General features: G+C 37.0%; 2 protein-coding genes across 2 annotated transcripts; both read right to left on the minus strand.

Moving 5' to 3' along the window:
• Window positions 1–18,602: 18,602 nt before the first annotated feature.
• On the minus strand, window positions 18,603–19,556 carry LOC115970787 (abscisic acid receptor PYR1-like). Its single transcript, XM_031090394.1, has one exon. The coding sequence runs from the start codon at window positions 19,523–19,525 to the stop codon at window positions 18,875–18,877; it is 651 nt and encodes a 216-aa protein (XP_030946254.1). The 5' UTR covers window positions 19,526–19,556; the 3' UTR covers window positions 18,603–18,874.
• A 23,805-nt stretch (window positions 19,557–43,361) lies between these two features.
• LOC115969841 lies at window positions 43,362–46,252 on the minus strand. Its single transcript, XM_031089463.1, has 4 exons — window positions 46,128–46,252; window positions 45,817–45,981; window positions 44,024–44,209; window positions 43,362–43,604 (listed from the first exon to the last, which is right to left on the minus strand). Exons 1-4 carry the CDS (start codon window positions 46,194–46,196, stop codon window positions 43,443–43,445), a joined length of 582 nt encoding a protein of 193 aa, XP_030945323.1. The 5' UTR covers window positions 46,197–46,252; the 3' UTR covers window positions 43,362–43,442.
• Window positions 46,253–56,153: the final 9,901 nt, after the last annotated feature.

Raw genomic sequence — 56,153 nt, forward strand, 5'->3', positions numbered from 1 at the left:
AAAACGTGGCCTTGAAAGCATACATCCATTTCACTATCCATTTCAAGGCCATGATTTAAAGTTAAAGAAATTTAGGGTTTAGATATTGTCACTTCATTAACTCTAGTTTAGTTTAATTATAATTAAAAATTTGATAACAATTAAATTTTAAATGAGATAGCAAGATTCAGAATATAGATTTCTTCAACTTTAAATCATGGTTTTGATCTCCATTTCAGTTTGAAGTAGAGAGGACCCAAATCTACAGAAATTTTAAAGTGAGTTATAATCTTAGGGTTTAGTTAATATATGCCCTTAATCATTCATTTTAAGAAACATTTTATGAGAAATTGAAAGAGTTGTCAAAAAAGTTAATGACTTTCTTATTTTCTCATAATTTTTTTTAAATGGTTTACTAATATATATATTTATATAACTCATAATAATCTAATCTATGGGTGGAGCTAGTATATGGTGTACCCGGCATATATGTTGAGTCACTCACACACTGGTGGATCCCACAATGCGTGAAGCCTACTTGTGCGTGAGAGACCACTGTAAGATCCGTCTACATGTGAGAGACCTTACATATGTTCCGGGTATAAGATATAGTTTTCGCTATGGGTCTACCACCCAATAAAAAGCAATAAAATCAAAGGTTTGATTTTAGAACGGGGTCCAATCAGTCAAAGGTTTGATTGGATGGAAAAGGCTCGACTTTTGTGAGTTTGTCTTTAATTTGGAATTCACTACTTGAATTCAGCCATTATCATCCAATACCGTACTTTTTTTTTTTTTTTTTTGATGTGTCCAATATCATACTTTGTTGCCATCCTTTCATTTTCTTTGATTTGCTAAATTGAAGACTTGACGTTGATATTTTTCCAGCTCTCTCGAGTGGGATTTGAAACTCTTATTATTCATCTTATTCCAGGACTTTCTTTCTGGCTTGCCAAATTATTTTACAAAAAAAGGGCAAAAAAAACAGAGATTAGGATCCTCCTCCTCTTTATTAACCCTCAAAAATTTACTTGGATAAAGTAACATTCTTACCCAATCTTGAATAGGTTTTTAGCTGAAGGCTGAAAATGAAATGGCCAAGTTAACAAAGATTAAGTTATAGCAGAACTGGACAGATAAAGAATAGGTGCTCTAATGAGTGGTGGCCATATATGACCTGAAGCTGATCTTGAGTTTGGTTAGGAATGAAACACCACATTCATTATGGTTGCAAGCTCGAGGTAGAGATAATACTGTCTATAATTATTTCCCCTAAGCTAAGGGACCTATGATAGAGCCTCAACTTAACTTAATTACAAGAAAAATTAGGAAATTCTTGTCAAAAATACATCTTTATTGATAAGTGGGAATTACATCAATTGCTTATATAAGTTATAAGGCTATGGTCTTAGATACAATTTAGGAAAAATAAAATTACAAGGTTATATTTTCTAGTTACAATCTAGGGAACACACATTTACATGAAAAACCAGTCTAGATCCCAAAGACTAGGTTTGAGGGCTAAATTACTAAGCAGTAAGGTGTTAGATAGACATCCTGTCCAACCTACAGTGGTCTCCTAGTGTACAATAACAAATATAAATAATTCACTTATACTAACATTCAATTAATAATTAAAAAAAACAATCAAAACAGTGAAGTGAAAGACGATGACTCCAACATTCATATAGCTTGCAAGATGCATGTAAATTGACTTGCAAATGAAACATTCACCAGGTTAGTTATGAATAAAGAATTAGATAATATAAAACTTGAAAAGTGATGATTTATGCAAATAACTATTAACAAAAAAAACCCAGATGCAAGTTTTACATAGCATATGAATAGATACCATAAGAACATGAATCTAACCTTGATGATACATATGATGTAACCAAAGCAAAACAAAATTTCTCTCTCTCTCTCTCTCTCTCTCTCTCTCTCCATATTTTATATGATGTAAAGAATGCTAAAACATGCTGAAATTTTAATTATTGATGCAATTTACAATGTGGTAAAAAAAAATAGAACCATTGATGTTGAGTGATTTGTAAAGCGAGGTGTTAAAATAGATAAAGTAACTTTTTGAGTTGCTAAAAGCTAAAAATTTTAGCTCCACCAATGCTGATGCTCTTAGAGATCAAAAGTAGTGCAATTGGTCATATAACATCAAGCTTTTCTCCAAAACATTAAAAAAATAATAATAATAATAGAGAAAAGCATAGAGAAAATTAGAGTAAAAATATGAAAAAAATAGCAAATTAGAGACCCAAAGTACCAATCGTCACCTAGGGCATCTAGGTTGGCACTTGGGTCCATGATTGAATTGCTGATGGGTTTAGTAGGGTTTGACTTTTCAGCACATTTGGACAAAAAAATTTTAGGTACTTCCGGAGTATGGAGAAATGATACCCACTCCTCTCACATTCATGGCAGACCCCACCATGAATTTAATGAGTGGACTGCACAATGAATGTGAGAGAAGTGAACACCATTCTCCATGTTCCGGAAGTACCTAAAACTTGAAAAGTGATGATTTATGCAAATAACTATTAACAAAAAAAACCCTAGATGCAAGTTTTACATAGCATGTGAATAAATACCATAAGAACATGAATCTAACCTTGATACATATGATGTAACCAAAGCAAAACAAAATCTCTCTCTCTCTCTCTCCATATTTTATATGATGTAAAGAACACTAAAACATGCTAAAATTTTAATTATTGATGCATTGACGTGTTTCTAAATGCATGAAACCTATGGACACTACAAAAAACACGAGTTTTCATCTTCTTCTTTTTTTGTGGCAATTTACAAAAGTTCCATTGTAATTCGACCAGGTCTATTATGTCACTTCTTGGCCGACACTAGAAACCACCAGAATTATAAAAAAAAAAAAAAAAAAAAAAAAAAGCCTATATAGCCCAATTGGGTCTATACCAGTGCTTTAGAGATCTACAACAACAGTTTAGAAACGCTGGTGTAGCTCGACATGTGAATGCATGTTTATGATGGCTAGATCTAAAATTATAGCATGATATAAACATGCCTTCAAAGAATTTATTCTAAAGCATATTCTTGTATTTTTATGAGCTTTTTAAATTTTTTGAAAAGAAATAAAAAAACATAATAAACCCTAATTAAACATATGAGTAAAAGGAAAAGAATACTATCGGTATACAAATTCCGAATTGTAGACAATTAATGGCTATGAGGTGGATTCTTAGACCTCCTCAATTCAAGGATTTTGCTTGATCTTAAATTGGTTGAGACCTCCACTTGTAATTTCTCAAGAAATTTTATGCTTGTTAACGGATCTTCACTTAGAGATGGCGTCTTGGTGACAATTGATGTAGAAGACTATACAGATTGTTGTTTTTGGATGAATCCTATGAAAACTATGGTCATTTGTGTGTGATGTGATGGTTGGATCATAAAAATATGCAAAAAGAAAAGGGTAAAATTTGAAGCTATAGAGGATGGGGGTAGGTAGCTTGTACTAAGAAACTTTTACTCTATGTATTTGAAAAATCCAGTTCTCTTTTAGTTGGTATGCCCCTTCTTTTTATAAGTAAAGGTATCTTTCTCCTTTTTAGAGCAATAGCATTGATGGTGGTATAATAGCAAAATTCCTATTATACCGCTCAAAATACTAAAAGGTAGACCATATTGATGGTGGTATAGTTAAAAAAATTTGCCAATGAGCTATAGGGAGCTACAAGTTATGGAACAAGAAACAATATTTTTATTTCTTTCTCAACTCAAACAAGTATGACCAAAGAATTGCATAGACAAGAAAGTAAAAAAGGTCGGCCACATTGATAAAGTAATAAAGAGAGAGACGAAGAGAGAGAAAGAAAGAATATTTAAATAAAATGGTAAAAAAATAGAACCATTGATATTGAGTGATTTGTAAAGCGATGCGTTAAAAAAGATAAAGTAACTTTTTGAGTTGCTAAAAGCTAAAAATTTTAGCTCCACCAATGTTGATGCTCTTAAAGATTGAAAGTAGTGCAATTGGTCATATAACATCGAGCTTTTCTCCAAAACATTAAAAAAAAAAAAATAGAGAAAAGCATAGAGAAAATTAGAGTAAAAATATGAAAAAAATAGCAAGTCAGAGACCCAAAGTACCAATCGACAACTAGGGCCTCTAGGTTGGCACTTGGGTCCATGACTGAAGTGCTGATGGGTTTAGTAGGGCTTGACTTTTTAGCATATTTGGACCAAAAAATTTTAGGCACTCTTGGAGCACGGAGAAATGATACCCTTTTTTCTCACATTCATGGTTGATCCTACCATGAATTTAATGAGTGGAACGCACCATGAATGTGTGAGACATAAGCACCATTCTCCATGTTGCGGAAGTACCTAAAAATTACTCCATTTGGACTTTAACTTTGATCTTGTTCTTCTAGGGTTCATACTCTAATTAATTAATGATGAATATCGGCGCAAGGATTGTCTAGATGAAAGACGAGCTTAGCCATGTTCATGACAAATGTTGGGAACAAGATTCCATCAACATACATCACCTTCATGGATGAAGCAGACCACCACTCATTAAAGTACGGATAAATGCCCACAGGACAATTGCGAACCAATAATTGCGCCAGAATAGTTACCAAATGTAATGATTGCCCAACGGCTATTCGTTGCACCATTAAGGAAATCATCAGTGTCAATCAATGTTGCGTTACTCTCAAGAGAAAAACGTCTAAAAACGACATTAATAGACATAACTACACCCATCCATAACAAGCTATAAAAGGGAAAGAAGAACTTAGGTAAAGGGCATGATAAAAATTCCGAGTATTGATTTACAACAGATTCCAGTTTGTAGAGAGTTTTGCTAACTTAAGCATCAGAGTATTTTTAATCGGCTCTATGCCGAGAAGACCTCCATTGCTTTCTTTTCTTAACAACAGGTACCGGAAGTCATCCATTGGCATGGACGAGGAGCATATTGACGAGGTCCATTTTCAGCTTCATCAATTAAATAAAATAAAAGGCATTTTCTAATGAGATAAATAAAATTATTTTAAATTTAATTATAAGGATAATATTATCCACATGAAATTATTCCTTTTATACATATCTATCATAATTAGAATTGCTAATAGTAAGATTTAAACTTTCAATTAAATTTTAATTGATCTTTTAGTAAACACACACCTTGTTGATGTGTTTACTAAGAACTTGTTTGGGATTGACTTTAACTTTTAGCTTTTAGTTTTTATTTATAGCTTTTTATAATGTCACATTTTCTCACATTTTCAAATTTTTATAAGGTACAAGTATATTTTAGCACATTTTCAGCAAAAAGTTAAATAAATTGTTTCTAAACGGACACTAAGTCTCATCTTGAATTTGAAGGAGGATGTTAACAAATACAACACATGTTTCATCGAATTCTCATTGAACCCTCATTGGTTCAACTCTCATCATGGATACTTTAGCTATCATTGTATTTATATAAATATATTGTTCATGCATTTTGTGGGTCCGAGAGGTTTGCAATCCGGCCCAAACTCTATCTGGGCCCAGGGCCCGTGCCGAGGAGGTATCTTGCCGAGGACGAATTGTTGATGGCCGGGGAGTCCAGAGGAACGGCTGAGAAGCTACCCTGTCCTCGGCGCTCCAGAACTTCGATGGGACGATCAACATCTTGGTAGAGGCTATCCCCAGACAGTCCCCTGAAGGGGATGTAAGTAGAAGGGGGCCCATAGGGAAGCAGGGTGTAGGATTGGATCAAGGATGACGCGTCCCCTCCGTATTAAATGCATCTGCCAACACCCAGATCCGATTAATGAGAAAAGACGTTGGGACGGTGTAAACTTCGATCTTCGCAACTAGTAAAAAGTAAGATGGGATGGTTGATGGGATGGATACAGAAAATAAGCTCCTGCCTGACCTACAAGTGGAGGACCAGGATTAACCAAGACGGACTATATAATAAAAAGATAAGTAACCTAAAGAGGAGGTTGGGAAAAATGGCCAAAAACCAGAGCCTCCCAGCCCACCTCCAGGAGAAAGACTCCATGGGTGAAGATAACCTAGACACGCACGAATACCACGGAAAACCCACCGCCTGGTGACTAAGGCCTAGCATTCTAAACCCACGCTCTACAAATGATATTGTTTTGGGCCTTTTTACGTGCGAACCCCACACCGCTACGGTTCGTTACGAATCGTGTCCTTACAATTGGCGCCGTCTGTGGGAAAAGCTTGTGTGTTGGTATAGGAGGTGGGTCGGTAGAGTTTCTTTGTTATTTCTAACCATTGGTTATAGAGTTCTAGTATAAAGTTCTGCTAGGGGCTACGTTTCTTGACTAGGGGCTTGGCTAAGGAGCTAACTCCCTTAAAGCCAAGGTCCCCCGTAAAGAGCAAACTAGGCACTTGGTAGCGTTAATCGTATGGATAAACTCTAGGGGCTTGGCTGAGGAGCTAACTCCCCTAAAGCCAAGATCCCACACGAAGAGAAAACTAGGTTTTGGACAGAACCAAGGCATTGCATAGTCCTCGGACTCAAGCCTTTGGGGAAACCAACTACCTGGATGTGGAAAACTAGGTTTTGGACAGAACCAAGGCATTGCATGGTCCACGGACTCAAGCCTCTGGGGAAACCAACTACCTGGATGTGGAAAACTAGGTTTTGGACAGAACCAAGACATTGCATGGTCCACAGACTCAAGCCTCTGGGGAAACCAACTACTTGGAAGAGAAAACTAGGTTTTGGACAGAACCAAGGCATTGCATAGTCCTCGGACTCAAGCCTCTGGGGAAACCAACTACCTGGATGTGTAAAACTAGGTTTTGGACAGAACCAAGGCATTGCATGGTCCACGGACTCAAGCCTCTGGGGAAACCAACTACCTGGATGTGGAAAACTAGGTTTTGGACAGAACCAAGGCATTGCATGGTCCACGGACTCAAGCATCTGGGGAAACCAACTACTTGGATGAGAAAAACTAGGTTTTGGACAGAACCAAGGCATTGCATGGTCCACGGACTCAAGCCTCTGGGGAAACCAACTACTTGGATGAGGAAAACTAGGTTTTGGACAGAACCAAGGCATTGCATAGTCCACGGACTCAAGCCTATGGGAAACCAACTACCTGGATGAGGAAAACTAGGTTTTGGACAGAGGCATTGCATAGTCCTCGGACTCAAGCCTATGGGGAAACCAACTACCTGGATGAGGAAAACTAGGTTTTGGACAGAACCAAGGCATTGCATAGTCCGGACTCAAGCCTATGGGAAAACCAACTACCTGGATGTGGAAAACTAGGTTTTGGACAGAATCAAGGCATTGCATAGTCCTCGGACTCAAGCCTCTGGGGAAACCAACTACCTGGATGTGGAAAACTAGGTTTTGGACAGAACCAAGGCATTGCATAGACTCAAAGGATTAGGTTTTGGACAGAACCAAGGCATTGCATAGTCCTCGGACTCAAGCCTCTGGGGAAACCAACTACTTGGATGAGGAAAACTAGGTTTTGGACAGAACCAAGGCATTGCATAGTCCTCGGACTCAAGCCTCTGGGAAACCAACTACCTGGATGTGGAAAACTAGGTTTTGGACAGAACCAAGGCATTGCATAGTTCTCGGACTCGAGCCTCTGGGGAAACCAACTACTTGGATGAGGAAAACTAGGTTTTGGACAAAACCAAGGCATTGCATAGTCCTCGGACTCAAGCCTCTGGGGAAACCAACTACTTGGATGAGGAAAACTAGGTTTTGGACAGAACCAAGGCCTTGCATGGTCCTCGGACCCAAGCCTATGGGGAAACCAACTATTTAAAAAAAACTATGGCACATAAACCTCAAAATCCACCCGAAGAGAACTCCTCGTTAACAGTTGGGTTAATCCCTTAATTGCACGGATTCCCCAGTCTACCTTCGGATCCCCAGTACCAAAGGGGTTGATGCGATACGGTGCAATATATTACCCAAAAGCACAATCAAGGTCCCTCGCTACTCGGCTACCCTCTCGAACGAATTATTTAGAGTTTATCGCTCTCGGATAGTGGTCTAGCATGCATCGCGCAGCACTCGGCGGTTATCCCGGTTAGTTCCAAGAGTTTAATTTATTGAGAATTACCCTTCTTATACTTGATAATATTTGTGAGTTTAAACCAGTAGGAATCTGTGTTAAGGCATTTTTCTGCCCGGAATATCATTAAGGGCAAGCTTACATTTAATATTCATGCACCAAATAGTTGTTGCAGAGAAGAAAAGTATGTATAAAGAAATAAACACATCTTTTATTAAGGCAAAGGAACAGTACAGTGTACAATGAAAAGCTGAAACAGGCTTACATTAAAGCTAACTACGTAAGTAAAGGAAAATACAAGAAAATGAAGATAAGGCCGAGGAGGTAGCACAGAGAAGAGGTTGGCTACTTCTTCGAGACCTTATTCCTCCTCAATGCTTTTGCACGCCCATAACTCAAGCAGCAAAAGAACCCAACTTGAGCCTCACACCGCTGAAGGAAAGGTGCAGGGAGCCGGAAGTTGAGGAGCCTTCACCAAAAATTTTCCTGCAACAAGGCAGAGGCGCTGATGGCGGAGAATCTTTCTTCTGACACACCAAAATTCTGGCATGAACAGAACCTGCTTCAGATTTTGACTAAAAGGGGGGGAAACACCATTTTCCCTCTGTCGAAACGGAATGTTCCCTTGAATTTACGCCTCCTTTGCCCATACCTCACTACTTTAAGTCTCAGGAGGACACGGCGCCTCCGTGGCAGACAGAGTTCCTTTTCCCCAACCCTAGCCTCAAACGTGATATACTAAGGGAGGAAACTGAAGGATTTGCGCGTAGGTAAGACAACTTTCTCTCCTATTTATTTAAAAAGATAAGGTGGTGGCATTTAATTCACGCAGCGTCCTAAGGAACGCTACAAACAAAATGTCTCCGGCTCGATTTTCCACGCCATCTGCAACCATGAGATTTAAGGAGTCTCGTGAAGGCGCACCTCGAACACTGGGACGCCAAAAAGTACCTCGTGACCAAAGACTACGGAAATACCTCTTAATTTGTGGGCCCAGTAAACTCGCGGCCCAGGCCCGTTCTGCATGGGGGCCCAGGGACAGAACCAAGGCCTTGCATGGTCCTCGGACCCAAGCCTATGGGGAAACCAAGTACAAAAAAGAAAAATTACAAGTTTTGGACAGAACCAAGGCATTGCATGGTCCTCGGACCCAAGCCTATGGGGAAACCAAGTATAAAAAAGAAAAATTACAAGTTTTGGACAGAACCAAGGCATTGCATGGTTCTCGGACCCAAGCCTATGGGGAAACCAAGTACAAAAAAGAAAAATTACAAGTTTTGGACAGAACCAAGGTATTGCATGATCCTCGGACCCAAGCCTATGGGGAAACCAAGTACAAAAAAGAAAAATTACAAGTTTTGGACAGAACCAAGCCCTTGCATGGTCCTCGGACTCAAGCCTATGGGGAAACCAAGTAAAAAAAAAAAAAAAAATTACAAGTTTTATAACTGCTCGGATGGGAAGAGTCCTCGACTCAGATATTGTAAAATGTTAAGGCCAATAAAAGTGTTAGAATGATGGTGGGGCACTCCACTATTCGGTAGCCTAAGGGGGCTGTTCATTTTTGCGGGTGATATGTCTTCGAATGATTACTTCCTACACCGCATAGAGCATTCAGTTCTAATCTCGGCATTGTTTCGGGTAATTGCCGTTATTCATAGGTATGCATTGCTAGTTCAAGCAATTCTGTTAAAGTTGTGGTGACTTCTTTTTATTAGCAAGCATTTTGGCCTTAGTTGTCATCGATTCAAATGCTATATTATCGTGCTGAGCAGCGTTTGCAAATTTGTAAAAACATAGAGACAGAGCATGTGAAGTAAAATAACAACAATTTTTTATTAATATGAAAAAATTATTACAACGTACAAAGAAGGGCTCAAACAAGCCTATACAAAAGGTGAGCTGCCGAAGCAACACTAACATTCGCAGTACAGATAAGTAAACAGTCGGGTGTCTTTTAAACTCGTCTTCAAAGTCTCTCTAATTTCTGCCTCAGTATTGCTTATGTCGAAAGAAGAACCTTCTTTGGAAAAAGATGAAGGAGAAGGAAGAAGAATTTGAAGGAGAAGGAAGAAGAAGATGGAGGAGATGAATGAAGAAGATGGAGGACATGAGTAAAGAAGGAGGAGAAGAAGAGAGAAGAGATGAAAAGAAAGAAAAAGGAGCAAAAGAGGGAGAAAGAAAAGCACCAGGATGGAACTGGTGCTGGGAAGACTAAGAAAGAGAACCAAAGAGAAATAAACTCAGAAAAGAAAAAGCACGAGTTAATGGAGGTGGGAAACTTACATAAAAGAAGAATTACGCTTCGGATAGGCTTTATGTGCTTGAGAGAGACTTGAATTAGGGCGGAAGTTCAGATGAACCCAGGATACACACACTAAAACTCTTAAGTGCAAAACTGAAGAGACGGATCCATCTCCAAAAAATCTTTTATACTTTCTAGGGTAACTGCACGCCCTTTTCCCGCCCAAAGAGACCAGGAGATCACCACCGTTCGATTTCCATCACACCGTTGAACGTGGGAAGTACAGAGCCGCCCGTATTTAATGAGGCCACGTTTCGCCTTCCAGGGGCACTAGGAACGTGCCTTGGGCAGGTGAAAAACCTCGGGAATCGATAGATGACAAGGATTGATAGGCATTGACAGATCTCTGATGTCATCAAAACCCTCCTATCCGTCTGATGAGACAGATAGCAGGATTTTGAGGGGCTATTGTGGGTCCGAGAGGTCTGCAATCCGGCCCAAACTCTATCTGGGCTCAGGACTCGTGCCGAGGAGGTATCTTGCCGAGGACGAATTGTCGATGGCCGGGGAGTTCAGGGGAACGGCTGAGAAGCTACCTTGTCCTCGGCGCTCCAGAACTTCGATGAGACGATCAACATCTTGGTAGAGGCTATCCCCAGACAGTCCCCTGAAGGGGATGTAAGTAGAAGGGGGCCCATAGGGAAGCAGGGTGTAGGATTGGATCAAGGATGACGCGTCCCCTCCGTATTAAATGCATCTGCCAACACCCAGATCCGATTAATGAGAAAAGACGTTGGGACGGTGTAAACTTCGATCTTCGCAACTAGTAAAAAGTAAGATGGGATAGTTGATGTGATGGATACAGAAAATAAGCTCCTGCCTGACCTACAAGTGGAGGGTCAGGATTAACCAAGACGAATTATATAATAAAAAGATAAGTAACCTAAAGAAGAGGCTGAGAAAAATGGCCAAAAACCAGAGCCTCCCAGCCCACCTCCAGGAGAAAGACTCCATGGGTGAAGATAACCTAGACACGCACGAATACCACGAAAAACCCACCGCCTGGTGACTAAGACCTAGCCTTCTAAACCCACGCTCTACAAATGATATTGTTTTGGGCCTTTTTACGTGCGAACCCCACACCGCTACGGTTCGTTACGAATTGTGTCCTTACACATTTGTATTACCGAAATGGCAAAAATTTATTTAAGTTATTCCCTCCTTATCCATTTGTTCTTTTTAACTTTAATTAAAAAATAAATAAAAAAAGAAGTTATTTTTGGGTTCCTTTTGTTTTTGGGAAAGTGGAATGTAACAAGGTTCAAAAGAGGAAGAAGATTAAGAAAACGGCATCCACAAACCAAACCAAGTGATGATGGGAATCATGGGATTTAGGTTTACACTTTCTTTGCATCATAAAAACTTAAATGACTGCAATGCCTTCTTTCTTGCAAAAAGCAATGATGTAATGAGGTTCAAAAGGTGAAACCACCTATGCTTCAGGTCATGGCCACTTCTTTTCTTGCAAAAAAGAAACAGTAAATAATATAAGAAAATGCCTCCAAATGAGGCAAAGATACTTCCGCATCTCACAACATTTTCCACTTCCAAAGCTGGTCTTTATTTATTTAATAAAATCTTTTAGAGCTGATCTTTGTAGCTCCAAATAATTCTATTTATACATATACTTATGGTCTGTTTGGATATTGTTTATTACTGAAAATTAAAATCTAAAAACACTATAACATAATAAATTTTAAATGTATGAATAGTACCATGAGATCCAGTTTTAATGAAAATTTTGCTGAAAAGAGTATTTATGGGTCTCGTGAACAGTGTATGAGACTCACTGACAAAGACACAAACACAATAAAAAATATTTTCAGTGCAATCCAAATTAACACTTAATTTTATAATTGGTCGATTTGTGTACTTAATGTTGGCCACTCAAAATGAGTAAAATCAAAACGTGGAATGTCGTAGCTTCTACATATATCTCTCTGTCGCTCTTTCTCTCAACGCATAATGTTTTTTTTTTTTTTTTAATTGTGCAAGTTGGCAACTTGCGCTAAATTGGCCTTTCGCCTACCAATGGGGCAGCTGGCTTTTCTAATGACATCCTTTTGTTTTCGTGGGCACAATGGTCTTCACGTGGGATACATCATCCAATGCGTTACCATGATTTAAACCAAAGTGATGTGTATTAATAAGATCAATCACATCCATCCAATCAAATGGATAAATGGATTTTACATTGAACAGGTTGACAAAGCCGGCTGATATATCATATATGTTGCTGCCTTTTGACGTCAATACACCTTTCCCAGGAAAATCACTATTCAGGCAAGTTGCTTGGCCCACTACATTTATCCAATAGTACAATTTTTTTTTTAGAATCATTATCCAGCAGCCCTACATGTTTCCTCAAAATTTAGAGCTTGTTTTAGTATTTGTATTTAAATAATAGTTTTCAATTTTTTTTAAAATATGTGTGGGTAAAAAAATATGTAAAATTGTTTAAAAACTGAAAATATGTGTTTAAATTTGCGTACCAAGCAAGACATTAACACTTTCCTTGTGGTATTTTATATCAAATTTTACCATGTTATATTATATTAAAATTTAATAAATGAAAGATATGTGTGCAAAAATAATTATTCATTAATATATGTCTTTCAATTAATTGTTAATAGGTTAGTTATTTTTAACTGACATATCTCCCACTTATTGAATTTTGATATTGCTCACATGATATCATTTAATACCAAATACTTTCTTTTCCTTATAATATCATATATCTATTGCAAGATTAATCCAAGAAGACTCAGCTTTAAAGTTTCAATTATTTAATTACGAAACTTTCTCTTGTATTTTCAAGAGCCTTCAAGTTTTAATCGTTGATATATTTTGGTGTGCCTAATAGGGGTTCAAATTCCACATTCCTTGTTCTTTCTTTTGAATTGTTGCTCTTAAGGCTCAATTTGAGTCTAAACATTTTTCCAAGTTTTTTAAATTTGATTTAACCAATTTTAATAAAAATTTCTTTAAATTTTATAAAGATTAATAGAATAAATTTTAAAATTTTGAGAAGCTCAAATCTTATTCCTCACTTCTTGTAGTTTTTGCATGTATGAATATAAATTATCCAAGTTTTTAATTATTATATATACACACACACTAGGCGCATGTGATGAGGCTCTTTATATATATATATTTTTATTTTGGATTTAGTTGATAAAAGTTTGAAAGTTTAAATCTTAGGCAATTAAAAAAAAATACTCTTTTAATTAGTTTGTGTTTTTAAATTTAAAATTATTTAACTAAAAGATAAGGGATATTTTAAAGAGTTTAAGAATTTGTGTGAGGATATTTTAGTACGTAAAATAATGAAACTCAAATCGGAAATCCTGTTATTAGTAGTATAGATAGATATAAATATATATTAAATGATTAAATATGAAAATTTAAATCTCAAAAAAAAAAAAAAGGAAGGTGTAAAATCAATTGTAGTACTTAGCTTATAGTTTTCCATTTTAATTTAGAATAAGGGCTTTATTCATTCTTGTTTGGTAGATGCGTGAATGGTGCCGCTTTTAACTCAAATGGATTTATTTTCCAATCTAGGTAGTGACATCGCTTACATGATCCATAAAATATTTATTATTACTTCGATGAACTCTGAAATGATCGTTTGTAACAATGGTGCTGCCACTTTCCTCGATTCTTGTAACTAGCCTATAAAATGTGATGTCTACCGATCGACTAAAGATAATTAAAGTGCCTCTAATTCATTTCTTGAGATGATTTTGTCGACGACTTTGTATGCCACCATAGGCATGCTATCGTTGAAAATCACTAATGTGCTTGTAAAGATTCGACAAATAAATTCACTAACCTTGGCGGGATAGAAATTTTTGTTGTCACTTTTTTTTGAGAATGAATTTTTGTTGTCACTAAGTACATCAAAATCAACGAACTTTTTTTTTTTTGTGTGGAGAAAATCAACGAACTTTGACATCTAAAAATAGAATACTGATATTTTGATGTAGAATCGAGCAAAAGTGTATGTTTCCTTTAAGCATTAAAGGTTTGTTTGGTTGGGAATATAAAAAAGAGGGAGAATAGAAAATGGAGAGAGAATATAAGAGATTTTAGTTTCCCTCATTTATGTTTGGTTAGAATGGTAGAAAAGTGGAGGGATGAATACCTTTTTGTTTAGTTGAGAAGAAAAATGAGAGGATATAAAATACAGTTTGTATAAATTTATAATCACGTTTGATAAAACAAAATAACACAATTTATATTTTTATTATATATATATATATATATATATATGTGGATGGACACTTCTTTTTCTTTTTTTTTTTAAAGCACAAGAAATTCAAAATTTTTATTTAAAAAAAAGTTGAAAGAAAAAACCAAAACTAATGAAAAAAAAAAAACCCAATAATACCTAAAAAACACAAAACTAGAAAAAAAATTGCAATTAAGAAAACAAAACATAACTATCAGTAAAATTTAAGAGAATGAAATGACGATAAAAAAAAAAAGAAAGCAAAACAACAGAGACATTGATAAGGGGGGCATTTTAGTCCAAAATTTTGCTTTCCATTTTCACTCCTATTATCTCCCAATTTTAGGGAAATTGAGTTTTGATGGCCCCGAAGAGAAAATAGCCGAGCTCCACCATTTTTTTCTTCCCTTCCCCCTCCCCCTCCCAACCAAAACCCCTCCCACTTATTTTCCACTCTTATGTTTCCATCCTCCCCAAAATCCACCCAACCAAACATAGCTTAAAAATTCCAAAATTGAATTCAAGAATTGGTTTACCAACCATATATTATAGGTGAAGAAAAAAGGTTGGTAGAGAAAAAAGTTCTTGAGATTGTGTTGTTTATAATCTGTAGAGAGAGGCCTTTATGTAGGCACATTAAACTAGATCGGATAGGACAATGATGCTATAATACAAATTTAAATCAAGTTTAGTATTGGGAATAATCGGGAACTTGAAAAACCCAACCCACTTGATTGGTTTGATTTGACCTGGAGGGTCTTGAGCAGTTTCGATTGGTGGGTAGAGCGTTTACAAGGTGGAAGAAATTTGTTTGTTTGGGTTTCGGGTTAGTTGTTTGGTGGATGATAATTTCCTTCAAATTACTCGAACTCTCTGACATTAATAATCACATACTCCCTCCGTCCCACTTTATTTGTCATGTTTGAAAAGTCAAAATTTTTAAGGGAATATCATTTATTGTCTTGTCTACCTTTTAAAAATATATAAGTTTCCAAAACTACCCTTAAATAAATTTATAAAAAAATTGAATTAATAAATTAATAGGGGTATAATAGGAATATTAGTAAATTAATGATTTTTATTTTTAGAAACAGGACAATATTTTGGGACATTCCAAAATAGAATAGAGGACAAACAAAGTGGGACGGAGGGAGTATTATCTATCAGATTACACCTTAGCATAATATGTCATCTTGGCTTAATATATTATCTTTGTTGAGTCAACTATGGCATTAGCATTACACCCCCAAATTGTTGCATTTACTACCAGCAGTGTGACTAAAAATAAAATATATTAAAATATTATGTCTCTCTCCTTCTTTTAAATAAAATAATATCTCTTCCAATCTCTCACCTTTCTTCTGTCTCTCCTCTAATGCTTTCTCTCTCTACCCAATTCAAATTTGTTTATATTATATTATTATTTGATGGATAGTTTATATTATTTTAATAAGTTATATGTAAATATAATAATTAAAATATTGAGTGAGTTGTAAAATAAGATGGTAAAATAAATATTTTTTTAAATCCCTGAATGTGAATTGTCTAACTCGTGAGCATATTTATATGGTAAAAAAAAAGGGATCCAAATAGACTTGGACACTGGGCATTCTAAAATTAGCAAATGGAATAATTCCAAGTAATTCGATCATTGCCATTTCAAAGGCAGTAGAAGTAGTTAATTGTTTGGTGGCAAGTGACTACAAAACTAATGTTTACTTATTTATGTTGGTTCTAAAGAAATTATCAATTATACTTAAAATAAAGAAAATTTTTTAATGTAATAATTTTTTTTTTTAAATTTTCTTATGGATAATCAAAACACACACATAATGGAGAGGAAATGAGATTTTAACACAAAAACACACCATAAACTTTACTCAACAATCATGGTAAGTCTTGAGAGTTAAAAACAATAGTATTTTTAAATGATATGACCGTTTATACACTTTTAAATTTGTACAATTTGACCAACATCTTGAAAAAATCAATACAAAATGAGGAAACTTTCGAATCCTGTCCCTTACTTAAAATGTATATGTATATAAAAAAAAATAATACGTGAGTCTCACTATCATAAATAGCATGATCTCTCAAAGTGAAAGCTCACCAACCCAATATGGATCTGGTTACAATATTCTTAAAAAAGTCACATGCCAAAAAGAATTCATCGCACTGAATTATCAAATATCATAAACCAATTGTGGAGACCCTGTATGAATTGAACTATGATGCTACTGGTCCACAAAAAAAGAAAAAAGAAAAAGAAAATTATACTCTAACACATTGATTTATTGGTGGTCATTTTGGGAGGATGGAAAAATTTGGGGGGGGGGGGGGGGAGAATATAGGGGGGTTTTAGGTTTGTTTTCTCTTTTTTATATATATATATATATATATATAATTTTGCGTTAGGTGATATTCTTATATGTTATATTAACTACTAAGTTAGAAATTGCCCAACGTGTTATTTGTCCAACAAATTGTATTAGGAGCTCAAATAGTGTGCAATGAAGGTGATGAGGGGTTCAAATTCCCTTTCCAATGGGGATAGAGAAAAGCCTAAGTAGGCTACTTAAAAAGATCCTGAAAATAGGCCCAACATAGGATGTTATGTGACGATAATGGTGAGGTGTTTAGAGTTCCTTTCACAACGAGGACTGAGCAAGCCGAAAAGGGCATGGAAAAATAAGGAAAAACACGCGTATCGGTTATCCAAGCACATGTAAGGAAAAACTGAACACTCTCTCTATCACAACACTTTTCCACCGGCCAAAGGCATTAATAAAATAAAACAGTATTACCCTTATAAGAAACAATCATGAGGTGCACAAGATTGTGATCCGACGGCCCAGATGGGGATGATGGTACAATTGTTACAAATGGGGGCCACTATAGGGAAAAGCGAAGAAGTATTAGAATAATAATTAGAGATGGGGATAATGGTACATAGTAAAAGAACTAAAATAATTAAAGACTTAAGTGATTCAGATCCTTTTGGCAAATAAAACAGTGTATTTATTTTTTAACCTCAAGCTGAAAATGGAATGCAGCCTTGAAGAACTTGCCAGAAATGGGGTCTCTTGTTTTCTTGAGCTTCCCTAGAAATTCCTCTCCACCTCCAACAAACTGTGCTGTAACTGCGCGCACACACACACACACACACTCTCTCTCTCTCTACAGAAGAAAAAGATTCTGTACCTAGAAAAACACCATTCCAGCTGACACAATTGGTGGGGGTCAATCTCTGTCTCTTTCTCTCACTCAAGGGCAATAAATAATTCCTCGGGCCAAGTTATTTTTTATTTCTTACCTCGAAGTAGGGTCCAAATTCAATCAAACCTATTAATTTATTTTATTTTTCCCTATTCTAAAGTTCAAGTGCAAGTGGGCATTTTATTATAATACAATATTTAACTGGAATAAAGTGAAATATTTTAATAAAAGTCTACTACTAGTGTCATTTCGAGTTATAGTCATTCTTTTACTCAATGGATATCACAATGGTGAGTATTATAATATTACATTTAATTGGAATAAAGTTTACCACATTAGTTTCTAATAAGTTGTATTACTGCTACTCGCCCCTTGTATTGCGATTAGATATTAGAATCTTTTATTTGAAACAAGAAAAAAAGGTCTAAAGCATAGATTCGATTAAAGATGTTACAGTAATGGAAATTGATGCCTAAGTGTTAACACTTATTATTATTTTTTCTTTCTAATTAAAATAATGAGATGATATTATGAGAGGATCAGTATTTAAAACCCTAATGCATGTGAAAGTCTCTCCACACCAAAGACTTGTTTTTATATATTTTTTTGTGTCGTGATGGATTCAATCGAGCACTATCTCTCTAATGTTCATTTGACTTGAGTAAAATTATAGTCTTCTTCACATTATTCACATATTTTTGTGTCACGATGGATTCAATCGAGCACTATCTCAAATATTAATTGATTTGAGTAATAAGAAATTATAAAAAAAAAAAAAAAAAACTCAATTCCCATTTTGCCACCTAAATTTTACAAAGTAAAAATCATATTTACATAATACAAAAAGACATTAATATCCTCGCTCAAGCTCTCTCTCTTACACAAGAAGCTCAGGGAACAAATTCAACGCACACACTCCATGGAAAACTACCTCAAATGATCACGTGGCACCCAGTCAATCCATTCGAAAGCAAAGGATATTTTCGTGATTAACTCAAAAAAAACAAAACTCACAAACACTGATTTTTTTTTTTTTTTTTTTTTTTAAAGCCACAAATTAAAGAACAATTTTGTTTTGGTTTAAAAGCCGTGAGACTTACCGTCACCGTCACGGGCAATCCCTTCGGTGACCGTCGCGAGCTTATGCAGATTCAACTTGACAACCGTGTCAGCGAACAGACGCGTGTCGTCCTCGGTGTTCCCTTCCGGCACATCAACCACATAAGATTCCAAAACAACAGTCCAGATCTTCCCGTCGCGCTCGAACCCGTGCACCGAGGTGACCGAACGGTAATTCCTCAACCGGTGCTCCCCTCCGGTGATACTGAAACCGGTGACGCGTCGGTCATCGTCCAGCATATCGAGTCTCTCGGTGCTGGTTTCAGCCGGTAATCCGGAGATAACATTGACCTCCCTGGTGCACCCTACGGTCATTGTGAAGTTTTCCTTGACCGTACAGCTCTTGATGAAGTGCTTGTAGGTTTGAGGCTTATCGAATCGCCGGACTACGGACCAAACGGTCTGTACCGGCGCGTCGACTCGTTGAGCGAGCAGGGTTGAGCATTGACCCGGTCCGAGTTTGTATGTGTGGAACTCGGAAACGAACGGGCTCAACTCGTCGAACTCGTCCTGAGTCAAACCCGGTGGGAGTGTCAAGTGGTGGTGAGTCGTGCTCTGTGTTTCGTCCGAGTCTTGCTCCGTCGTTGAATTTGAAGCCTCGCCTTTTTCCATTGATTGTGAATTTTGTTAGAATGAATTTGTGAATACGTTTTTTGTTTTATAAGAGTTGGGATTTTTGGGAAATGGTAGGGGTAAAACGGGAAATTAAGTGAATTTTGAATATAATATTGGAGATGGAGGACAGGTGTCACATTGATGAGGTGGACAAGTGGGGAACTGGCTTGGTTGTGGGTTGTTTGACAGATCAGCCTGGCTCGGCTTTCGTTAAAGCTAAATCCAGCTAATTTTGATCTTTTTTTATTTATTTATTTATTAAGTTTTTTTTTTTTTTTCTTGTCTTATTATTTAAATGGCGGCGCTTACACGAGCTAACCCGACCATCACGGAGGATAGCACTTCTTTCAGAGTGGTTCATACTTCACATGCTCTAACAAGGAAGGAAAATGTGTGATATTTGATTTTCTAGTTGGGGTGAGAAGGAAAATGAAATATAGGTAAAAGTTGGGTTTAGTATATTGGATCATTACGATGGTAACACGTATCAACTTTTACTTATGTGTTTTTATCTTAACTGATTTAGTATTATAAAATCATTAGACTTGAGTTAAATTCATGAAAGAAAATAGGATGGATGAAATTTGTTTTGGATACATAATTCTATCTTTTTTTTCAATTTAAATTATTAAGAAAAGTGAAGAAGAAATGACACTAATACTACACTTTTTTTTTTTTTTTTTAAAGTAAAATATTTGCATGTGTTTTGTATGACATGTTTTCAAGCAAATCACCAAAACTAGTGGCTCAACTATAGGAGCTATTGGTGCTGAAGGTCCAATGACTAGATTGTCGAAATGGTAGCTTCGGCAATTGGACCTTCGATGACTAAATCGCTAACACCAATGGTTGGAATGATAGCTCTAGCCATCGAATCGTTGGCATCCAAAGTTGAAAAAATGTCTTTGATTATAGGATTGTTGGCACTGGGTGGCAAATTGGCAGCTTCAATTACTAGACTATAAACACTAGTGACCTAGCCACCAAATGGAGGGAGTGAAAGCCATCGTGTGTTTTTGTAGAAAACATTTACCAAAAATTTAAAAGTAGAAAGTTTTACAATTTTTTATAAAAGATTTTACAGTTAATGGAAAATATTTTACAAGTTTGACAACATTTTACATGCAAACAAACACTTAAAATTGGTAAAATATTTTATTTCAAAATAAATGGAACGTAAGAAAAAAGAAAATCATAAAATTATGATTCCATTTTCTATCTTTCTACTTATAAATAATAAAAACATAATAATAATTTACTCTTTATCATTTCATTATTTTATACTTTATACCAAACACACGTGGTCGGCTTATATTATAAAAGTCTTATAAATATTTATTTTCTCAAAGTTTTGACAAAAGATTCAAACACATATTAAATCTTGTAATAGTTAAAAGTTAAATTCTAAGATTGATGTGAAAATTTATCAACCTCGATTTCTGTTAACTTAATTAATTTTGAGTAGTTTTTCTACATAAATTTGTATAAGGACTTAATTTGTAACAACTCCAAAATGATGTTGGGTTCGCACGTTAAGGGCCCAAATAATATAATTTGTAGAGCGTGGGTTTGAAAGGCTAGACCTTGATCACCGAACGGTGGTTAGTCATGGTATTCGTGGTGGATACGCAGGGTCGAGCCATGGTTGTCCGTGGATCTTGCCCATCAAGCTTAATGTTCATATTTTTTCCCCTTCCTTCTCTCCATTTTTTCCTCCCTCTCTTTGGCGCCTAAGCCTTTACATTATATAGCCTTTCATGGTTGATCCTGATCCTCCATCTGTTAATCAGGCAGGTACCTATTCGAGTACCTGTCCCATCAGCCGCCACCCCCTACTTTCTGTTAGTTGCAATAACTGAAGTCACACTGTTCAGGAGTCTTTTCCCATCAATATGGCCAGAACGTTTGTGGGCGCATTCAATGCGGAGGTGACGTCTTTTTCTTGAACCACTCCCACTCCGTACCCCCATGTGAGTCTCATTCTACTCGCCTTTTCTTTTGGGGGCGCTTCGGAGGCTGTCTTGGACGACATGCTTCTCTTTCCTTTGAAGTCTCGGGATGCCGAGGACAGGGTCATCCTCGGCTACACCTCTAGGCTGTTTGGTCTTTCACCACTTGTCCTAGGCAACTACTTTCCTCGGCACGGGCCCTGGGTCCTAATGGAAAATGGGCTAGGTCATAAGTTCTCTGGCCCCACAATTTGTGATATTGATTTTTGTTTCTTCCCTCATAATCTACGTGTTGGTTTGACATGTGCATTGTTTTTCATTTTTACATTATCTAATTCTTTCCAATATTTGGAATAGTTTTGACCTGATGATGAAGATAAACCTATGATTATGATAGCATTTTAATTTATTTTTCATATATTTTAATACTAGAACATTCATATAACTTTAGTTAAATTTTAATTAAAACTCGCCAATTTTTAATTTTTATTTTAGGTAACCCATTATTCACATGCACGCTTTCAATTATTTTTCAATTCGATTTAAAACATTATTTTAATTTTTTAAATATTTTCTCTCTACACAAATTTGAATTTTTTTTTTTTTTTTAATCTCTATCCAACATTCCCTAATTTAAACATTTTCTTTATTTCTCTTTCACTAACAAATCAATAATCAACAAAATTTCAGTCCCAAGAAATCACAAAATTGAGTTATACAATCACAAATTCATGCTAACATCAGATGCAAGAGCAATAAGTAGTCAAAGGTAAAGAAGCAAGATCAAGAAAGAAATATGTCCTTGTCTTCAAAGATAATTAGAAGCAAGACGATAATTGTTTGTGGCCATGATTGTAGGGCTGAATGGTTCGTCAAAGTGAAGGACCAAATCACAAGCTCGAGATCCCTACCATGAGCAAGGAGAAACTCCATGCACATTTTTTAGTGACAAGGGCATGTGTTTGCAAATGACTTAAATCAGTAATGAGGTGTATTGATGACAGGCAAAGATTTTTAGGTGTGGTATGCTCCTTACTCCACACACACACACACAGATGTTTTCATCAATAAAAAATTGGGAACAAAATTGTTGACTTATAAGAGAGATAGAAAATCAAGAAAAAAATTGTTAGACTTACAATATTTCACCATACTTAGCGAGGTAGTGCAGCTTTCCCATTCTTTGGCTTGCCTATAGCTTGCTTGATGTGGGATGTTTTGGAGATGAGCAGTGGTGGAGTTAGAAAATTTTCTTAAGGGGGCAAAGCCAAATGTATCATTGTATGCCGGTAACTTTAACACTTTATATAATGCGTATAAGTCTATTTTTTAAAACCAACAAAAATCTTTTGCAAAACATATTTACTTATATATTTTTATTAACTTATACTTTAAATGCTCCTAAAATTAATGACTTATATATGACAAAAAAGTCAATGTGGGGCCCAATAATTTAAGGGCCAAGCCCAGTTGCTCCTGGAAGATCCGAAGGCCCAATCCGAGGAGAGCTGTGGCCCAAGCTCTACAATACAGAGCCCAAAACAGTTTTTGGGAGGCAGCTGAGGAAAGTTTAGTCCTCGGCAGATCCAGAATCCCATCGGAATACAGGGGCAAAACTGGTATAGGGACGAATTTGTAAGGAGATCCAAAATATCTTGGGGAAGTTATCCTTACTACCCTTCCAGATAAGACCCAGCGCCTGACAGAGCCGTACCCTGCAGCTTTATCAAACCATCCCCAACAATTCCGGGATTGGACTGATGGGACAAATGTCAGTTTTCGTAAAGATTGACCCTACACGTGGACGAAGGACAACGAATGCAAGCTAGTATAAAATAAGAAAGTAAGTAAATCTAAAGGGGAGCCCATCCCACCTCAAAAAGAGAGAGACTACATGGGGAAGAACCTCTCAACGATTCCGGACTTCACTGAAGAAAGTCCGTCGTGGGGTAACCGGGATAAGGCCTCAATGGTCCTCGGATCAACTCCGAGGAGACCCATGCCATAGGGCGCGACACCTTAGGGCTTAAATGTTCAAGCCCAACTCTTTTTTTTACATGAATTCCTCTAAAGCCATGACCGGGCATCGCCCCTTGACCAGCGGCTAGCTTTTCAAGCCCACTCTCTAGAAATCATATTGTGAGGGACTTTTATTGTGTGAGCCCAAAAATGTTAGTGGGCCGCAAAGGAATCGTGTCCTTACAATTGGCGCCGTCTGTGGGAAAGCTTGCGCGCTGGCGCAGGTGGCGGTGGAATCAACTCACGCGCCAAGCAGAAATTTCTGGGATCTCCTCCGTCTCCGACGACATATAGTTGTTGCTCCGACGTAAGCTTCTGCTAGGGGCTACGCCTCGCAGTGCTAAGGGCGCGGGCGTCTCGAGGGGCTTCCAGCCTCAGGCCAACTTTCCCCGCCCTGGTGTAGGGGCTCGTGGTCGAAAAATAAAACAAGTACATATCAAAGGATCATAAGTTTTGGACAGAACCAAGGCCTTGCATGGTCCTCGGACTCAAAGCCTATGGGGAAACCAAGTACAAAAAAAGATCATAAGTTTTGGACAGAACCAAGGCCTTGCATGGTCCTCGGACTCAAGCCTATGGGGAAACCAAGTACATCAAAAGATCATAAGTTTTGGACAGAACCAAGGCCTTGCATGGTCCTCGGACTCAAGCCTATGGGGAAACCAAGTACAAAAAAAGATCATAAGTTTTGGACAGAACCAAGGCCTTGCATGGTCCTCGGACTCAAACCTATGGAGAAACCAAGTACATAAAAAGATCGTAAGTTTTGGACAGAACCAAGGCCTTGCTGGTCCTCGGACTGAAGCCTATGGGGAAACCAAGTACAAAAAAAGATCATAAGTTTTGGACAGAACCAAGGCCTTGCATGGTTTTCGGACTCAAGCCTATGGGGAAACCAAGTACATCAAAAGATCGTAAGTTTTGGGCAGAACCAAGGCCTTGCATGGTCCTCGGACTCAAGCCTATGGGGAAACCAAGTACAAAAAAAAAGATCATAAGTTTTGGACAGAACCAAGGCCTTGCATGGTCCTCGGACTCAAGCCTATGGGGAAACCAAGTACAAAAAAAGATCATAAGTTTTGGACAGAACCAAGGCCTTGCATGGTCCTCGGACTCAAGCCTATGGGGAAACCAAGTACAAAAAAAGATCATAAGTTTTGGACAGAACCAAGGCCTTGCATGGTCCTCGGACTCAAGCCTATGGGAAACCAAGTACAAAAAAGATCATAAGTTTTGGACAGAACCAAGGCCTTGCATGGTCCTCGGACTCAAGCCTATGGGAAACCAAGTACATAAAAAGATCATAAGTTTTGGACAGAACCAAGGCCTTGCATGGTCCTCGGACTCAAGCCTATGGGGAAACCAAGTACAAAAAAAGATCATAAGTTTTGGACAGAACCAAGGCCTTGCATGGTCCTCGGACTCAAGCCTATGGGGAAACCAAGTACAAAAAAAGATCATAAGTTTTGGACAGAACCAAGGCCTTGCATGGTCCTCGGACTCAAGCCTATGGGGAAACTAAGTACATAAAAAGATCGTAAGTTTTGGACAGAACCAAGGCCTTGCATAGTCCTCGGACTCAAGCCTATGGGGAAACCAAGTACAAAAAAAGATCATAAGTTTTGGACAGAACCAAGGCCTTGCATGGTCCTCGGACTCAAGCCTCTGGGGAAAGCAAGTACAAAAAAAGATCATAAGTTTTAGACAGAACCAAGGCCTTGCATGGTCCTCGGACTCAAGCCTATGGGGAAACCAAGTACAAAAAAAGATCATAAGTTTTGGACAGAACCAAGGCCTTGCATGGTCCTCGGACTCAAGCCTATGGGGAAACCAAGTACAAAAAAAGATCATAAGTTTTGGACAGAACCAAGGCCTTGCATGGTCCTCGGACTCAAGCCTATGGGGAAACCAAGTACAAAAAAGATCGTAAGTTTTGGACAGAACCAAGGCCTTGCATGGTCCTCGGACTCAAGCCTATGGGGAAACCAAGTACAAAAAAAAGATCATAAGTTTTGGACAGAACCAAGGCCTTGCATGGTCCTCGGACTCAAGCCTATGGGGAAACCAAGTACATAAAAAGATCGTAAGTTTTGGACAGAACCAAGGCCTTGCATGGTCCTCGGACTCAAGCCTATGGGGAAACCAAGTACATAAAAAGATCATAAGTTTTGGACAGAACCAAGGCCTTGCATGGTCCTCGGACTCAAGCCTATGGGGAAACCAAGTACATAAAAAAGATCGTAAGTTTTGGACAGAACCAAGGCCTTGCATGGTCCTCGGACTCAAGCCTATGGGGAAACCAAGTACAAAAAAAGATCGTAAGTTTTGGACAGAACTAAGGCCTTGCATGGTCCTCGGACTCAAGCCTATGGGGAAACCATGTACAAAAAAAGATCGTAAGTTTTGGACAGAACCAAGGCCTTGCATGGTTTTCGGACTCAAGCCTATGGGGAAACCAAGTACATCAAAAGATCGTAAGTTTTGGGCAGAACCAAGGCCTTGCATGGTCCTCGGACTCAAGCCTATGGGGAAACCAAGTACAAAAAAAAGATCATAAGTTTTGGACAGAACCAAGGCCTTGCATGGTCCTCGGACTCAAGCCTATGGGGAAACCAAGTACATAAAAAGATCGTAAGTTTTGGACAGAACCAAGGCCTTGCATGGTCCTCGGACTCAAGCCTATGGGGAAACCAAGTACATAAAAAGATCATAAGTTTTGGACAGAACCAAGGCCTTGCATGGTCCTCGGACTCAAGCCTATGGGGAAACCAAGTACATCAAAAGATCATAAGTTTTGGACAGAACCAAGGCCTTGCATGGTCCTCGGACTCAAGCCTATGGGGAAACCAAGTACAAAAAAAGATCATAAGTTTTGGACAGAACCAAGGCCTTGCATGGTCCTCGGACTCAAGCCTATGGGGAAACCAAGTACATCAAAAGATCATAAGTTTTGGACAGAACCAAGGCCTTGCATGGTCCTCGGACTCAATCCTATGGGGAAACCAAGTACAAAAAAAGATCATAAGTTTTGGACAGAACCAAGACCTTGCATGGTCCTTGGACTCAAGCCTATAGGGAAACCAAGTACATCAAAAGATCATAAGTTTTGGACAGAACCAAGGCCTTGCATGGTCCTCGGACTCAAGCCTATGGGGAAACCAAGTACATAAAAAGATCATAAGTTTTGGACAGAACCAAGGCCTTGCATGGTCCTCGGACTCAAGCCTATGGGGAAACCAAGTACATCAAAAGATCATAAGTTTTGGACAGAACCAAGGCCTTGCATGGTCCTCGGACTCAAGCCTATGGGGAAACCAAGTACAAAAAAAGATCATAAGTTTTGGACAGAACCAAGGCCTTGCATGGTCCTCGGACTCAAGCCTATGGGGAAACCAAGTACAAAAAAAGATCATAAGTTTTGGACAGAACCAAGGCCTTGCATGGTCCTCGGACTCAAGCCTATGGGGAAACCAAGTACATAAAAAGATCATAAGTTTTGGACAGAACCAAGGCCTTGCATGGTCCTCGGACTCAAGCCTATGGGGAAACCAAGTACAAAAAAAGATCATAAGTTTTGGACAGAACCAAGGCCTTGCATGGTCCTCGGACTCAAGCCTATGGGGAAAACAAGTACATCAAAAAGATCATAAGTTTTGGACAGAACCAAGGCCTTGCATGGTCCTCGGACTCAAGCCTATGGGGAAACCAAGTACAAAAAAAAGATCATAAGTTTTGGACAGAACCAAGGCCTTGCATGGTCCTCGGACTCAAGCCTATGGGGAAACCAAGTACAAAAAAAAAGATCGTAAGTTTTGGACAGAACCAAGGCCTTGCATGGTCCTCGGACTCAAGCCTATGGGGAAACCAAGTACATAAAAAGATCGTAAGTTTTGGACAGAACCAAGGCCTTGCATGTTCCTCGAACTCAAGCCTATGGGGAAACCAAGTATATAAAAAGATCGTAAGTTTTGGACAGAACCAAGGCCTTGCATGGTCCTCGGACTCAAGCCTATGGGGAAACCAAGTACATAAAAAGATCATAAACCTCAAGATCCATCCGAAGAGAACTTCTCGTTAACAGTTGGGTCAATCCCTTAATTGCACGGGTTCCCCGGTCTACCCTTGGATCCCCCGTGCCAAAGGGAATGATGCGATACGGTATAGCATATTACCCAAAAGCACAAAGTCCTTCGCTACTCAACTACCGTCTCGGACGAATTGTTTAGAGTTTATCGTTCTCGGGAATTGGTCTAGCGTGCATCGCGTAGCACTCAACAGTTATCTCGGTTAGTTCCATGAATTTAATCTATTGAGGATTACCATTGTTATACTTGATAATATTTGCGAGTTTAAACTAATAAGGATTTGTGTTAAAGTATTCTTCTGCCCAGACTATTGTTAAAGGCAGGCTTAGATTTAATATTCAGGCCCAAAGTGGTTGTTGCAAAAAAGTATGTATAAAGAAATAAACACATGTTTTATTAAGACAAAAGAACAGTACAGTGTATAACAAAAGCTGAAACAAGTTTACATTAGAGTTAACTGCGTAAGCAAAAGAAAAGTACAAAAGAGTGAAGATGATGCCGAGGAGATATCTCAGAGGAGAGGTTGGCTACTATTCCAAGATGTCGTCTAAGGAAACTATTCCTCGACGCTTCTACATGCCCATAACTCAGGCAGCCAAAGAACCTGACCTCAGGCTAACACCATCTACAGAAAAGATGCAGGGAGCCGGAAGTTGGGAAGCCCCCGCAGAAATTTGCCTGCTACAAGGCAGACGGCGCTGATGGCGGAAATTCCTTCTTCGGACATACCAAAAATCTGGCATGACCAGAACCTGCTTCGGATTTTGACTAAAAGAGGGAGAAACATCCTTTCCCCTCTCTCGAACTGAAATATTCTCTTGAGTCTACGCCTCCTTGGCCCGTACCTCACTATCTGGAGTCTCAGGAAGACACGGCGCTTTTGTGGCGGAGAGAGCTCCTTTGCCCCAATCCTGGCCTCAAACATGATGTACTAGGAGAGGAGACTGAAGAATTTGTGCGAAGGCAAAGCAACTCTCTCTCCTATTTATTTAAAAGATGAGGTGATGGCATTTAATTCACGCAGCGTCCCAAGGAATGCTACAGACAAAATGTCTCCGGCTCGATTTCCAATGCCGTCTGCAACCTTGAGATTAAAGGAGTCTCATGAAGGCGCACCTCGAACACTGGGACGCCAAAAAGTACCGCGTGACCAAAGACTATGGAAATGCCTCTAAATCTGTGGGCCTAATAAATTCGCGGCCCAGGCCCGTTCTGCATGGAAGCCCACGGACTATGACCCACACCAAGGAACAACCTTTGCCGAGGATAACTTCCTGCTCGGCAGCTTATGACACCTGAGAAAAGAGCATAAAGTTTTGGACAGAACCAAGACCTTGTATGGTCCTCGGACTCAAGCCTATGGGGAAACCAAGTATAAGAATTATTATTATTACAAGTTTTGGACAGAACCAAGGCCTTGTATGGTCCTCGGACTCAAGCCTATGGGGAAACCAAGTACAAGAATTATTATTATTACGAGTTCTGGACAGAATCAAGGCCTTGTATGGTCCTCGGACCCAAGCCAAGGGGGAAATCAACTGCTTGGATAAGAAAAGGTTTGGATTTCATAAGGTGGGCTACTTGATAAAAATGTCAGATCACTTGACCCACGGCTTAAACACCATAAAAGGTTAAGGACAACAAATTGTAAGGAAGGTGGTGGAACGCCCCAGTATTCAATGGCTTAAGAGGGCTGTTCATTTAGTGGGTAGTATGTTTTCAAATGGTTATTCCTCACACGGCATCAAGCCTTCGTTTCTCTCCTCGGCTAGCAGGGGGTAAGTATTACTTTTTACTGGTCTGCCCTATTATGCCGAGCACTTCTATTAAAATTATGGCAACATCTTTTTATTATTAAGTATTTTGGTCTTAGTCGTCATTGATTTAGATGCGATATTATTGAGCCGAGCAGCACTTGCAAATTTATGAAAACAAAGAGACAGAACATGCAAAGTGAAATAGAAACAACTTTTATTAATATGAAAAATTATTACAATGTACAAAAAGGGGCTTCAACAAGCCTATACAAAAGAGGGGCTGCCGAAACAGCACTAACATCCACAGTACAGATAAGCAAACGGTCAAGCGTCTTTTAAACTTGTCTTCAAAGTCTCTCCAATCTCTGCCTCATTGTTGCTCATACTAAGAGAAGAACTCACTTAAAAAAAAAAAAGAGAATGAAGAAGAAGGAAATAGTAAGGAAGAAATCAATGAAGAAGATGGAGGAGATGAATGAAGAAGATGGAGGACATAAGTAAGAGAAGGAGGAGAAGAAGAGGGGGAGAGATGAAAAGACAAAGAGAGGAGCAAAAGAGGGAGAAGGACAGCACCAGGGCGGAACTGGTGCTGGGAAGACTATAAGAGGAAGACGGAGGAGGGCACCAGTGAGCAAAGAGAGGGAGAGGCAGAAGCACTTCGCCCCTGCCTCAGTCCTGACTCCTAACACACTGGTGCCATGTTAGGTACGCTCGTGAGGAGCCGAGTGATGCTGATATTGGGTGTTCTCGACTCAGTCACGCCGAGAATTCGACGTGACGAGCCCTTGTTTCGGATTTTGGCTGAAAGAGAGGCGGGACAGATCTTAAGTCTGCGCCACCCTTGCCCTGATCGAGCCATTTCAAGCTTTATCAGAACATGGTGTTTTGAGGAGGGGCATGGTTCCTTCATCGTTCGTTATGGTAGGCGTATACTGATATGGTGTATAACAAACGGGCTAAGCAGACGCTAAAGGAGGCTACGGGTTTCAGATCTCAGAAGGAAGGAGAGGAGTCTGCACGAAAGTGATGACTTCCTGCTTGCCTTCTTATAGGAAAGGCAAAACGGAGGGTATTAAATGCATTCAAGTTTCCCAAAAGAATTTGAAGAAAAAAGAGGCATCCGTTCCATTTCCCCACCTTATCAGATGAGCCGCCGGACATAAATGAGCCTCGTAAAGGGGATTCATTAAGGGTACGTCTGGGACAGCCAAGCGACAGGAGTAGATCACGAGCAGATTAAACGGAATCCCTTGAAAACCGGCTAACTTCTTGGACAGGTGGAAAACCGCTCACATAAATGCGGGACTGAACTAAACAAGCCATATTAAGGGCCCGGGTTTGCCAAAACCCTCATTTCCAACCCGGAAGTCGGATAGAAGGATTTTGAAGGGCTATTGTGGGGCCCAATAATTTAAGGGCCAAGCCCAGTTGCTCCTGGAAGATCCAAAGGCCCAATCCGAGGAGAGCTGTGGCCCAAACTCTACAATACAGAGCCCAAAACAGTTTTTGGGAGGCAGCCGATGACAGTTTAGTTCTCGGCAGATCTAGAATCCCATCGGAATACAGGGGCAAAACTGGTATAGGGACGAATTTGTAAGGAGATCCAAAATATCTTGGGGAAGTTATCCTTACTACCCTTCCAGATAAGACCCAGCGCCTGACAGAGCCTTACCCTGCAGCTTTATCAAACCATCCCCAACAATTCCGGGATTGGACTGATGGGACAAATGTCAGTTTTTGTAAAGATTGACCCTACACGTGGACGAAGGACAACGAATGCAAGCTAGTATAAAATAAGAAAGTAAGTAAATCTGAGGGGGAGCCCATCCCACCTCAAAAAGAGAGAGACTACATGGGGAAGAACCTCTCAACGACTCCGGACTTCACTGAAGAAAGTCCGTCATTGGGTAACCGGGATAAGGCCTCAATGGTCCTCGGATCAACTCCGAGGAGACCCATGCCATAGGGCGCGACACCTTAGGGCTTAAATGTTCAAGCCCAACTCCTTTTTTTACATGAATTCCTCTAAAGCCATGACCGGGCATCGCCCCTTGACCAGCGGCTAGCTTTTCAAGCCCACTTTCTACAAATCATATTGTGAGGGACCTTTATTGTGTGAGCCCAAAAATGTTAGTGGGCCGCAAAGGAATCGTGTCCTTACAGTCAATATTACAAAAAAAATAAAGGAGACAATAATAAATTAAAGAGTATTTATATATATTTTTTTGAAATGAAAGAGGACCATCACCTAAAATTTTCTCAATATTTTAAAATTTTAACATTAAATAGAGGAGAAGGGGGCATTTTTGGAAAATCGAGAGGGGCCATGGCCCCCCAGCCCCCCTCCCTCCGCCTATGGAGATGAGCTAGTTGTGGCTACTAAGAAGCACTAAATACTTTTAAGAACATTCACATCTAGTTTTGCCAAATTTTACAATAAAAAGTCATTTAAAAAAAAAAAGAAAAAAAAGCTAAACACATTATCGTACCCTTCATTTTGCAAAACATCATTCTAAAACATTCTAATAATTGGTTCCCCCAACCCCCCCCCCCCCCTTTTTTCTTTCTCACAATGCCCCAGTACAACAAACTGAAATCCTATTAAAAGCTTAAAATATTTTTCCCTACTCCTCCCAATGCCTAATATTGATGACCCAACAACACCCACACGGAATCAGATTAGCGACCAGACCACCCACCTCACAGCTGTGACCTCGACGATGCCAATCGGTCACTGTAGTGACCTTGAGTGCTAGCAACACCTGATGCAAGTGGCTTCCCACGACCAGAGAGAGAGAGAGAGAGAGAGAGAGAGAGAGAGAGAGAGAGAGAGAGAGAGAGAGAGAGAGAGAGAGAGAGAGAGAGAGAGAGAGAGAGAGAGAGAGAGTAAAAAAGAGAGAATTATATACAAAAAGCTAAACTCTTCAGCATTGTTGCTAAGCACGATAACTTTTATCATAATTTTTAACAATAATACAGAGGCGGGTATGGAGTTTGTGTGTGTGTTATCTAGTTACACTACTTATCAGTTTGACTTCAAAAATGATTTGCAGAGTTGGACGTGAGTACTCTTTTACTGGGTTGAAATTACTTGAGTTTAACTTAGCTAAAAGTTTTTTAAGTGTTTTTAAACAAAGTTAAAAAAGTTTTTCACAGGCAAAGCCAGATTATTTTCTTGGGAGGGCCAATGTGTAAAAGTCAAGATATATTTTTTAGGCGAAAAACACATTTTCGTCCCTACATTTTCACGCGATTTCCACTTTGGTCTCTAAATTTTCTTTTTTACCACTTTTAGTCCCTATTTAGAAAAACGTCTTCTATTTTAGTCCTTTTCGTCAGTGCCGTTAGGGCACTGACCTACGTGGCAAAACGGAATTATTAAAATAATAATAAAAAATTTTATTTTGTCATTAAAAAATGCCAAGTCAGCATTTAAATTTTAAAAAATAATTTATTAATTTTAATTAAATAAAAAAATAAAAAACCGAAATAAAAATAAAAAATCACATTAATTGAGATTGAAGTATGTCTTGAGCAAGAACAACAAGAACACAAACTCAGATCTAAGAACACAAAATTAAAATCCAAAAATCACAAACCCAATAAATAAGAACATCAAATTAAACCTGAACAAGGAATTAAACATGAAAACAAACACAAAACACAAACCCAAAAAATTAAAATAAAACCAGCACAAACCCAAAAAATTAAAATAAAACCAGCCTTCCCAACGATCCCTCTCCATCTTCTCCCTCTGCATTTCCGGCACTTCCCCGCTCTCCACCATCGAATCTCTTAACCCACGCGTCGTCATCCTCTCCGGCGGACCCCACTCCGTCCACACCCCCGATTCCCCTTCGTTTCTGCCTGAATTCCCCAAATGGGCCGAGGCCAATGGTATCGTGGTTTTGGGGATTTGTTATGGGCTGCAGCTCATTGTTCAGAGGCTCGACGGCAAGGTCAGGGTCGGAGAGAAGCAGGAGTACGGGAGGATGGAGATTGGGTCGCTCAAGTCTCTCTCAGCTCAGTGGTGTGGATCTGGGTTTGTAGGTTGTGGGTTTGTGAGTTTTGCTGATCTGGGTTTGTGGATTTGTGGTGGATTGGTGCATTGATCTGTGGCGGATTTGTGGGTTCGTGAGATTTGTTGATCTGGGTTTGTGGGTTTTTGGCGGATTGGTACACTGCTCTGTGGCGAATTTGTGGGTTATGATTCAAAGGCTGGGTTTGAGAGAATGGTGGGATTTGGAGGATGGTGGAGATCGGTGGGTTTTCAAGTTGGATTTGATTTTGTGTTTCGATGGATTGGTGGGTTTCCAACTTGGAGATTGGTGTTGATTTTGTGAACAAAGAGGATGCAGGTCTTTTGATTTTAATGGGTGTATGTTGGGTTAAAATTTTTGAATATGCAGATCTGTTTCTGGGTTTGATTGTTGGTGTATGTTGATTTCTGGGTTTTCAATTTTGGTGGGTGTATGTTGATTTCTGGATTTTGGTTGGTGTATGTTGATTATTGTTTGATCTAAGTTCTGAATTTCGATTTGTTTGGTTACAAAGAACGTATTGGAAAGGCAAAGAAAAGAAAAGACAAGAAACTAGGAATTAATTTACTAAAAACATGAAGAATATGAACGGTAAGAAAACGAAGAACACAAAGATGATCTTCCAACAAAATAATGAAAAGAAAAGAAAATTTTATGTTAATTATTAATTATTATTTAAATAATTAAATAATAACTAAAATTTTATTTTATTTTAAAATGCTGATGTGGCATATAAAAATGCCACTTAATCGCCACATCAACGCCACATCAGCTAATAAGGTGTTCCGTCTGCCACCTAGGATTTTGCTCTAACGGCACTGACGGAAAGGACTAAAATAGAAGACGTTTTTCTAAATAGGGACTAAAAGCGGTAAAAAAAACTTAGAGATCAAAGTGGGAATCGCGTGAAAATGTAGGGACTAATGGGCTTTTCGCCTATTTTTTATTTTTCATAGAAATTGAAAAGAGGGGGGGGGGGGGATTTTTTCACCCCCCACCCTTAGCCAGTGATCACATTTGTATACGTACTACAACTTAATGATCAAGTTTTAATAATGCCTAAAGTCAAACTAAAGTGAAAACCTATATCCCAACTTGCAATTTTATACCAACTTTAGAGCATTTGCATCAATTCCTGCAATAAATTATGTCTATTTTAGCATAAGAACGTACATTTTTTATTTTATATACTCACTTTACAAAACATCTCACATCAGATTATTTATTTTATATTACATTTCATTTAAAGATTGATTTTTTTTAATTGTTTCTCTTCCTTCACACACAACAATCATTATTCACTATCTTTTTTCATCCTCAAGATACATAGAAAAAAAAAAAAAAAAAAAACTAAATGTAAAATAAATAGTGTCAGTGTAAATTTACACGATTACTGTAGCAAACTTATAAATTTACACAATTTAACGCGAACTGATTTGTTATCTTTAAGTAAAACTGTGTAAATTCTACACATTTTTCTATTATAAACGTACTGATGTGAATACTCTTAGTATATTAGATTTCTTTGTAGATAAGGTACATGTTATTACTTGTTAAGTCATGGGTATAGTCATATGGACTAATACCCACCAATTATTATCCCCCCATCCCAACTTCACATCAATTATAGTTTGAGCAAAGAAATTTATAGTGCGAGCATGCCAGATTGAATTCAAGAAAATTTCAGTGACTTGATCGGAAAACAAACTAATTAAATAAGCTGTGAGAATGAGGGCTAAAACCCCTTAACGTGATTGGTATCTATTACCTTGAAAATTCTTCCCTTTTTCCTTTTGAATAGATTGCTTTGAAAACTCCATTACCTTGAAAAAAGAAATTTAGGTTGCTCTAAATGAGTGAACATGAGCTTGTATCAACTTATATGACCACTTGATAGTTGTCAGAGAGGTCATTTAATTTAGTCACGCGTGCATCGCATGTAGCAACAATTATTTCATTTTCATGACTAATATATGAAGCTGACCGATCTTCTTAGACTAACTGCATATCCCCTTTTGATTCAGCAGAAAAACTACATCCCCTTTTGTTTTTATCGATCAAATTATATACGAGTTGGTCTGGCCTTTGATTTTACTCCAATTATTGGGACTTGAGATGAGAGGGTCATAAATTTGACCTAATCTAGTATCAGCTGCCGACATGTCTAGCATGGGGTTTGGCTTACCTCCAGTGTTTTTTTAGTTAGAGGTCTCCTTTTATTTGGAATATACAATGATAAGTGGTAGTGAGTTTTAATTTCCACATTTTATCTAGTTAGTGAGTGATATGACAGTTTTTCATTAAAATAAAAGGAGATTCCAATTAAAAAAAGTACTGAAAGTAAACTAAACCCTCTAACATATAGTTACAGCTAAAAACCAACATGGAAAAGCATTGGATGGTGTAGTTATGACAAAAGCAAACTGAAATAATGTAAGGGAAAAACAATAGGACAAGAAAAGGACCTTGTAAGTGACCTTTGGGTATGAGCTGATGAATAGCTAAAAGACGGCTTAATTAAGCTGTTCTTAAGCTGAGTTTGGTAGTTGGTGTATTTTGTTTTAAACTCTAATCCAAGAGTGAAGAGTCAAACCTTGGATTATAGGCTTAACCCGCGTGAACGTGAACGTAGCGATGGTGCTTCTACAGTTTTTTTTTTTTTTTTTTTGACTCCCTGGAAATCAGAAATGCAGAAGCCAATTTTTCTTTTCTTTTTTTCCAAACAATGATCAGAAATTGATATACGAAAATCTTACTGCTGCGCTATCTTATTTTTTTGTCTAAATATATATATATATATATTTTTTTTTCTAGAAACAAACACACGTAAAGAAGAGAGAGTGGATGAGATTATAATATATAAAGGTACCTTAAATTTTGTTATTATTTAGGGCTATCAAATTTTATGATCGAGGTTTTATGGATGCAAAACAAGGATACATCACCTTTCACTCGGTGGTTGATTGTTTGAAAAAATTGTCCCAGATAACCAAATTAACTATTTATTGTATAAAACTAAAATTATACCGGGTTGATTTTTCGGGGTATTTGAATAATGTTAATCATGGTGTGGAAAATGACTACAATCTAATTCCAGGAATCATTGAGTGATATTCATTGGTTGAAACTTGAAACTATTAATTAAAGTAATTATTAGGAAGTTGCGAACGAGCTAAATTGACTGATCCATGATATTGACTATACATATGATTTTGTTTTTTGAGTTTCCACCACTCGTATATTGTGTATTGTGTAAGATAGCAAGCAAGATCCGGGAGAAATAAAAGTCTAAACTCCTAGGTGGATTTTAAGCATTGATAAATAGGGCAGCCGTCAGTGCCCAATGCCCAATATAATGATGATTATTATAGTTTCCAACCTACGGCATAATTATTTACGTTTTCTTTTCAATTGTTTTGATAATTAATTAGGAAGTTTCTTTTTCTTGTCTTATGTGGTTTTTTTTTTTTTTTTTTTTTTGGATTGAAAATTGATGAGATAACAACCACAATAGGGAAAGTCAACACGTAATGCATCCAACAACAATATATACACACACATTTATGACTAATAAAATTATTTTACTATGATATAATCAAAGATAGATTTATTTTATTTTATTTTATTTATCATATAAGATTAGAAGAAATATTGTTTGGGAAAGAAGGTAGAAAAATATGAAGAATAGAAAATGTAATAAGAATGAAAAACCTTTAAATGCATATTTTGGATTCATGCGATTTTTCATGACAAAACTCTCTCTCTCTCTCTCTCTCAACACAACAACATCAGCAAATGAGAGCATGAAGGATGTTTTCCTTATGTGATCCCCATCTAGTCCAAATCCTCATCAACTGATTGATTACATCATTTACAATAAACTAATGTGATCCTAATAATAGCTAGGATCGACCTCACAAAACGTGGCTGCACAGTTAATCTTGAGATTTCAAGTGTATCTTGCTACCGACTCTTTGTCAATCCACAAATTGTTCAAAATCCTTTTTAATTAAGCTAAAATTGTTTTGTTTTTCCTCTAAAAATTAAAACCCTTGATATCATACCTCATATATCAATCTTGATGCATTTCTCATATCAAGGGGCATGCCTCCAAAACTAGGCAAGTATTTTATTTATATTGCATTGCATAACATTACCAAGGGGTAGTCAAGAAAAGAAATCGACTGCAATCAGGCATTGTGGAACGCATAAGACTTTCTCTATGTGTAATCAAACCCCTGATTCTGAGTTCCTGGTTTGAGGCACAATTTGGCATACTAAAGTTAGAGTAAATAAACTTCAAAAAAATCAAATTTAAATTCAAGGTATCAATCACACCTTAAGGAAATTCTGATGATTGGTGATGACTTCATACACTCTACACACAGTCAAACACTTAAAGCACAAGTAGTGCAAGCAATACAATTCCAAACACTACGAGTAGGTTGGGATGGGCTGGATTCGATGATCAGCAAAGACCATAGTAGGGGGAGAGTTCAAACACAATTAGAATAAATCGAATTAGGAACATCATATGATCAGTGATATGGATAAGGGATACTCCACCTTCTATTGCCCAGTCTATTCTCATTAATGTAAATTCTTCTCTTTTTATTTTTTTTAAAATTTTTTTACAGCAATAAAAAAAATACATATAGTTTTTCCTCAATTAAAAAAAAAAAAAAAAACTTACTACATGTATATTTTTGTCATAGCATAAATACAATTTGGTCGATCACATACTCTCATGCCACATATAATCACTTTAATGCATCGTCATCACGCACTTCAAATATCTAAAATATGTCATTTATCACATTGTTATGTCACGTGTTGTGTCATATCATATCAGCATTTATGATATATGTATATATATTTTAATAGTAAAAAATATGAATCATACAATGTATCATAAGGTAAAAGACGAGAAATTCAACAAAGAGGAAATTGGAGGGATATTTGGTAATGTACACTGAATATTCTCCACATAAAACAATTTTCTTTGAGAGAGCTGGAGCTTGCGTGGTTCACTTTTCTAAAAGGTAGGCGTCCACATCACTCCACGACTATTCCAGCTATACAAACCATTCAGTTTCTGTATTTATCCATAGCTTACATGTTAATCTTTTCTAATCTTTCCCCCTAATTTAAATTCCATAGTTGAAATGGTCAAGTATTTCACAAGAAAACAAAGGAATATTACACTTTTTTCCGTGGACGTGAAGCATCCAACAGGCCCTGTTAGCCACCATTGCCCATGACATCTTGTTCCCTCTTATTATTTTAATTCCTGCCTTTTGGTATTTGTGGCTCATGTCCACACCTTTTCCTTGACTCCCTAATTTTTTTTTAATAAAAAAACGTAGCAAACAACATATTGTATTGGTGCAACCATTTTATGTTCCATTATGATGTTGAAGTTTTCTTAGTCCTCAATTTGTGGGGTTGATGATTCCCACCAATATTTTAAAAATTATTCCATTGCAAGTCGTCATTATACTTTATAATTGTTTTATAGGTAGCTTGAGTCGTACGAGAGGCTCCACCATTTTTTTTTTTAATTCATTAGTTGGTAAATAGATAAAATTTTAACAAACATTTTATATATATATATATATATATATATAATCATGCCAAAACATCAATTAGTTTTTAATGTAGGCAAGGTTCCAATAATTCTAGATCTTTTATTCATCGATAAAATTTTTTATTAATTGAGCTAACTGAAATTAATAGTTAATGAAGAGGGATTTGAATCTTAAACGTTTTTATTAAAAATATCACGAAAGACCAAATAGGATATTGTTTCGCTCCTTTATTATTATATAAATGCGCTTACAATGTATAGTGTTACTTAAAAAAAAAAAAAAAAAAGAGAATACAAATTTAGCATATATGCATCGGCCATGGAAGCAATTTATAGAGTAGCATAGAAAGCTAAGAAAGCACCTCATGTGGGGCTGAAGAGAGAAGGGGGTTCAAAAAAAAAAAAAAAAACAGCCTCCTTATTTATTATTATTTGTTTTGTTTTGAGAAACAACCTAAACCTTTGATAATTAATACTATTTGTCCCTTATACCAAATTAGTATTGGACCCTGTAAGGACGCGATTCGTGGCGGACCGTAACAGTGTCGGGTTCGCACGTGAAAAGGCCCCTAACAATATCATTTGTAGAGCGTGGGTTTGGAAGGCTAGGCCTTGGTTGATAGGCGGTGGGTTTTTCGCGATGTTCGTATGAACTTAAGCTTTCCTACACCCCTGGAGTCTTTCTCCTGGAGGTGGGCTGGGAGGCTCTGGTTTCTGGCCATTTTTCCCAACCCCTCTTTTAGGTTACTTCTTTTTCCTTTTATATTCGCCTGCGTTCATTGTCCTTCGTCCACGTATAGGGTCAATCTTTCCAAAATTGATACTTGTCCCATCAGCCTATCCCCCAAAGTCGTTGGGGATGGTTGTAAAAGCCAAAGAATGCGGCTCTGTCAGGTTCAGAGCATTAAATGGCAATAACAGCAGCTTTCCCTAGATATTTTAGATCTTTTGTCCTGGTTTCGGTCCTATACCGTTTCTGCCCTCCTTACAGGGGGGGAACTTTGGGTCTGCCGAGGACTGAGCCGTCCTCGGCGATGTCCATAGGCTATTTGGTCGAGTTTGGGCCATAGCCCTCCTCGGCTTGGGCCTTCGGATTTTCCCCAGGTAGATGGGCCCGGCCCGTAAATCGTTTGGGCCCCACAGACCCCTTAGGTAGTTTGTTTTTATCCTAATTTTGACGGTCTCTATGATTGCAATTATTAAAGAGAAATTCGATTTATAATCTTAATGTTTTGCAAATGATTAACATCTGCTCTTACTCTCAAAAAAAAAAAAAAAACTGCTCTTACTTTTCTTCTTTAGTCAAAACGTTGAGGATAGCTTTATTAATTTCAATAAAAAAAAATTGTTATTAAACACGTAATAATCTAAAATAGAATTTCCTTACAAAGTTATATGGTTTTGTTAATTGAAAAAAAAAAAAAAAAAACCTTATGCCAAAGTTTTACTGAGACGCAATGATAAATGTTTTTTTTTCAAAAATGAATAGTAATGTTTAAGAAAATATCCTTTTAAAAAAATTAAATAATACATAAATACATTAACATCTATAGTTTTTAATTTAAAATTTTGCTTTTTGTAACTTGTTATCTTATTGTAGATACTTCATTTTATAATTTGCATTTAACCTCACACGGAGGGCAAAAGGATGATTTCACATCCCATTCGTAAGACTACAATTTTGGCCATTTGATTTCCAATTACTTCATTTAATATAAATTTGAAATAATAATGACCAAAATGATAGATCACAGGCCTTAATTAATTGTGCCATTAAATTAAAAGATATCACAAATTTAAGTTTTAATGGTTAAGATGCATGTACATAATTCAAGATCGACCACATGTAATTATGAATAATTAATTTTGATGGGTCCAATTTGGGCTCAATCTAAATTCAATTACGTCTAATTATCCTACTAGTCAAGTCCATAAATCAATGTAGAGTTGCATTTATATAATTTAATATGGTTAGTAATCAATTATTAATTTCTTAAATAATAGTAATAATTATCCATTTATTAGACCAAATTAATGATAATTAGTTGATCTTGATTCTTGAGGTCCACTTGGATCCTTGCTCCACCTGCCACTGGGCGCTAGGTCTTCCAAAATTTCAAATCTCTCTCTCTCTCTCTCTCTCTTAAGGTCCGTTTGGTTGGAGGAGTGGAAAAGTGGAAGAATAGAAAATGGTGGGAGGATGGAATAGTAGGAGGATAAAAACTATTTTATTTTCTCTCATTTTTGTTTGATTGGAAGTGGAAAAGTGGAGGGATGGAAAAAATGAGTTTGAATAAATTTACTCACATACCCTTGTTAAAGAATGATGTCCAATTAAAAAAAAAAAGTGACAAATAACCACAAAAAAGAACAATCACCCAAATTTATTAAAAATATAAAAAACATGTCCCAAAAAAAAATCACGTTGAGTTAAAAAAAAAAAAAAAAATTGTAACGCCCAAACCCTAGAAAATCAAAAGAAAAAAAAGAATAGAAAAAAAGAAAAAGGGCAATGATATTGCCTAGAAGAGGGGGAAAAAAAGGCACACCTAGCCTAGAAAATCAAAAGAAAAAAAAAAGTGGCAATGTTGCCCAGGAAAAAAAAAAAAAAAAGCAACAAGGCAACGTTACTGCCTAGGGAGAAGAAAAAAAATAAAAAATAAAGGCAACTTGAAGAAATGGGACATTTTTGTCAATCAAGAAAAAATTTATCTACAATAAGTCTTTTCTCCATTTTGGGAGAAAACATTTTGGTGGGTCTGGGGAAAAAACACCTGAGTCTCACCATTTATTTTTCTTCCTACTTACCCAACTAAACACACTCAAAAAAAGTTTTCCTTCCCATTTTCTCTCCAAAGTTTTCCATCCACTCTGTTTCACCTTCAAAGAAATACACCCTTATCGATCCCAGCTTTAATGCATTCCCCCCCTTTTAGAATCTTCCCCCTCCACTATGAAAAGGCTAGGCAAAACCATTCCAAAGCACTCTCCTCTTTCTAAAATTTTAAGGGAAGTAGAAAAAGTTTGTCGTGCCTTGGTCTTCTTAGGTATTGAGTGAGTTCTTTTCTACCCATCTCTTAGAATTCTCTTTTTTTTTTTTTCTTTTTTTTTTTTTTTTAAATTTTTTACAGTTAGATTGATATGTTGGCTAGTCTTCTTTAAAGAATATGTTTGTTTGTGTGATTGTGATAAAAATTAGGATCAAAGTATGCTAGGTCATTAGTTTATTCTTCGAATATTCTTGGTTGTTCTTTGAATCTTTTTGGTTATATTTCACATATTCATGCATACACTAGGTTGTGATCTTAGTTTGTGTTAACCTATGAAATAACATGTTAGATCGAGGGTAACACAAATCACACACAATCACCATGTTATTTGTTCAAGTTCAATGATACGCTAAAACTCAGGAATGACACCTATTATAGTCACACACATTTAATTTCAAGCAAGATAACATGGTGTGTTTACTTTCAAGCAATAACATGCAATTGATTGATGACATGTTTGGTCTTATGGCTGATGTGACATGATCTTTGGCCAACATAGCCTATGAGACAAGTTTCACCGTGCAAGGTGGACACCAAACCCATTTCGACCTTGTAATTTATCTTTTGAACTTAAATTAAAGGTTGTAGATTAGTTCTTTTCAATTTAGTTTTATCTTTGTAGAATGTAAATAAGACGCAAAGTTATGGACTTTTTCTTTTATAGATTGTATTTAAGATCAAATCCATGTATATTTTTTTTATTTACTTTAATAAGGATGTATTTTTTTTTAATTATTCAATATATATATTTCAATTATAGTTTTCTTATTTTTTATAATTAATAAAATAAGTGGCGACTCTATTATAAAACTCTCAATCTAGGAGAAAAATATAAAAATTCGAACTGCCATTTTGAGGAGCACAAACATTACTCCCCTCATTCATGTGGGCTTGACCCACCTAGAATAAGTGGGCCGGGGCATGGTCTCTTTAATTGTCAAGTAATGAGTTGAAAAAAATAACTTCGAATTGGTTTGAAGTCAAAATTTTTCTTATAGAATACTATACTCCCCATCTTACAATATAATGGATCATACTAATTAAATTCATGATATGATCTACTATTTATATGAAAGGAGGGAGAATTCATTTATGATGCTCTTGAAATATTTTATAATTCCCCTACCCTAAAAATAAAAAATAAAAAGACGGGACTAAAAAGACAATTCTGGCTTCTGGAATTTGACCCCTGCTAAGCATGACAATGGCCAACTATGAATTTGCATTCTTATTTGTTTGCTAGCTGCTGTAAACAGTGGATGTTTAAAATAAGAGTTTTACAATAACTCATTCCAGCCAGCCATAAGGCAAAAAAAAAAAAAAAAAAAAAAAAAAAAAAAAAAAACAGGGACGATTATTGAGGTTTCAGTCACCAAATATTTCATTAGATAAACATAGATAAGTAAAAGAAATAGATACTCCTAGAATTAGCATCCCAACATTTTTAAGCGTGGCCAATTTGGAGATATTCCCTTCTTCTGGCTTTTGCATGTTTTCTCATCCTTAGTGTTAGTGGGCCTACTGTTCCCAATATGCTGCTTAGGAAGACTTGCATGCTTCAAAATTTTTGGCACTCTATGAGGTTTTCCCTGCACCAATAACAAGTAATTGTTCAAGTTGCGATTAAAATGCCATTCATTTACTTCAATTGTGTAGGTTATAGAACTTGCAAAACTAAGGAGTAGATAAGGCTTCTTTTTCTCTTTCTTTCTTCTTCTTTCTTATTTTTTTAACAGTAAATGAGGAATTTGAATTAAATTCTCCTCTCGTAAAAATTAATAAAAAAAAAAAAGATTATTAGGTTATAAGACTCTAAACCTAAATAATTTCGGTATGAACTAAAATGCGGCAAAAAGCTGTGAAAGTAACACGTACATGTATATAAACACAAGCAGTTTATGTCTCAAGAGACTATGAGTTTCTAAATTTGTCCCTTCGCAGTTCATATAAATTGATCATAATCAGCAGTTAATGTATATGGTACGTGAAGAATAATCAATATTTTTACCTGAATTTCACGCCGATAGAAACCGACGTTGGATATGAGTCTCTCTCCATGAATGTGATTGTTGAAAGTTGGGAGTGAGTTAGGTGGTTCCCCCTTGCACCCTTGGCTAGAAGTGTAGCCAGGTGTTAGTGTTGATGCGAGTGATGAAGAGCTTGATGTATTGCTAGATTGTTTCTCTAAGCATAGCTGAAGTGGAACAGATTAGTTATCAATATAACCACCACTCTAATTGCTTAATGAAAACTGAAAGCAGCCCAAAAAAATATATATATGCTATTACAAATCGTTGTTATATGGGATTTAAGTGATAACTAGAATGCCTAGAGGTAATGACATCTTTTCTAGTGTTTTGTATCTGCATTAATTCAAACCTCGAATTTTTACCTAACTACAGTCTATATAACTATGGATGTATACCATAGTTTACAAACATGAGTTGACTATTAATGTTTGGCATATCCTTTAAAATTTCTTATCGTCATAACAATTTGTCTTTTTTGGTGAGTGCGAAAATTAATTTTGATATACTATAATGCTTGTAAGGTTAATTATGAGCACATTTTTAGGATAAACTAAGGAGGGGCGTAACCAGGATTTTTAACTTGGGGGCCGAGTTATAGTATTTATACAATAGTCATAATTCATAAATATGTTGAATACAAAGTTATCAACTCTAATATATCCATAAATTGTCTAATTCACTATAGACATACATAATATCCAAAATATATATATATTGCATGACGATAATCTTTCATAGAATAAAATTAATCTATTATCATCAAATTATGAATTCTCAATGTTGCTACAGGCATCTTAAATTCAGCCACCATCATCAAATCATTAAAGAAGAACATTTTGCATTTAAACAAAAAAAAAAAAAAAAACATTTGTTACTACAAGTGTCCTAAATTTTAAATTACTGATATCTTTAACATGACTCAAGAATTAACCTAAAAAGAACCTTAATTTTTTTTCTCAATTACATAGATGTTACTCACATTAAAGAAAAACAAATTCCACTATTATTTTAAGCAACATCCACTTTATCATTCATATTATTTATTTTAAAAATATTTTAATGAATTATCCCCCAACACAAACCCACATCCTCACACACTTCCAAGTTCACTACTCTACTATAGCAGCAATGAGATGGAAAAAAAAAGGGGATAGATTTGTTTTTACTAGCTGTGAGGGTTTTTAGTTTTGTGTGACTGTGTTGAGATGAGTTTTGTTTTGTTAATATTAACTAAACAATGAGGCTGGCAGCAATATTGAGGAGAAAAAGGCAAAAGGCACGTAGCTTGAGAATGAGAATGAAGAGGAAAATGTAAAAGCTTTGTTTTGAAAATGGCTAACATTTATTCTATTTGTAGAGAGTAGTTCATTGCTCACTAGATTAATTACAAGTCTTTGGATAATTGGGGAGCTCAACTATTCTTTTATTTGAGGAGGAGTTTTACTTATTAGACAAAGTTTAAGTCTTTTGAATAAATGGGAGGCCCGGTTATAATTTTTTGAGGGGGCCCATATATTTTTGCTATATATGCTGTTGAGAAAATTTAAAATTTTGGGGGGGGGGGGGGGGGGCCAGGGAGCAACATGGCTCTGCCCCTGATGTATAGTCTATTAACTCATCACAAGACGAGCAAAGTTGTGCCGTAGATTTATTCATAACTAAAATGTTATGCCGTATATAATTATTCTTCAAAACCAAATCTCAACGCAAAATGTGTAAGTATACATTGTGAATATCTACTCTTGAGTGAAATAGATGAAAGCAAATTTACCTGAAAAAGCCTATGTTCAAGTGCTGCCACCCTATCCAACAGTGGCCCTTTAGAGTCAGCCTCCTTCACTGCCAAATCCACTGGTACGCATTGTCTCTCGAGTCCTAGGGCCAAACTATTTCTATCCCATGTTTGTAAGTTTTGTTTTCTTTCTAAATATTTCATCTGTCACATATATACCCCAAAAGTTATATGTTAAAGAATGACAAAGAAAAAAGGACAAGAATTCTCATATAAAGAGGTATATTATATGATATTATTCTATAAAATTAAGAAAAATTAAGGGGAAAAAAGAGAGAAGAGAAACTCACAAGGAAATCCAAACGATCCAACCTAGAAGCAAGAGGCATGGAGAAGTAAGATTGTCTTCCACCTTCCATTTGCTGAGAAAGTCAGATATTTAGAGCTTTTCACTCTTAAACAGTTTCATGTGGACTGCTATGATTCTGTGAATTGTGTACACCTCACAAGTCATTAGTGGTTTGTTACATTGCGTGGCAAACAACCCAACATTGTAGTCCTAACAAAATAAAGAGTAATATTAGGCGCACAACATCAACGTTTATCCCGAATCTAATAAAAATAAAAACCCAACTGTATCAGTCAAAGCTATGCATGCATCTATTTTTTATACGACCATGCATGTAATCCTCAACATAAAGTTCTTGTATTCTTTAAGAGTTTGATTTTTGTTATATTGTCTGTTGGTCTTATATCTTAGGGTTCCGTTTCTTTTCTATAATCAAAATGCCAAAATAAATTGAAAATCAATTTGTTTGGAAATATATATTTTGTCCCTGTCTTCCAACTTCCATTGTAAGGGCACTTCCCCTAGTTCGAAGGATTTAGCGAACGACCCTCCACAATCATTCCTTGCCAGAAGATAGCTTGATTTTGTAATTAGGACAAAATTTGTCTAAAAAAAGTAACTTTTAATATGAAAAATTAACAATATCAACAGTAATACACAAAAAACATAATGACGAGTAATATCTCTAGAGTCCCTTTTTGCTTTTTACTATTTTGTGAACATCTAGGATCTATCCCTTAACCAATGCGAATAGATCTCTTGACATTTAAGTATTTAACCATCCAAGATAAAACTATAAGTCTGTAAGGTCTTGTTGTCTTCCATTGTAAATAGCAATTTCTCAATCAGGGGTGTACACTGTACACATGTGGAGCGGTTTTTGGCCTATTTGTTCATCAAATTACAATTTACAAGGTGTGATTTTGCTCAATTTTTCACCACAACACACTTTGAAGGGTCTCAGTGGCTGAATTAGTTCAGTGCGGTCTAAATTGGAGTGTTTGGTTGAATAGTTGGGTGCTACGTAGGGCTCTCTCTCTCTCTCTCATGGCCAGTTTGGAATATACATACTCATGTTTTGAATACCAATTTGAACTAGTTCAATTTGTCTATTGAAATGAAATATTTCGGTGCCGGCCTATTTCAACGTATCGTTTCAAGGTTATTATTAAAGTTATATACCTAATTCAACATTTCATGATATTATACCATATCAAATTATTAATTCAAAATCAAATAATGTATATTCTTAATACCATCATTACATAATATAAGTATATAACATGTCATATATGAGTAATATATATATGTGTGTGTGTATATATATGAAAAAAGAAACATGCGACATGTGATTAAAGTAAAGAAGAAAATTATGTTGTTAAAGGAAAACAATAATAAAATGTCATATGTAAGTGAAGTAATATATAAAAAAATGGGTTTAGAAAAAAATTAATGATTTGTTTGAGTTATTTTTGTTGTTATCTAATTTTTATTGTTATTATTTGAGCTTTTTTTTTTTTTTTTTTTTGTTTGTTTAAGGGGTTGAGGATTATGTTTAGGGGCCATGATTATTTTTGGAGTAATTCTACATCTACAACATTTTCATAACAAATTTTATATGATAATCTGTTATTAGTTGGTAAAAAATTAATGTCACTATTGGGCCCAAATTAGAATCATCAATAGCTTACCACCTAAGCTTTGTTTTGAAATTATTGTAAAATTTTTGTACACATAGCATTAATCTTATATTTTTTTGAACATAAATTTTTGTAATTCTCCTGCTCAATACTTTTTTGGGTGGTCAAAATAGGTTAGTTTAATATATAATTTGATAGATAAGGAAAAGAAAAAAGGTTTCGTAAACTAAATTTGATAGATAAGGAAAATAAAAAGGTCTACTAAAATTGATAGATAAGGAAAAGAAAAAGGCAGACCGAAATTTATGTTTGGGTTCCATCACTATTCATGCATCATGCGAGACATTATCTAGTTATCCAATAATTGATTGTAGCCATATCGAAGAGATTAATCCGGCAAGAATGTATATCGATCCTATTGTATAGATTCTATAGAACATTGTTGCCTTTTCTGAAAAGAGAAATAAATAAATAAATTAAAACAACAGCTAAAGGGACATAATATATAGGTAAAATATGTCTATATTATGGGAGATAAAAACTTTCATTACTTTTTAAATAACTATTTGGATAACATATTATGATTGGTGCAAAATAAAACTAATGTTAAGGATTTAAAAAAAAAAAAAAAAGTGTTATTGGTGTCACTGGTGTGTGTGTGTCAAATGCCATGTAAAACCAATATTGCACTAATCTTAATTTACCACCTTAGTAAATTGTGAATAAAAAAAATTTATTCCTAACGTGTTTTTCTAATTTCATTGAAATGCTGTTCTCCAATGAATCACTATCGAGAAAACATGATTCATTAACACCATGATAAGTGGAAAAAAATTATGATCCAAATCAAATTGCAGTGAATTTTCCTTCTTAATTTTTAAGGATAGCCTATCAGCCCTCAGGTTAATACTTAATATGGAACAACTCACGGTTGTTGGTATTTCTTTCTTGTCATTGGTGGTTAAGAATGGATAATATCAAGAAAATAAAAAATTGGCCCAAGAAGATTTTTGCTCACTTAGCCAATGCGGCCAATTTTCACACATGTTGGACCTGCATGTCATTGAGACATTGATCTTGATGATGCTCAGATCGTCAACCAAGGATGATCGTCCAGATTGATGTCGTCCTCAACCACCCCGATCTTCAAGAACGAGTGAAGGGAAGAATGGATGTAAGTCGCCGGCGTGGTGTCTGCCAAAAAGCCTTTGATGCCAAAGTCAGAAAGATTGACAAAAGAGAAGCTGTGAAAATAATATGCTAGAGTTTTTCAATTACCTCCTCCCCTTTTGGAGTTATGTATTTATATGCATGCACTTGCAGGTGGTTTCTTCTAGCTGTTGGTGGAGCCTTGATGGAGACTTTATTCTTCCCTGGTAACGCCCCTGTAGGGTGTTACTGATGAGCTGCCCCTCCCAACGGTCTGGAAGATGATTAATGTTTTATAACGGTTCCTTGAGGAGTGGAGGTGGATTCACTCGTCCTTGAACGACGGCCATTGCTTCCAAGACGAGCTTGGATAGGTCATCCGTCCCTAGTTGTGAACGGATGGATGTTGATGATATGATCGAGCCTATCAGCTGCCCCCTTATTCCGAGGTCGTCCATAACTTGGATGGTCGTAGGAATACGAAAGGGTTTATTGGTTTATTCAAGTATATATATATATATATATATATTTTTTTTTTTATTATTATTTTTTTTTTTTGCAATTGTGGCGTTTGGGGTTCTGCTCCGCATTGATTGTTTAATGGCAGCTGTGACTCACTTCGCGGCCACATGGTTGATTTTCGTTGACTGGGGGGTCTCGTTTCCGGTGAAAACCCTTTCAGTTTTCCTGCACTTTCCAAGGCAGAACCTTTTGATTTTTGGCCTTTCCTTTTCTCATTTCCCCATCTTCTATGCTATTGGTTTCTTTGACTCCCTTAATTGCGTATTTTGCTCTTAGTCTTCTCAGTTTCCTCCCTAATTTCCAGGTACGCCCCTCATTTATGCTTTCTTTCCTTCCTGAATTTTTCTTGTATCTGTGTCTTTTAAGCTCTTTCTTCTTTCTGTGCTTTCCTTTCTTCTTTTCGAGTGGTGTTGTTTCTCTTTAATGGTGGATAATTCCGAAGTTAGGCGTACCTCTCCTTCCGTAGCATTTCTCTTTGCCCGTTTAGGAGCCTTAGTGGAGTTTTCCGACGACCCATTGGGTACGCTTTCGCCTAGCGATTCATACCCACCAATTGAGGAGTTTGTTTTTAGGGGTAGTGGCTTAGGTTTGGCGTTGGGTGTTTTATACCTTTTACTGTACAAATCTCAGGTTTGGTTTCAGTTTGTTTGAGGGATCCTAAAGGGGGAAAATATGGGTTTTGAGGAAGGATCAGGTGACTTAGAGAGGGGCTCGTCCTCTAATGTAGGTGAGGAAGGGGTCTGGGTAGATACAGCGACCTCCGTGCCTTCTCACGCCCCTTCATCCTCCCATTCTCCCACTCCAGCCATTGTCCGTCCTTTCCATGCCCTTAAGGAAAAATGTTCCTTGAAAATAGAGGTCTTTAGCAAATTTAAAGATAGGTTCCAGTTTCCTGAGGGGACCAGAGCTCATCTTCCTAGAAAGGGTGAAAAGGCTTGCGCCTTTGCTCACTGGGAAGTTTGCTTTTATGAGGCTGCTTTTTCATGCAGCCTCAGATTTCCCGTCCATCCATTCATCATGGAGCTTCTTCATCATTTAAACCTTGCACCAGGGCAACTTATGCCTAATTCTTGGAGAATAGTTGTTAGTTGTATGGTGATTTGGACGACCATCGCCGACAGAGACGCGATCACGATTAATGAGTTCGTCCATCTGTACCGTCTGAAAGAGTCCAAGGAATTTGGGTATTATGAGTTTGTACCCTGGAATAGGAAGTCGCATCTGGTTGTTGATCTTCCGTCATCCTTTCGCTACTAGAAGTCTAGATACTTCTTTGTATCAAGTGACGGTTGGAAAACACTGTCTGATGACTTATGGGGGAACGTTCCTAGGCTACTGCGCCAGTGGGAGACCCTTTTGATTGGTGCGTTTGCTCCTTATGAGATGCCCCTCACCCCTTTCCATTTTATTTTATTTTATTTTTTAAATTTCTCCTTTGCTGTTTTGTTTGTAGTGAAAGATCATCCTAAGCTTGAGAGCAAATTCGAAGAGCGGGTTCAGGCGACAATCAGGTACTCGAGGACGATTGAAGATTTTGGTGACTTGATCGACGCGCGCACTTTAGCTCGTCACTGCTTAAGGCTGGAGCCTTCCCTCTACGTCCTTAGTACCCTTGACCGAGAAGAGAAAAAGCATAAGCTATCTTTGTAAATGGATTCGTCTTGTTCTCTTTTTCTTCGTCCTTAACTTCTTATTTTCTTTTTCTTCGTCCTTAATTTCTTGTTTCCTTTTTCTTCGTCCTTAACTTCTTGTTTCCTTTGGCGTAGAGATGACGACCAAGTTTAACAAGGAGATGTACAAGAAAATCAAGGAAAAGAAGAATGAGCCTCTTTCCAACATTGGTCAGAGGAGGCTGAGGATCACAGATAAGGAGAAGGAGAAGGAGAAGGAGGTGGTCGAGAGGGGTTCGTCCACACCTGCCTTGGATCTGGATGAGGGTCTGGTTGCCTCTCTTGGCATTTCTATTGAAGAGATGGCCCGTCCTTCCAAGAGGCAGAAAGTTGTGAGCAAGGGGAAGGAGAACGTTGGTGCCAATGTTTGGATTGATGCCGAGACGGCTATGAACCGTGCCAATGAGCTCCTTACTCCTGGGGAGATGAAAGAAATCATGGGCGTACCTTCCCACGAGCTGGTGAGCCGTCACGTCCACAAGCTCGTGCAGGTAATCCTCCATGTCTTTGTCCTTTTCTTCGTCCTTAACTGCTCAATCGTTTTTATTGACTTTGGTGGGACCTTTTGTCGTCAAGTGTTGGGGGAGACCATGCATATTACCACACAGTACTTGGCAAATGAGGAGAAGGCCGTCGTGGCCAACTCGAAGGTGGAAGCGCTGGAGGCTGAGGCTTCGGGCTTGCGAAAGGACTTGATCGCAGCCATGGACTCCCTCAACACTTCCAAGGGGCAGATTCAAGTCTTGACGGAGCAGCTGGAAACTGAAAAATAGTCAGTGAAGCTAGAGGATGAAAGTTGTCGTGGCCAGAGGATGAAAGTTGTCGTGGCCAAGGCCGTCACCGCTTTCCAGACCACGGATGAATATAACACCATCTTGTTCCAGTGGTACTTCAAGGGATTCGAGTTGCTTCAGAGATATTTGATCAAGCATAGACCTGGCACGGACCTCGAAGACTTAGATTTTGAGGCCGTTGACAAGGAGATTGAAGAGGACGAAGCAGCTCAGACAACGGTGTCCACTGGGGCGGAACCTTCCCAGGCAAACAAGGACGATGATGTTGCCCCTCAAGCTTGATTTTGTCTCTCCTTATCGAAGTTTTTTTTTTTTTTTTTGTATGTATTAAGTTTTATGGACAGCTGGTGTTTGGATGCCCCATTTGTTTTTTGGGGTCCCCTTTTGCCTTTGAACAATTTAGCTTTATATAATATGTCTATTTAACAGTTTGGCTTTATATAGATGTCTATTTATTTACCTTTGCCCTTTATGATTGCATGTGTTGCGTCAAGATCTTCTTTTGGATGTTCTTCTCTCTCCGTCAGGGACTTAGAAAAAGTTTGTTGGCATACTGAATTTATCCTCGTCCTTTTGTGCATCTTGGGGGATTTTGTCCCATGCACTTTTGGGGGTTTTGCCTCTTTGTTTAGGACGATGCCTATCCCTTCGTGGAACCTTATCGTCTTTCCTTTTTTTTTTTCTCTCTCTGGACGACGTTCATTCGTATTATCGTCTCTTTTACTCTGGACGATGTGTATCCCTTCTTAGGAACCTTATCGTCTTTCTTTGCTAAGAACGATGTACATCCATTTAAGGAATCTTATCGTCTTTCTTTGCTTAGGACGATGTACATCCATTTAAGAAAAATTATCGTCTTTCTTTGTTCAGGACGATGTACATCTATTTAAAGAATCTTATCATCTTTCTTTGCTTAGGACGATGTACATCCATTTAAGGAATTTTATCGTCTTTCTTTGCTTCGAACGATGTACATCCATTTAAGGAATCTTATCGTCTTTCTTTGTTTGGGACGACGTATATCCATTTAAGGAATTTTATCGTCTTTCCTTGTTTAGGACGACCGTTTAGATCTTTTCGGGGAGGGAAAAATTGTAGCACATGGCTTGCTGAATAACACTTATGAAATGCTGAATAATACTTAATGAATTGAATAATACTTAATGGATTATGAATAATTGCTTACATAAGACAGGAAGTATTAAATTGGGTTTTACAATCAGGTTATGGTTCCTTTTCGTAATATCTCTTTAGATGTTCGACATTCCATGGACAAGGTAGTCTCTTTCCCTCTGAGTCTTCTAGATGGTAACTTCCCTGACGTGAATAATGAACGACTCTGTAGGGCCTTTCCCAGGTCGGGCCAAGTTTGCCTTGTGCTGGGTCTTTTGTCGCGGGAGTGACTTTTCTAAGGACGAGATCTTCGATGTTGAATCTTTTCAGCTTCACTCTCCGATTGAAATACTCGGCTATCTTCTGCAGGTACTTGGTCATTCTTTGGGATGCCTGGTCTCTGATAATGCCTTAAAATGTATACTTATTATATATTTATATGGGCATTATCTCCTTATTACTATGTTTAATTTGTATAATTAAGCCATGATTTGCATTAGTCCCTATTATTTATCTTTACATAATTTCTTGAATAAAATGCTATTCATTATGTATAATTTTCTACTTTCAAGAAATTATGTGAGAAAGATGAGTTCACAGGAATTTGTGAGAGAATGAAGGTCAAACTAGAATTAAAGTGGAGTTAAAGGACCATGCTTAAATGTCTAAGGAGGTGTAGCTGGAGTGTTTGGATCGTCTACCATGATTGGAAGCTTCAAATAAGGAAAGAAATCAAAGAGGCAGAATCTGAAAAGGAAAAAATCTAATTTGAGCACTGATCAGTATTTTGGGCGTATCTCTCTCCTCAAAAATCCAATTGACGCAATTGGAACTGTGACTTAAATATCTACAACTTTCCAGTTTTGATTTTTTTGAAATTCTCAAATTTTGAAGGCCGAAATTAACTCACAAGTTACCGCTGTAAACCTGGACGGAAATTAAAATAGTAAATGTTTTATTTTCTAGGGACACTAGACATTAGAGTTTTGAAGGGAAGCTGGGCAGAACGAATTTTGGAGAGCAAACCTTTTATTTTTCTTTGTCTAATGGCAACCTAAACTCTTTGATAGGGTTAGGGGTTATGTTTCTTCTATATGGTATGAATATTCAATGTGATTCTTTCTAGGATTTTATCTTCGACATATTTGATTGTTCAATTAGATTTCTTTTGATGTATTAGTTCTTCCATGCTTTCAATAAGTTCAATCATGTTTTTCTTATTGTTTAGATGAATTTCTAATAGTTTCAAATAGAAATTAGGATTTAAAGTGAATGAGTTTTTCTGAAAACTTTTCTAACCACAATATTAATCAAGGTTATTATGCGTTCTTAAATTGTCTCAGTTCAACCGAATCATAAGTTTTTAATTGTATAAGAACAATCAATTATGAAATAGATATTTTCTTAGATCACAAAGAATTTCATATCAATATAGGGAAACACCCCGATGCCCTAGTATTTACATTATTGATTTAAATCAATTATTATTATTATTCTTGGTAACAATCACCAAGCAAAAGTATTTTTCTTATTCACCCAAATTGTTATTTAATTATATTGTCTTTGAATTTACTCTGCTCCTTGTGGTTCGACCTCGGTACTCCGAGAATTATATTGCTACGATCTCCCGCACTTGGGAGTGAGCAAGCAATTTTGGCACCGTTGCCGGGAAGTTGCTGTGGATTTAGAGGCAATTTTTTTTTGGGAGCAAAGCATAGCTAGTGGAAATTCTTCTATTGGTAACTTCGTTCCATTTTTTTCCTTATTTTGTTTTTATTTTATTTTATTGTGCATTCATTGTTGCATGAGCAATTGGGTTAGAAACAAGAGAGGCAGATTAGAAAATTTTGAAACTTACTTTGGTAATCTTTTTGACACACCTTTGCCTTCACCTTCTTCATCAATCATGGGTGATGAAACACGTAATAATCATGAGGAGAATAGAAGAACTATGTATGAATTGTTGCATCCCACACAAAATTTTGTTCCTTCATGCATCATGTTTCCACCTAATGCACCACATGTAGAATTGAAGCAAGGTTTATTAGCAATACTTCCTGACTTTAGGGGACAAGAAAATGAAAATCCTTATGTCCATGTTAGAGCTTTTGAAGAGGTAATTAGTAGTTTCTATGCACAAAATGTTATTGAAATTGCTAAGTTACGTTTCTTTCCCTTTTCTCTTAAGGATAAGGCAAGAAGTTGGCTTTACACCTTGAAACCTAGGTCTATAGGTAGTTGGGGGGAGATGGCCAAAGAGTTTTTTAAGAAACATTTTCCTCCCTACAAAGTCTAGCAAGTAAAAAGAAGGATAGCTAGTTTTTTCCAAGGAGAAAATGAGACCTTATACCAAGCTTGGGAAAGGTACAAAGATCTTTTCAATTTTTGCCCAACTCATGGGTATGAAGATTGGAGATTATTTAGCTATTTTTATGAAGGACTTACACCTAGGGACCGATAGTTTGTTCAACTCTCATGCGGATGGGACTTTTTACAAAAGGAACCCGAAGATGCAATGGATTATCTTGATGAGATAGTTGAAAACTCTAATACATGGACTAGACCTAGCCTTATGGACTCCACTGATAGGACTAGAACTAACACTACCACTTCTAGTGGAAGTGTTTTTAAGTGGAGGGAAGATGATAACATGAGTGCAAAAATCAGCATGTTAATTATAGAAATTGAGGCACTCAAAATGAAAGGAAGTAGGAATGTTAGTGCTACCTTTAGAGAGGACCCAATGAAGGTGTGTAAAATCTGTCATGAGATAAACCATGCTACAAATGAATGTGCATCACTTTCATCATTCTTGAATGTGCCAGAAGAACAAGTACATGCATTTAATTCATACTGGCTAAATAATTCTTCATATTCTAACAATTATAACCCAAATATACGAAACCATCCGTATTTGAGTTATAAGAGTGACAATGTGTTGAATCCTCCTGCTCTAAGGAATTTTAATTCACCACATGCATTATCATCATCATCATCATCATCTAGACCTTCCTTGGAGGATGCACTTAGTACTTTCATTCAAAGGCAAAGTGAGCAAAATCAAAAGTTTGAATCCATGCTCACTAGGCTAGATGAAGAGGTAAGAGAGACCAAGAGTCATATAACTAGGCTTACAAAT

The sequence above is a fragment of the Quercus lobata genome, chromosome 12 (genome assembly GCF_001633185.2).
Source record: "Quercus lobata isolate SW786 chromosome 12, ValleyOak3.0 Primary Assembly, whole genome shotgun sequence".
In the NCBI taxonomy this organism is placed as follows: domain Eukaryota; kingdom Viridiplantae; phylum Streptophyta; class Magnoliopsida; order Fagales; family Fagaceae; genus Quercus; species Quercus lobata.

Coding starts and splice junctions, on each gene's coding strand:
- LOC115970787 (XM_031090394.1), bottom strand. CDS start 19,525: ATGGAAAAAGGCGAGGCTTCAAATTCAACGACGGAGCAAGACTCGGAC.
- LOC115969841 (XM_031089463.1), bottom strand. CDS start 46,196: ATGGAAGGTGGAAGACAATCTTACTTCTCCATGCCTCTTGCTTCTAGG. Junction 44,210..45,816: donor TTGAACATAGGCTTTTTCAG/GTAAATTTGCTT, acceptor GTTCCACTTCAG/CTATGCTTAGAGAAACAATC. Junction 43,605..44,023: donor TCTATCGGCGTGAAATTCAG/GTAAAAATATTG, acceptor TTATTGGTGCAG/GGAAAACCTCATAGAGTGCC.